General features: G+C 43.7%; 2 protein-coding genes and 1 pseudogene across 10 annotated transcripts; 1 reads left to right on the top strand and 2 right to left on the bottom strand.

Annotated features, from left to right (window-relative positions):
* Positions 1 to 3,133: 3,133 nt before the first annotated feature.
* Positions 3,134 to 27,579, bottom strand: LOC147604919 (uncharacterized). 8 transcript variants are annotated; one of them, XM_086793727.1, is made up of 12 exons: positions 27,189 to 27,241; positions 25,060 to 25,302; positions 24,810 to 24,939; positions 23,931 to 24,043; positions 23,689 to 23,761; positions 23,396 to 23,457; positions 23,069 to 23,191; positions 22,881 to 22,934; positions 22,001 to 22,040; positions 3,930 to 4,082; positions 3,709 to 3,809; positions 3,134 to 3,614 (listed from the first exon to the last, which is right to left on the bottom strand). In XM_086793727.1, exons 2-12 carry the CDS (start codon positions 25,108 to 25,110, stop codon positions 3,519 to 3,521), a joined length of 996 nt encoding a protein of 331 aa, XP_086649853.1. In that variant the 5' UTR covers positions 25,111 to 25,302; positions 27,189 to 27,241; the 3' UTR covers positions 3,134 to 3,518. The 8 variants fall into 8 exon arrangements, 7 of the variants coding, with proteins under 7 accessions (XP_086649853.1, XP_086649854.1, XP_086649855.1 ...); XM_086793728.1 differs by lacking the exon at positions 27,189 to 27,241 and having other exon boundaries at positions 25,060 to 25,133; positions 25,223 to 26,654; XM_086793729.1 differs by lacking the exon at positions 27,189 to 27,241 and having other exon boundaries at positions 25,060 to 25,130; positions 25,223 to 26,654.
* Positions 27,580 to 43,365: 15,786 nt separating this feature from the next.
* LOC147604918 (uncharacterized) lies at positions 43,366 to 51,702 on the bottom strand. Of its 2 annotated transcripts, none has more exons than XM_086794206.1 (10): positions 51,128 to 51,702; positions 50,697 to 50,908; positions 49,436 to 49,548; positions 49,111 to 49,274; positions 48,598 to 48,721; positions 48,361 to 48,443; positions 44,366 to 44,429; positions 44,149 to 44,266; positions 43,866 to 44,026; positions 43,366 to 43,773 (listed from the first exon to the last, which is right to left on the bottom strand). In XM_086794206.1, exons 1-10 carry the CDS (start codon positions 51,139 to 51,141, stop codon positions 43,672 to 43,674), a joined length of 1,155 nt encoding a protein of 384 aa, XP_086650332.1. In that variant the 5' UTR covers positions 51,142 to 51,702; the 3' UTR covers positions 43,366 to 43,671. The 2 variants fall into 2 exon arrangements, with proteins under 2 accessions (XP_086650332.1, XP_086650333.1); XM_086794207.1 differs by having other exon boundaries at positions 50,697 to 50,891; positions 51,128 to 51,692.
* On the top strand, positions 51,581 to 69,945 carry LOC147604917 (putative inactive receptor kinase At1g48480; annotated as a pseudogene).
* The last annotated feature ends 2,144 nt before the right edge of the window (positions 69,946 to 72,089 follow it).

Raw genomic sequence — 72,089 nt, 5'->3', positions numbered from 1 at the left:
TACCATGGCAAGGATTGCAGCAAACTTACGCATGTCTTTGCCCACAACTGCAATGCAATTGGGTGACCTCGATGGCCCGTGTAGAAGCTTCTTCTAGTGAAAACTCCAACACTCTGCTTTCTTCGACACTAACACATGGTTTGAAATAGGAAATTGGGGGTTGATGTGTAACAAAGCGTATGTGAATGAGGTTGGGTTGTCCATGAGAATGGAAGAAATTAGGACACCCAATATCGCAAGTACATTGTTAGACTGCAAACTAGGGGTGGCTTGCTAGACATGCCTAAATGGATTCTTCAGCATCTTTGTGAAACATTGGTGGCTATTCGGTCCACTTGTGCTTGAAGCATGGCAATGTCGATAGAAAGAAAGGAAGCAATACGCCTTTGAGACTTGGGGATGAAATTTGAGATTGCCCGACAATGCCGACCTTGGGCATGCGGCACTGCTTCGACCCTTTGAGCGTCGATACATCACTTGATCAGCACAGAAGTAGGCAAGTTGGGTGCCTTGGAGGGAGATGCAGAGCATGGTTGATTGAATTATCGTTGTGTGTGAAGATCTCCATTTGGGTGCAAGGATCTAACAGCTCCATAGACTGCGATTGTTGGGATGCGTTGATTGGGCAAGATGGAGGATTCTCCAATGGGCATCTTCACGAAGTCCAAGCGTGCCATGCGTGGATAGAAGGCTAGTAGCCTAGGTGAGTGTGCAAAGGCTGGAATCGTGATTTATGGAAGAAAAGAGGAATGGGCTCAACAAGAACGTGACTCAATGAAGCGAACAAGACAAGGCAAAACAAATGGATCAAAGGCAAGCATGCAAAATATTGGCATGGGGATCCAATGTTGGAGTGCCTTGGTAAGGTGGGTTGAGACCATTGGGTGCAATCGACGAAAGGCATGGGTGTGTGGATAGGTGTCGGATGAAGCACGAGGTAGGAAGGATGGTCCAGATCTATATGCATAAGTGCTGGTGATGAATGCATGTGAGTAAAGAGGATTGACTGCACATCGAAAACTTGCAAGGGTCTAACTGTAAGTGGAAGCTGATTTGGGTTTGCTAGTCGCAAGATTATCGTTTGGGTTTGCGGGTGGCTTGGCAATCAAGCTATCCCGACGAGACGTTCCTACAAACAATCCAAGTTGTACCTAGCTCTACCCTCCGTGAGGACCACTCTACCCACTCAGTGGGAGCCAGAATAAGCAGTAAAATTAGCGTGAAGTGTTTTACCTTCACTTACCGGTTGTCGAGAAGACCTCGATGTCAACATTGCATTGATCGTCGCATGCCGAATTGCCGATAGCAGCTAGATGTGGTCTTCTTCATGCCGATGTTGAGAGCGCATTGTTGCTAGCATCGGGTGTTGGTGTGTCATTTGGTTGCTTGCAGTTCACCGACTTCGGGGCTAGTGAACCAACGGCTCGATCTTCTTACCAAGAGGCTCATAGCTTTTCCGGGTTGCAGGTGGTGCTTTGAATGAGCATGCACGATGGATCATGGAAAGTATGAAGCATTTGAATACTCGCCTCCCAAACCTAGAGTGGTAGATCCTTTCTAGGCCTACTATAAACTAAAGGACTTGGTAAATAATTTCCATGCCCACCACAAACTGAAGCACTTGGACGTGAAAGGTAGAGATCCGGGACATAGGTCTATATAAATAGGCCCTAGGCTTAGTTGTGAGACACGATCATCAAGTCTGACTCGTAGCGCATGGCCCATTGAGACTGCTCGGAGCAAGGACACCCTCAAGGTGTGGCTAGGTGGTATGGGACACCTAGTCTTACTACGTCTGGAGCAAATCCCAAATGTGACCATGGCCTCAAGCTCAAGGGCGAGTCCGGACGGATTGTAAGGCTGGGAGGTCTTCAGTGGGTTCTATGTCAGAAGGTCTTTGAGTTTGGGTCTTTGAGACCTTAAGGAATGGACTTTGGTTGTACATTCCTCAACAAAGTGAGTCGTTGTTGCATACTCCCCACTTTCCTCGGAGGGATGTAATCCCAAAATCCATTCCCTCCTTCAAAGTGTCCCTTAAGGGGGGGAGTATGTTATGTCCACAAATTAACTAGGGTTAGGTTAACGTAAAGATTAGCAAATAAGCACACATGGTTTAGGGCTTATAAGGGGTTGCTATAGTTGGTCAACAATAGGGTACTCCCTCCTTCAAAGTGTCCCTTAAGGTGGGGGGGGGGGGGGGGGGGGTATGTTATGTCCACAAATTAACTAGGGTTAGGTTAACGTAAAGATTAGCAAATAAGCACACATGGTTTAGGGCTTATAAGGGGTTGCTATAGTTGGTCAACAATAGGGTACTCCCTCCTTCAAAGTGTCCCTTAAGGTGGGGGGGGGGGGGGGGGGGGGGGGGGGGGGGGGTATGTTATGTCCACAAATTAACTAGGGTTAGGTTAACATAAAGATTAGGAGATAAGCACACGTGGTTTAGGGCTTATAAGGGGTTGCTATAGTTAGTCAACAATAGGATGCTAGCTATTATTAGGCCCAAGCTAAAGTTATTGGCCATAGGTCTATATAAACAAGCCCTGCGCTCAATTGTGAGACATGATCATCAAGACCAACTTGTAGCGCATGGCCCATCGAGACTTCTCAGAGCAAGGATGCCCGCAGGGTGTGGCTAGGTGGTATGGACACCTAGTCTTACTGCGTCTGGAGTCCCAAGATGTGATTATGGCCTCCAACTCGAGGGTGGGTCCGGATGGATTCTATGGCTAGGAGGTGAGCCTTAAGCCTTAAGCCTCAATCCTCAATGGGTTCTATGTCAAAAGATCTTTGAGTTTGGGTCTTTGAGACCTTAAGGAATGGACTGTGGTTGTACATTCCTCAACAAAGTGGATCGTTGTTGCGCAGCTCTTCACTTTTCCAAGAGGAATGTAATCCCAAAGTCCATTCCGTTCTTCAAAGCATTAAGAAATCTTGTGAATGAGCTTACTATTGCACACTCCATGCTTACCATTCCACACTACAAAGAATTTTGCAACCATCAAATGTTCAAAATTACCCACCTTTTAGTGGATTTATAAAGATCTCTTTGTAGGTATGCTTCATAAGGAGAATCATCCTTGCATTTAGAGTATCGAAGAAAATTTGGGAAACTCTTAGTTAAATTGCCACCTTTATTTTGTTTGTTTGTTTGTTTTTGTTTTTTTTTTTTTTTGGGGGCGGGGGGGGGGGGGGGGGGGGGGGGTCGGGGGGGGTTGTGTCACAACAGAGTCCAATCTCTCACCTCTTTGTTTGTCATTCATATCTATCAAGCAAGTCATCTTTAGTTACATGACAACGATGTCAAATAGCTTCTCGAGTGAGTACTTCATAAAAAAGACCAAAATTAACACCATCAACCAAGCAAGAGCCCACAGATCTTGATGCATAGCCAAAAAAACCATCTATCACACACTACACATCCCAAGATGTTGTCAAAATGCTAGATGCCTCCCAGGTACAGACAGACTGAGCACTGCATCTACTCAAGGCAAAGAACGTCCCAAACTTCTCACCCGCTAAGCACTGCTTGCTTGATTTTGTAGATACTCTTGAATGGATTTAACAGCTCTTAGATGTAGCAGCTGTCGTTCCAAAACAGGCTTATGCCGTACCTGTGAATCGACACTAGTGTAGGTGATTATACCAAAACAAAGTCCACCCATGCAGGAGTTCATACTCAAAGGGATCAAGAGTGTGTAGCAATACCCGAGTTCGATGCTGTCCAAGTTCTGCAAGCTCTCGCTTGTAAAAACTCATCCGTGATGTCTCCTGGCTGGTTCTGCCTCCAATGGGGAGCTTAACTGTATCTGAATCATGAAAGATCAATCAAAACAATGCTGCAAAGTAGACTTACCAATGAGCAGGTATGCCATTAAAGGGTACATTATGAATCAGGTTAAGATGACCTTACTTCCATTTTGACCCACCTTTTGGGTAGATAATTGATGCCTCAGACTGAGGAATCGCTGGAGTGGAATTGTACTTTTGGAATCCATCTTTTTGGATGTCACAACTCTGTAAAATAATGTGCTTCAACTCAGCATCTAGATGCTCTACAACATAATCTGGAAGAGTCTCCTCTGAATGCACACAGAAAATTCACGTATAAGTAATGAAACAGGTAAATAATTAGCTCTGTTGCTGTAATTACTAGAAAAAGCAGCAATAATAAAACAACCTCTCTCTCTCTCTCATATGTACACACATCGCTGCGGTATTGCCCTGAAGAAAGGTTCACATAGAAGATGCACATAAAATGGTAAAGGCACCATTGCCTATGCCTCAGCACAACATAATATACAAGTGATAACCAAGAACAGGCCCAAGTTTAGTCTTGTCTTGCTAAATAAATCATAAATTACATGATGCAAGTGTGCCTCAAAGCAGCAGTTTCCCTCATTGTATAAACATGATGAAATGAATTGGGGCCAAATACTTTGAATCCTGCTCCAATTAACAAACAAGAGTAAAAGCCCAAAACCTCTGCCTGATAACAAACCATGACGTGGCCACTACGAGTTCGGCCACTACGAGTTTGTGGTGATGCCATTTGGACTCACCAATGCACCGGCGATGTTTAACATGATGCAAGTGTGCCTCAAAGCGGCAATTTCCCTCTTTGTATAAACATGATGAAACGAATTGGGGCCAAATACCTTCTTGAATCCTGCTCCAATTAACAAACAAGAGTAAAAGCCCAAAACCTCTGCCTGATAACAAACCATGGCAAGGCCACTACCAGTTCGTGGTGATGCCATTTGGACTCACCAATGCCCCGGCGATGTTTAACAAGATGATGTCTAGGGGTCATAGGAAAGTGTGTTCATCTTTTTAGATGATATACTCATCTTTTCTACCACTTCAAAGTGGCATGAGCGGGATGTTGAAAAGGTCTTGCAACTATTGCGAGACAATGTGCTCTATATCAATGCCAAAAAGAGCGAATTTGGAATAGAAGACATCAACTATCCAAGATATGTCATTAGTGCAGACAGGATTAACCTTGACTCTGAAAAGGTAAGGGCAATTCTCAAATGGGATGTTCCTAAGAATGCGCAGGAGATCCGCTCTTTTGTAGTTCTCTGTCAAGCATACAATTCCCACATGGGCAAATTTTCCAACCTTCCAACACCTCTTACAGATTTACTCAAGGGCATGAAGACGTGTCGGCAAAAAGTGTATGTTACCTCCAAGTCTTGGAGTCTCCAGTTCTCAAGTTGACTTCATGGGATAATCCTTTTGAGGTGATAATTGATGCCAGCAATTTAGCAAAAAGTGTCTGTTACCTCCAAGTCTTCGAGTCTCCGGTTCTCAAGTTGACTTCATGGGATGATCCTTTTGAGGTGAGTACTAATGCCAGCACTTTAGCCATAAGAGCTGTCCTCCAGCAAGAAGGACACCCAATGGCTTATTATAGGCAAAAATTAAACGATGTAAAGAAGAATTATTTAGTGTCTAACAAAGAGTTATTGGGGGTGATGACGGCTCTTAAGCATTGGAAACATTTCTTTTACGAGAGTGAATTCACCATTAAGACAGATCATCAAGCATTTGAATGGCTACAAACCATGCCTAGTGCCCCATGGAATGACAGAGAAGCCAAGTGGAGTCGGATCTTCCAACAGTTTGGAGGTATGATTGAATACATCCCCCGCAAGAATAACCCCATTGCAGATGCACTTAGTCACAAAGGTACCATTCAGACTCTACAGGAGTCCACTATGCTCAAAATACAAGAAAAAGATTTAGACATTATGAAGACACAGTATAAGGATTCTTTGGAATTCGACACTCAATATAGATTAGCCCTTTAGTCAAAACTGGGTCACTATACCATCCAAGATAGTTGGTTGTTTTACAAGAACCAGCTATGCATACCAAGGGAAAAGCAACAAGCACTTCTTCACGATGCCCATGACTCTCTTGTCGGAGCTCATCGAGGTATCAACAGTACATTGAAGAAGTTAGAGCGTTCATTTATTGCAGAAGTTAGAGCATTCATTTTATTGGCCAAAAATGAGAAGAGATGTCTATCAGCATGTCCAATCATGTCAGATTCGCCGAAAGGTGAAGGTTCCTCATATGAGCAGGCAGGGTTGCTGCAGCCTTTGCCAGTTCCAGAATGCCTTTCCAAGACATCAGCATGGACTTTGTAGGACACCTTCCAATAGCATTTGGATCCAGGAATACACAATGCATGACGATTGTTGACCGATTCAATAAGTTTTGCAACTGCTTCTGAATGGTTATGAAATCCCTAACACAATCCATGATGTTAGCAGTATCAGCAATCAAGTTGGAGAGCTGATTCTCCAAGGCTATCTTCTAAGCACAGTTCTCACGGAGATACCTCCTCTGGATGGTAGCCCACAATTCTTCTACAGTTTCCTCATCATTGTCATCAAATTGGCGAGCAATAGAGGGTTTTATGTTGAAGAAGATAAAGGCATGAGCCCTTGCATCTTTGTCAACCCAAGCATCAATCACAGCCTGAGGAGAAGTTGCATCCAGAGAGGCATCAATACTAGAAACAATACCCCATAGTCGATACCAAAGGAGAGTCTTCATCTGTAGTGCCCAATCAAGATAATTGGTTCCATCTAAGATGGATTCCTTGGGAAGTTGAGGAATGGATGAAGTGATGACAGTCAATGTACAAGCCATGGTATCCTCCTCTTGAATTTACAACGTAAAGGTTGCAAGTAGGTAACCGGGGGTTCCCCACTCCTCCCTAGATGCTAATACGTTTTGTTGCTCTAAATCAAATTTAATTGAAATATCCACAATTTATGGACACTAGAGATCCGCACAAGATCGCAATGAGTTAATGCTATCTTGAAATGAGGATAAAGTACAAATTGGCTGAAATCTGAAATATACCAATGCGCCATGCTCTTCGTTGGCCATAGCTTGTCGGGCCAGCAGCAGCTGCTGGAGGCCTAAAATAGGGGGAATTGACACCGTCTCTCCTTTTTAGGCTTTTCACATGGCCAAGCCAGGCTTGCTTCAGGGTTAAAGGCTACCCAACTGCCTACAAATCTAGCCCAAACCTACACCACTTTTCTCTATGCTGATTTTAACCTAAATCTGGTGTTAAAGTTCGGTCTTCTCTTTCTATCATGTTTGCGGTTTGTTCCTTCTCATAGTGCCTCTGGGTACTGATTACTCATCATACACATACATCGTAATGTGTGCTAATCTTACAATCATTCAGTGACCTTGGGCTTGTTCCTTCATCAAAATGGGCTCACAATATTATGTCTCCTACCTAATCTACCATGTACATGGCCTTAGTTGTCACGACACATGCATTTGAGGCCAGTTGCATGTGATACGCCCTCCAACTTCAAACAAGAGGCTGGGGTGTTGAATTTTAAGTCCTCTCCCGTTCCTTGGCATATGATAAGCCAATGTGAAACTGTGGAAAATTTGCTGCTGGTGGGTGGACAACGCCACGACCATAAGTATGTGCCACATAGACATGATATTTCTTGCAGCTGCTTGAAGGTTAAATTTAGAGGCTGATTTGGGACCGTGTGCAACAGATTTGGTAGCCCTATAGGCTCCCGGAGATTCCCAAGGCATGCACCAATGGTTGGGACATTTACTGGGCACAATATGAACATATTTTATAACATTTTTGATAACTTTTTGTGACGTTAAAAGGGTTGGCCTCCAGAAATAGAACCAAGTCCCTATGGTGAGCTCATACCGTTGTCGTCACCTCCTAGAAGGTGAAGATGTTATCCATGATGCTCCTATCCCAGATGAAACCTGTTCGGTTGCCTCAGGGAGGATACTTTTAGGAATGCAAAGAGATAGACGACCATCATCGTCAACCAATTGAAGAGATTGAAGCCAAGTTCAAATGGTAGCGACTCATGGCTTTGGAGAAGGTTTTGTACAGTACCAAGCAAACTGATGAGGTACCATTCCTTGATGTCTAACTGATGTCCCCTCTCTTTGGATGTTTAAGGCCCTCTATGAAGTGCTCTAGAAGGATTCCCATGGCCATGACCTCTTTGAAGGCTGTCGTGAGTTTGGCCTTCAAGAGCTTCCAATATTGCTAGACGAAAGAGAAACCCCTCCGTACCAGTCACATGAAAACGCGTTTCTGGAGTGAGAAACCCCAAAACGCAAGAAACGTTTCAGAAACTCCTAATTTTTTTGGTTCTTTAAAAAAAAAAAAATTTCTCACAGTTAAAAGCTCCTATTTTTTGAAACTTTATCAATGCAAAATTATATAGAAAAAAATCCGAAACCTTGGCATTTCTTAGCCAAAGGCCGAAACATTTTGCCCCGAAACCTCAAAAACGCCGAAATGTCAAAAACCCCGAAACGTTTCTGGTGACTATGCTCCATACATACAATATAAATGTTAATACCCACTTACAACCTTAGCAATGTAACATATTTCCCTCTATTGATGTCACATGCACCCATGCACTGTGGTACACAGTGACAAACTAGCTCATCAACAGTGCAAGAACATGTATAGAATAGTACCCTTTTTAGGATATTTTGTCGTATGATGTGACCCCTTTGTGAGCATGGTGTCATGGCCCTGTGAAAATGGAGCAGGACAAGTGTGGGCATGGTGGTTGCAGGGTCAGAATATTTTATGATTCACATGGGGGGTGCCCGGACAGTGTTTAAGATGTGTGGACATCCCTAGGTGTGAAGGGGGAACATTAAAACATTAAGTTTGAATGTTTATTGAAGTTTGCCCCTAGGCCTTAGTGGCCCTAGGAACTTATTAAAGTTGGGGCCCTAGGGATTAAATTGGGGAGGAGTTTTCTCTCTCTTCTCTCTCTCTCTTCCCTTTTTGGGGAATCGTGTAGTAAAAGGGGAGTTTCCCTCATGCGCTTGAAGCCAATCGTGGAAAAGCTCAAGAGAAGGGAGAAGGTGGCTGTTTTGCTGCAGATTGCTGCTGTTTTTCTGAAGGAACCAGCCGTACAGCACTGTACGGCCAGTACTGGACTCTCTCTCTCTCTCTCTCTCTCTTTCTCCTCTGTTGCTGGCGGCGCACAGAGCAGCTGCTGGTGGCTGCGCAGAAGCCCTATACAGGCTGGACAGTCTGTTTTCCAGCCCATACCCTACTGTACGACTGCCGTACAGTGTACGGGCAGTCAGATACAGCTTATACAGGTGCAGGCGGCGCTTTACTGGGTGCTGGACAGACCTGTGCAGGCTGATTCAGGCAGGTACAGAAGTGGACAGCAGGCTGTTTATGCAAGTACAACGCCTGGCACGTATTCCGAGGCGGTACAGACGGGTACTGTGCTGATTTTCAGATCTGTATTTTTCAAGGACAGCATAGGAGTGAGCATCAGGAGGAAGATACAGGCAAGTGCAAGCACACGTGTGAAGCAGGATTGTGGGTTCAAGTGCCTGCAGGCACAGATTAGTGCTGTTGCTACCTCCAGAGTTGTTTCACGAGCTGAACTTGGTAAGCCTTGACTCTGTTCATCTATCTCTCTTTCTGTTGCTTGATGTCTGCTACAGGTATGTGTTATCTGGCTCCTTGTGAGAGGAGGAGTATGGCAGATTGACAAGGGATTAAGACAGGGATTGAACAGCTTATGCATGTTTGAGCTGAGAAGATGTATCAGACTCTTGAGTTATGCCAGATGTATGCCCATGGCTGGCCTGCTTTGTGAACTTGGCTGATCAGAGGGAGGCACAGTGTGTTGCTTGAAGACACAGATCTATGTGCATAGATCCTCTGTGCTGAGAAGGATTTGTGGGCAGTCAGATTGGACTACAGGTGTAAACTCTTGGCTGGTTTTTGTGTTGTACTCAGCCATACATATTATTTTAATGGAATAAAGAAATACCGCAAGGGGCGCCAAGCTTTGGGGCCAACAGGTGTCGTTGTGTTTTCAGATTTGGGCACTCTAGCTCCAATCTGTGTTTTGTTTATCATCTAGACTACAAGTGGACGGGTGTTAGCTCTTACCGCACTCTGGTTTTTCTATCAGAGGCCGGTTTCAAGGTTCCGTTGCCGGGACCAATCATCAACTTTCTGAAGGGGGTGAGCTCGTGGTTGCTTTGAAGAAAGCCATCGCTGAAAATTCAGCAATCATGTCTGATACAGAGGAAGAGTACTTCTATCATGAAGAAGAAGAGCAAGAGTCTTCTCCTGAAAGAGATGTATCTGAGGATATTTTTGCAGGAGAACAGGCTGCAGATGTTGAGCCTTATGAGGATGTAACACAGCCAGAAGATGTGCATGGTAAAGAGGATGATGATGCTCGGTTCAAAGATCGCTTGGCTGGTGTTATGGATACTTTTATGCAGCTCACACAGAGCGAGAGATTTGCTGAATTTATGAGATCTCGCACAGAGCCCCGCACAGAGCCCCAGAAAAAGAAGAAGAAGGTTCGTTCAAAGAAAATCTCTCATGGTCATAGTGGTACCACTCCACAGGATCCATCTCCTGCACAGTTTCCGAATATGCAGCATGCTTTTGGTGCTAACCCACAGAGTTCCTTCTATGGACAGCCACCTATTCCTCAGCAGAACATGCATCCAGGGTACTTTGGTGGTGGCTCAGTGTTCCAATCCATGACTGGGGGATACCCTCAGGGAGGCATGGGTATGTATGGGCCTTTTGGAGCCAATTTTCAGCCTGGCATGCAAGGGAATATGTATGGTGGTATGCAGTCCGGTATGCAAGGAAATGTGTTTGGAAGCATGCAACCTGGGATGCAAGGCAATATGTTTGGTGGCATGCAGCCAGGTATGCAGCATGGAATGTATGGAAACATGGCTGGGATGTATGGTATGCCTGGTGTTGGAATGGGAAATGTTGACCCAATGATGGGTATGAATGTTGGGGGCAGCAATCTCACGAAACCACTTCCATATGATAATCTAACGCCTATGGGAAAGGCGAAGGATTACAAGGAAGGGGGAGCTGCAGTGAAGTTTGACACTTTCAGTGGGGCCAAGGATAAATTGAAGGCACTTACCTTTTTACAGCAGTTTGATGCTGCTTTTTCTGGTGGGAATTACACAGAGTCCTCAAAGGTGAGGAAAGCTGCCACTTTTCTCAAGGGCAATGCTTTGCAGTGGTGGTCTACTCTTCTTTTGCAGGGCATAGCACCCACCACATGGGTCCAATTCAAACAGGTCTTCTCTTCTGTATGGCTCACATCTACATTTGAGGTGGATGTTATGACAGCATGGCACAAGCTGGATGCTTCAAAGTGTGATAGTTTGGAGGACTATAACAAGAAGTTTTGGGAAGCTCTACTCCCAGTGACTTCTTATCGTGCCGTGCCATTATCTGAGCAGGTAGAGATGTATTGTTGTGGGCTGCCCAAGGAGGTACGAGATTATTGTATAAAGACAAGAGTAACGAACATGTCACAGATGATTGAAAATGCTATGACAGCTAATGCGTTACTCACAGGTGGTTCATCTGGATTTAAAGGCAGTAAGAAGTTGGGCAAGAAAGCTGAAAAATTTGGGCATGCTTCTCGTGATGCTAAAGGGTCTTCAGAGACAAAGTATAAGAAGTTGCCAATGCCCAAAAGAACTTCTGAGGAAAGACAGGCTTTGAGAGATGCTCAAAAGTGTTTTTACTGTACTGAAGAGGGGCATATGTCATTCAATTGTCCCAAAAGAACGTCCAAAAAGGATCCTGACAATAAAGGAGAGCCCAAGCCAAAGAAACCAAAGCCTTCTGCAGGCTTAGTTCCTGATCTTGTGGGGCAGCAGCTAGGTGGTGAAGCTACAGAGTTGTGCAGGGCATGGGGCAAAGTGAGAGATCAGAATGCTTTGATCTTCTTTGACACAGGTGCTAGAGCCAACTTCATTTCACTAGATTTGGCTGGCCGATTGGGGATTCGCGCAGAGGAGATGGGGCCGTTACATGAGGCAAATATGGCTTGTCCAGGGTATGCAGAACCCGTTACTCCTATCATTGGGAAGCTTCGGCTTCATTTGCAGGGTTATGTGGACAGCGAAGAGTTCTTCATCATGCCTTTGGATGGCTGTGATGTTTTGTTGGGGATGCCATGGTGCCACAGGGTACATGCGGTGGTGGATACTTACAATAGGAGAATTACTCTGACTCATAGCGGGAAAGAGCATGTATTGGATGTAAAACTCAAAGGGGAATCTGTTCCTATTGTATCCGCTTCGGCGATTTCATCAGTAATGAAAAAGCATCTTTCCGCGTACTTGATTTATGTAAAGGATCCACAGGATGATGAGTCTAAGTCTAATTTGTCAATGTTAGATAAGGACAGGGCTGATTTCTTAAGTGGGTTTCAAGATTGTTTTTCCGAGTCATTGCCAGGGGAATTACCTCCTGAGAGGCCAGAAGATCATGCCATAGATCTGATTCCTGGTAGTACTCCACCGAATAGACCGCCGTACCGTGTTAGTGCAGCCCAACAGGAAGAGATTATGAGTCAGGTGCAGGAGCTATTGAATAAGGGGTTGATTCAGCCTAGTTCATCACCCTTTTGCTCACCTGTGCTCTTAGTGCAGAAGAAGGATGGCTCTTGGCGCATGTGTATTGATTACAGGGCGCTGAATAAGAATACCATCAAGAATCGATTCCCCATACCGAGGATCGATGACATCTTGGACCGCTTACAGGGCTCCACAGTTTTTAGTCGTATTGACTTGAAAAGCGGGTATCATCAGATACGCATTAGACCTGAGGATGTGCATAAGACAGCATTCCGAACCACGTTTGGGTTGTATGAGTTCTTGGTTATGCCCTTTGGTTTGACAAATGCGCCTGCCACATTTAATAGAATGATGGACAGGATTTTCAGGCCTCATAGAGAGTTTGTGGGCACATTCTTTGATGATATGATTGTGCATTCACGAACTGAGGAAGAGCATAGAAGGCATTTGGCCATTGTGTTTGCAGAACTCAGAAACCATAGATTGGTGGTTAATGGCAAGAAGAGTGAGTTTTTCTTGCAGGATATACATTTCTTGGGGCATATTGTGTCTGGTCATGGAGTCCGTATGGATCCAGCAAAGGTGGAAGCAATACTTAATTGGCCAGCTTTGAGGACCGTGCATGATGTACGCAGCTTTCTAGGATTGTGTTCCTATTATAGGCGTTACATACGGCACTTTGCTGAAATTGCTTCGCCTCTTCATGCTTTGACGAAGAAAGCAACTCCGTTTAGATGGGCTGATCGGGAAATTACAGCATTCAAAAAGCTCATAGAAAAGCTTACTTCGGACCCAGTATTGGTGTTACCGGACCTCTGAAAGGCTTTTGTTGTCCAGTGTGATGCATGTGGAACTAGCATTGGTGCAGTTCTCATGCAAGAGGGACATGTGATAGCCTATGAGAGTAGAGTTTTGCAAGATGCCGAGAAGCATTTACAGGTGTATGAGAAAGAGATGTTGGCTGTAATTCACGCTCTTTCTACTTGGAAACACTACTTGCTTGGGGCTGATTTCACTGTGCAGACAGATCATCAGACTTTGCGATATTTCCTCACGCAGACTAAGCTTTCAGAGAAGCATATGCGTTGGGCAAACTTTTTGTCAATGTTTCACTTTCAGATTGTGCATGTGGAAGGCAAAAAGAATGTAGTGGCAGATGCTTTGTCACGCAAGCCACAGGTCTCTGCAGTTTCACTTACTTATCATCATGAGCTGATGAAATGAAAGAGCAGTATGCCCATGATGAGGACTTTGAAAGGTTGTATGATCAGATGTCTGAGGGTCAGCGGCATGAGCATTACACTCTCAGAGATGGGTTTTTATTGATGCATGGCAGACTGTGTGTTACCAGGCCATTGCGACTCAAGGTTATGATTGAAAGTCATGCTCCACCGTATGCAGGTCATAGAGGTATTGACGCCACGGTCAAAGCAGTGGAGACTTTCTTTTATTGGCCAACCTTGAGAAGAGATGTTGATACCTTTGTGAGGCAATGCATCGTATGTCAGAAGGTAAAGTTTGACCGTCAGAAGACACCAGGGTTATTACAGCCTTTACCTATTCCGGATAGACCTTGGGAGAGCATTGCCATGGATTTTGTATTTGATCTTCCACGGACACAAACGGGAAATGATGGCATCTGGACTATCATATGCAGGTTCAGTAAGCAGGCACATTTCATTCCCGTGAGGAAGACAATTAAAGTGGATCATACGGTGAAGTTGTTCATGGCGAACATCTTCAAGTATCATGGCTTGCCTACAACTATCATTAGTGACCGTGATCCACGGATGACGAGTTTGTTTTGGAGAGGGTTGTTCGACAACATGGGTACAACTCTCAAGTTTTCATCGTCATTTCATCCACAGACAGATGGTCAGTCAGAGGAGGCTAACTCTACAGTGTTGGATCTTCTCAAATGTTATGTGTCAGAGCACAAGCAACAATGGGAAAAGTTTCTTCCTTTGGTGGAGTTTGCATATAACAACACTGTACATAGCTCGACAGGCAAGGCGCCTTTTGAGATTGTAGAAGGAGGGAAAAAGATACCACCCATTTTGCATACAAAGGATAAGATCTTTGAGGCTGATCAGTATGTGGAGAGCTTGGATGAAGCTTATCGGAGAGTTAAGTTGGCCCTCCAGAAAACTCAGCAGAAGCAAAAGAAAGCCGCAGACCGTCACAGACGTGATTTACAGTTTGCATTGGGTGATTGGGTTCTTTTGCGTTTTGAAAAGGCTAGACTCAAAAAGATGAAGGGTAAAGACCGCTTATTCCCTAAATTGAGCATGCGATATTATGGGCCTTTTCAGGTTTTGGAAAAGATTGGTGAGGTAACCTATCGTTTGAAGTTACCAGATCACTGGAGGATTCACAATGCTTTTCACGTGAGTCTTCTTAGACCTTTCCGTGGGGATGTGCCTGAGGATGTATCAGATGAGGCTCAGCCGGAAGTTGAGGAACTTGATGAGGTTCTCATTCCAGAGCAGATACTGGCACATAAAGAAAGGAAAGTACGAGGTAAAGTTTCCCGTCGCTATCTTGTGAAGTTTAAGAACTATTCACCGATGGATGCGAAGTGGATGGAGGAAGGTGACTTAACAGATTCACCTCAGGTTTTGCAGCTTTATCTCGATGCCTTTGAGTTAGAGCCGACTCTTATTGTGGCTCATTCAGGTTCAGCAGAGCATGGGTCTGGAGCATTACCTGATGCTCAAGAGGGGGGTAGCACCTCCACTCCCTTGATACAGACAGGCTCAGATGACATCTAGAGGTTGCTTGGTGCAGATTTTATCTCATCCGAAGGTACTGAGGCTGACAGTACATCTGTTTATGGGACTTCTATGATATATGTGTACTAGTCACATGTAGATTTTTGTGGATATGTATGGTTCACAGTGGTATACAACTTGGACTATTACTATGCCATTGGTTTGCAGTGAATGTTGATACATGTGTATGGCTCAGAGAGATTGGGACGCTGATCTTGCCATATTGTATATTTCACTTTGGATATTTTGATCCATCACCAGAATGCAATCGAGGACGCTTGCCATCTTTCAAGAGAGGGGTATGTCATGGCCCTGTGAAAATGGAGCAGGACAAGTGTGGGCATGGTGGTTGCAGGGTCAGAATATTTTATGATTCACATGGGGGGTGCCCGGACAGTGTTTAAGATGTGTGGACATCCCTAGGTGTGAAGGGGGAACATTAAAACATTAAGTTTGAATGTTTATTGAAGTTTGCCCCTAGGCCTTAGTGGCCCTAGGAACTTATTAAAGTTGGGGCCCTAGGGATTAAATTGGGGAGGAGTTTTCTCTCTCTTCCCTTTTTGGGGAATCGTGTAGTAAAAGGGGAGTTTCCCTCATGCGCTTGAAGCCAATCGTGGAAAAGCTCAAGAGAAGGGAGAAGGTGGCTGTTTTGCTGCAGATTGCTGCTGTTTTTCTGAAGGAACCAGCCGTACAGCACTGTACGGCCAGTACTGGACTCTCTCTCTCTCTCTCTCTTTCTCCTCTGTTGCTGGCGGCGCACAGAGCAGCTGCTGGTGGCTGCGCAGAAGCCCTATACAGGCTGGACAGTCTGTTTTCCAGCCCATACCCTACTGTACGACTGCCGTACAGTGTACGGGCAGTCAGATACAGCTTATACAGGTGCAGGCGGCGCTTTACTGGGTGCTGGACAGACCTGTGCAGGCTGATTCAGGCAGGTACAGAAGTGGACAGCAGGCTGTTTATGCAAGTACAACGCCTGGCACGTATTCCGAGGCGGTACAGACGGGTACTGTGCTGATTTTCAGATCTGTATTTTTCAAGGACAGCATAGGAGTGAGCATCAGGAGGAAGATACAGGCAAGTGCAAGCACACGTGTGAAGCAGGATTGTGGGTTCAAGTGCCTGCAGGCACAGATTAGTGCTGTTGCTACCTCCAGAGTTGTTTCACGAGCTGAACTTGGTAAGCCCATAAGGGATGCCTCTTAGCCTTGGCCGACTGCATGCCCAAGCCCATAAGGGATGCCGATTGGTGGCTAGGGGCATTACCTACCCCTAGCAAGCCTGCCCACTCCTTGGGGCTAGCCCTAGAGCTGGCCCCTACTACATGAAGTGTACTAATATGCATATGATGCATACTACTAAGGTTGACATCTGCATGCACCTACATGATGATCACTTGCTGAATTCTCCAAAATGGGTTAAGAGGACTTACTTGACAGACCTCTATGGTTGGGAGACTGACCTACGTAGCTTGTGCCTGACATGTCCCGGGTGAAACCGGCCTCTGATAGAAAAACCAGAGTGCGGTAAGAGCTAACACCCGTCCACTTGTAGTCTAGATGATAAACAAAACACAGATTGGAGCTAGAGTGCCCAAATCTGAAAACACAACGACACCTGTTGGCCCCAAAGCTTGGCGCCCCTTGCGGTATTTCTTTATTCCATTAAAATAATATGTATGGCTGAGTACAACACAAAAACCAGCCAAGAGTTTACACCTGTAGTCCAATCTGACTGCCCACAAATCCTTCTCAGCACAGAGGATCTATGCACATAGATCTGTGTCTTCAAGCAACACACTGTGCCTCCCTCTGATCAGCCAAGTTCACAAAGCAGGCCAGCCATGGGCATACATCTGGCATAACTCAAGAGTCTGATACATCTTCTCAGCTCAAACATGCATAAGCTGTTCAATCCCTGTCTTAATCCCTTGTCAATCTGCCATACTCCTCCTCTCACAAGGAGCCAGATAACACATACCTGTAGCAGACATCAAGCAACAGAAAGAGAGATAGATGAACAGAGTCAAGGTGTGGACAGCAGTCGGCCAGCAGCCAGACCAGCCACACATTAAAAAACAAACATTAAATGCTAATAAACAGGTCGTGGCAATATATCAGCAGGCCGACCGCTTTTCTGGCAGCCGACCAGCCCCCTGAATCCATATAAAAAGGCAAGCTATCATCAGTCCCAAAAATGATCAGAATAAAATCAGAGTTTTCAAGCAATACAGTCAAGCATGTGTGCATAGGCCTCAGCCGTTGCATACTTACAGCCACTCTTGTGCTTTCAGCTCAAGGCAAACGAACTTCAGCCTCTTCAAGAGTTCTCAACACCCAACCCTCAGTCTCACGCCGGTGTACCCTCTTCGAAGTTAGCTTCACAGTTGCCTACAGCTTATGCACAGTTCTACGTAGCACTTGGTCACTTTGTCCATGTGTTTGGCAGTCAATCAGTCAGTTTGTCTGCTCAATCTTGTGGACACAATTCAACTTGTATTCAGTTCTCTAGAAGTAGAAATAAAGCAAACCTGCTTGCAAGGGGGAGGGGGGGGCTTCAGTGGGTAATTTGGGACGCCACAAATGTCGTCTCGACTACACCTTCCAAATTTATGTATGTTGTTTAAAGGATTGCTAAAGACTTGCTAAACTCGGGTTTAAAGAAGGCCTCATTGTTTCACACGGTCCTAGCTTGGCGTATGCTACATTGGTATCAGAGCTCGGGACATGATTCAACCACGCAACCTAGGGTGAGAGCATCCTATGGATCGTAAAGCTGCGATCAGGTAAAACCACTTGCCCATCCACCATGGCATCACGAAGACATCACTAAAGAAGAAGAACCATTCGAAGAAACGCTTCCGCAAAAAGAAGACGAAGACAACCAGAAGTTAAAGGCGCAAATAAGGCAACCCCAGATTCAACTCGAAAAAATCCAAATGGAAAAAAAACTGGCAAAATTACAAGCAACCATGGCCCAACAGAAGACACTCAAAGAACAAGTTCCTCAATGGAACAGTGGTGTCTATGGATGACTGAAAAGAAGAGAGAGACCGTGAAGCAAGACTGGCCGAACAACTGGCAAAGGAAGCCAAACGCAAGGCCAAAGAGGTGCGACTATGGGCAGAGCTCGAAGCGAAGGCGAACCACGAGCGACAAGCCTGAGAAGACTTGAGGGACCATTTCCAACAGACACTTCGGACTCTAGTAACTTCTTTCCATCCTTCTCAGTTCTCCACAACCCCAGCCATAGCCTCGACAACAGTTATCCGTGCCTCACCGAACTTCACCAAGTACGACGGCAAGTGCGACCATTCAGTTGTGACCCACTTTATTCACCAATTTATTGCCCACTTTCCACTCTCCAAGATCACAAATACCCAAGACAAAGTCCATCTGGCGGCTCCACACCTCACAAGTGATGAGTCACTTGGTAGCAACATTGGTCCCGTTTGCACATAGATTCTTACACTGGCTTACCGGACTATGATTGGGACACCTTCGTATCCGATCTAAAGACAAGATTTCTACCTCCGCAGTACATGACGAATCTTGAAGATGAGTTCTATATACTCACCCAAAACGGTTCCCCTATGCTCACCTACTCCAACAAAGTGATCACATACAGTTCGGGAAGTCTGAGAAGGAGAAGCTAAAGTGCTCTTTCTCCGACATTGGTATCCAATTTGTGGTTTGCCATAGACCATTACTTCAGATCGGAATCTAAAGTTTGCATCTCACTTCTGACGAGCTCTGTTCGACAACTTTGGTATCAAATTGCAATAGTCTAGTGCATTCCATTCCCAAACCGATGCACAAACCGAGATTTACAATCACTTGGCTTTTGATGTGCTTAAAGCGTACTACCATGATCAACAGTCAAAGTGAAAGCTTCATCTCCCGTTGGTATAGGCGATTCTCAATGACACACACTCATCCATTGTTGGCAGAACTCCGTATGAGACAGCCTTTGGTCGAAGATTTTCATCCCTTATCACTAGGATGATCTCTCCTTCCTTGGGAGCCAACAAGACGACAGAAACTTTTTCAGCCATCATTGAGTCAATCAAAGAGCATCTTACCAAAGCCTAGGAGGCTTATAGCAAACAAGCAAATCAGTCAAGGAGAGATGTCAACTTCAAAGAAGGTGAATGGCTACTGATCTCATTTCATTGAGATCAAAGTGGGGGATTGCCTCTTTAACTTTGTACTTTCCCAAGAGTCATCATCCTCAGTTTTGCTCTTTAATTGATCAAGTACTCATGCTGAATACAATTTCAGAGACATCTCTCATGTTTTTCCGAAATCAGTTGGGCTCCGATGGTATATACAGCTAGTCAAGTCTTCAATTTGAAACAACTCATTAACAGGTACATGAGTGTTTCCTTGATGTAAGCTAGAGTTTAACCAACTCACATGGAGTGTCATTAGAAGTTGAAGCTTGTAAGCCACTTCATTGATAATCTCAATGACCCATAAAGGTTCACAATAACTTTTCTACGGCTTATAATGCTTGTCAACCTTGAAAGATGTTCTTTCAGCATCTTTACGTACACGCAGTCTCCCAATTTGTAGGCTTTTTGTATATAGTTCGTGTTAGTGTAATGTCTTGCTCTAGCTTGAGCAAACAACATTTTTTCTTGCCCATTTGAGCATCTCCTGCTGATTGCTTATGAAATCAGCTACCCTCTGTAGATTGATATCACTTGCCTTAAACCCTACAAGAGCACACAGCTCAAAACTATACATAAGCATGAAAGGACTAAATCCGATAGATGCATGCTTACAACTCTGATAAGCGAATTCAATTAAGGATAAATATTTTTCCCAATCGATTTTCTTATATGATACGTATGCCCATAGTATAGCCTCCATGGGTTGGTTTGTTATCTCGGTTTGACCATCTGTATGTGGATGATCTCCCGAACAAAACTTTATGATCAACTTTGCAAACACATCTCACCAAAAGTGACCCGTGAACCTCCCATCACAATCATGAACAATATCTTTGGGCAAACCATATAGCCTACATAATCGTTCCACAAAAATCTCAGCTAAATCCAAGACCTTATCCGTAACAGGGTTGCCATCTTCGTCCATCCATCCCCGACCACCCAAACGAAATCGTGACCTTTTCCAGTACGTAGTAAGAGGTTATAAAATCCATAGAGATACTCTTCCACCTCCTTGCTCTAGATGGTGTAATAAACCATCTTGTCTCAACTGTTCAGCTTTGTTGATCTAACGTTGCTAGCAATGTTGAACATAATGCTCAACTATCCCTCTCAGTTTCTACCAGAATAATAACTTTCGCACCAAAACTAAGGTCCTTTGCATTCCAAGATGTCCCACACACATTGCATCAAGACATTCATACAAAATAAGTTCCCACACTTTTTCAATCGTAAGAATACAAAACTTTTTATTACAGAACAACAATCCGTTATAAATTGAATATTTTTTCAACTTTTTATTCTCCCCCAATTTAAAATCATCCCCAAACACGACTGGTTGACATAAAGTCGACCCTGCCCTAGACCTTGGGACCAAAATATCTATCGATCTCACATAGCCTACTAAGGGAAAGATAAAGGTTGGTAATGATATGCATGAATGAAAACTCATTCACCTCCCACACTCAACTAAGAACATCCACCTTAAATTGTCAGAATCATGATTTTGCAATCAAATTCTTGCAAAAGTTCGTCATCGAGCTCGTGAATGCTAGGCTCTTTCTAAGCATATTTGAGTGACTCATGATCCGTCATGATCACAAACTGATTACCGTGCAGATAGTGATGCCATGCCTTAAGCACATGGATAACAGTGTAAAGTTTTTTTCTTGCAATGGATAGCACCTTTGTGCATCATTGGACTTTTTGCTTTCAAACACCACTAGCCGATCATCTTGTAAAAGGACTGTGCTAAAGCCTTATCATTAGCAACAACTCTTAACTACAAATTGTCACTCCAAGTCTTAGATAAGATCTGAACAGTAATGATGACAGCTCGTTTCAACGCAAGAGGTGCAAGTTTGTTCTTCTTACTAACAACTCCTTTCAACCTCTTGTTAAATGGTAATGTCAACTCAGAGTACTTCCACATATGCATATGGAAGAATACACGTAATCATCTAAGAAACAGAATTGTTGTGGGTATTGGCCTTTCAGCTACCACACGCACCTTCCTTTCACCCACACATACCCCCTCCAAGGATATAACACATTCTAGATAAAGCATTTACAACCAACAAAATTCACACTAGCTATTTTTGGAGTAGAGAGATATTTCACGTCTTAGGACTTTCAAGACTATGCAAAGGGACATGTCGCCCATGCTTTGTCAAGATGTCATCAAGAAAGACTATCAAATACTTCCTTGCAGACAACCTGAGCTAAGCAAGCTTAGAGGTAATAATCTCCATCTATATGCCAAAAAAAAATGATCCCTTCTGAACCTTACTCCTCCTATTACAAGATTAGAGATAATAATCTCCATCTATATGCAAAAAAAAAAAAAAAAAGTTCATCCCTTCTGAACCTTACTCCTATTACAAGATTTACTCAAAAATTGCATGCCTATAATCACTCCCTGCCTAGGGATCTTTGATGAGTGTAGACGTGTGCATTCAGCCAAAATGTTCCAATATTACTTGAATGTATTCTAAGATATGGTTTTGTATGCACTGGCTATTTGTAAGTGCTTTTTGATATGGTTTTGTTCACTAGCTTTCACAGACACACAATGCATGACTGATACACAATTCACAATGAGACAGAGAGAGATGTTCTGTTTGCGAACCTTTCCCTAGATTTCTCCGAGCTTCAGCCCTCTTCATCCTCTGCATGCAAGCCAAACAAAATGATATGACCAAACATATTTTTTGAAAAAGACACATCCCTGCACGGGAAGACAGCCATGAGCTTGAAACAAAGGTAATATCTGTCACCCACACCCCCGGTGTCGCCCTCACACCCCGCAGTCCCCCGGAGCCATGCCTCCACACCCCTAGCATCGCCCTCACGCCCCACAACCATCCATCCCTCCCCCCCCCTTCCCCCCCCCCCTTCCTTTGGGAGGAAGGGCTATATCTTTTCATCAGCCCTAGGAAAAATGAGGAAGCATCCGAGGATTTCTTTTATAGTTTTAAATTTTCCATCACCAGTGAAGTCTGTCCTCACTCCCGCCCACTCGCTCTTACATGTCTCACCTCGATTACATGCTTTCTAAGCTATTTGTGTCCCACTTATTAACTATCTCATTAGTTCACCATCATCTAGAAACAATAAAATCATGTGATCATCCAGACTTGCAAGCGATGTGCAATTTCCTGAATTGAATTACAAGGCACTACCCAAGTCGTGTCGTCCACCACTCCTCCAATTGTCCAATCACTAATGTTTTCCCCATCACCCATCACCCATTCACGGCCTGCGTGTGTGCAGAGAAGAAAGTGACATTAGCGGGCAATAGTAGCAGATAACATCTGGAGACTGGTGAAGCATAGATTGTGTAGATATAGTGGAACAATGAAGGTATGGTACATAGGACAGCACCAGAGGCTTTGAGCACCTTGCCACTTCCAATGTGGTTGTCTAGGGCATGTAACAAGGGAAGTACATGAACATGCAATGATGTACCCATGCAAAATCAATGAAGTTAAGGGATCACTGAAACATACATGATATTTTACATCAGATATCGTCCGCATCTTTTTATCATCATATCGAAGTGCCTGTAACCAAGGCTTCATTATGTTAAAACAATCATCCAGGCATCTGACCCTTTGGTCTACATTATTATACTTCTAGGCGATGTAAGAAAAAGATAGAATCAAAGCTTAATACGGGCACAGAGCAATGACACAACTGGGTTTTGCTTTTCGGCTTCCATTGCAACAAGAACAGCTTGGCGTTCAACTTCGGCCTCTTCAGCCTTTGCTTTGAGTCGTTCTTGGGCAGCTTTATCACCGCCCATTACCGCCTCCATCAGCTGGAAAATACAGATAATCACAACGGTTATATTCCTGACAGAATCCTAAGAGACAATGAGCTTGTGGAAATGACATCAAAGAAGTGCTTGCAACAAAATACTAAATTCATTCCAAGAGCTTCAAAATCATGACACAAAGCATAAGGGAGGTCTTTTAAAACTACTCTTTATGAAGTTGCTATAACATGAATGGTGAGCACACACCTTTCTCCTTCGATATGCTTGGGCAAGGAGTTGAAAAGGAAGAGGCTGCTTTGATGATTTTTCTACAAAAAATAATCAGCCCAATAATCAGCATATGATGTATGTAACTGCGTTTCTTAGATTTGGTGCTTTGCACAAGGGAGGGGGGCGGCAGCCCAGGCGCCAGGAGGAGGGGGAGGGACGCCATAAGGGGGGAATTGAGCATCAATTCCAGATGCTCTGATCAGTTGTAAGTGGTTTGTTGATTAAACTTGAATTAAGACAGTTACTTTTCAGCCACAAAATTCTCTTACCTTCTGAATCACCTTCTTCCACTTGAGAGTCTAGCTTTGATGTCATGATCTGCACAAACTCTGGATACTCGACCTAGCATTACACAAACTGAAGATATATAGCTATGGGTACTGAACTTGAAATCATGCTTGAAAATCAAATCAATATACAGTGTAAGTGTTATTTAGCATAATTAAAGCCCTATCAATATCCAGTGTGTGTGTGAGAGTGTATGCCTGCTTACATAGTTTACAGATCTTACCTCTCCTGAACCATCTGCATCCACCTCTGCAAGCATCTTTTCTACCTCAGACTTCTTCACCCGCATGCCCAAAACATTGAAAGCTGTGACCAACTCTTCAGCGTCAATGGCCCCTGAGAAAGAGTAGAATAGTACACATTAAAAACTGGAGACCTGCTCTTAAGGCTTCATAGGATGTTAATAACTTTAAAATGAAGAAATAAAGTCAGGATAATCGAACTAGTTTTGAAGATACTAAGGATCATTTTCATCTCTACCGGTAAGACAGGAATGAAAAGTCTTGATTTAGTCTTCAAAAACCACAACTTGGGACCATGTCTAGCCTAGAGGATTAACGTCTTCATGCATGAATGAAGTTGTGAAGGCCTCAACAAGGAAAACGGGACTGATTGCCTATAAATAAACCATGCTATCGTCTGTGTGACCCAGGAGCATTCTCCCATGGACTTTTTGATCCTGCAGTCTCTGAAGCGATCCTTATGTCTCAGCAAATTTAACGTGATCTAGAAACCCCCATTTCTTACAAAAAGGCATGTGAAAGGTTGAGAAGAGAGATGATGATAGATGATGACAACTATTGTTGCAGCAAAGCTGCAAAATGAACATGATGTATGGGAACAAGACCTCATTTCAAACTCAATTGTAAAATGAACGCATGTGAAAGGTTGACAAGACAGATGTTGAAGGATAGTGTTTTAAGTCACAAAATGAGACAAAACCCCCACAACCAAACCCACCCCCCCTTCTCCCCTCTCTTTCAGTTAAACCATGGCACTCAGGAAAGGTGAGGATTTTTACATAGAATCTAAACCTTTACAATCATTGGAGAGAGAGGCTGTTAATGCAAAAGGAGTTTAAAAAAGAAGAGAGAATGCTTACCAGATCCATCTGCATCAATGAGATCAAAACACTCCTTCAGCTCTTGCTTCTGCTTTTTGGTTAATTCTGGCCGTACAGTTTTTCCATGGGCTCTTAACCATGCGTCAACTCCCACCTTTTGCAGCATGGGCTGTTGTTTACAAAAGGCCCATCAAAACAAAACAGAAAAGTGTGTGTGTGTGTGTGTGTGTGTCTGTCTCTCTCTCTTTCAAATGAAATTAATGCTCGTATCTCTAACACGCAATCGTACCAGGGTTATGCCTCCCCCATCGTCGATGGAAGAGGATTCCGTGGCGGCCATTTTGGCGTGAGGGAGAGGAGCTTCTACATAGAAAACAACAGCGTCGTGGGCTCCCGTGACTCTTCTGGAGAAGTCGCATTAATAAGGGCAACAGAAGAAGAAGAAATTTTACGTGCAAATGCGCACAAGCTCCTCGTTTTTCTTCTCTTCGTTGTCCAAGATTGCGGAGGATGTTTCCGTCTAACCACCAACCTAATCAGTGCCCCTCTTTAGTTTCAATTAAATCATTAATAAAGGAAATAACTCATGATTATTAAATGCACGGTACGATTAATAAAAAAACAACAAATGTTCTCTCTGGAGACTGAAACATCGATAGCGCCTCAGCGCCAACTCCCTCCCTCTCCCCCAGCTCGCTCTCTCTCTCTCTCTCTTTAAACTGGGCTACGCCTGCTCTCAGAACACGTTGCAAGCGCCTCTTTTCCTCCACCTTGCCATCATCTGCCAAAGACAGTCTTCGGCCAACATCATGAGACGCCAAAGTGAGAACAGAGGGGTTTTCTGTGTACACCTTTCTGTGCGTACGAGAGAGAGGGGAGGGAGGGTCGGATCATGAAGTCTCACGGTAGTGGATTCTCCAAACACATGGGGAAGGAAGCCTTTCCCTACACCATCACGTTTCCTTGGCCACTGCAGAGGTAGCCAAGACACAGGACGCAAACAGCACCGCCAACCGGCAACTACCTGAGAGACACAGCATTTCTCTCTCTATCTCCCCCTCCCTCTCCACCTGCACATGTTTCACGCAATGAGGATTCCCTAGGGCTAGTCCAAGGAATCCTCCCATTGCTGTCAGATTAAGACACGAAGAGTAGAGTGGAGGGCATGTGTGGATTAAGCATAGAGCACTAGTTGTTCATTTTGTGAGACATGGGAAGACTCCATTGCCTCTTGGTAGAGGGTTTTGGCCCCTCTACATATATATGTATATATATATATATATATTATAGGGTTTGCTTTTTTTTTTACCACTGGCAAAGTTTTTAGGCCTGTCAAACTTTTCTAGGTGTTTTAGGGGTGTCTTTTTTAGAATTCGAAAAACACAAGACGACATAGGAAATAAATGGCTGGAGGAGAATGAGCCAGTAGCCACGTTTGAATCCAAGTTTGGAGAGCTGCATTGCCATCAAGAAGCCAGGGGTTTTCACCGCCGTCATCATTGGTCTAATGGGCAGCACGATGTCCTTCACGGAGGTGTTCATCAACATCGGCATTGTGCTAGGCTACGTTGTGAGCTTCACCTTCCAGTTTCTCAACCTGACCTTTAATTGGAGGTTGATGCTGGGAGTGGGGGCGTTGCCTATCGTGGTACTGGCGCTTGGCAGAGTCGTCAAGGTGGCTGGTGCTGCAGGGCCGCAACGATAAGGCCAGGCAGGTTCTGACGGATGTGGTGTGCGGCAACGACAAGGAGGAGGCACAACAGACGGTTGAAAGAGATCATGGTGGCCAACGAGACGGAAGGAGCAGGAGGATGCTTGTGCACTATCGTCCCTCGAGCTATGTCAGCTACGTCGTTTGGTTTAACATCCAATGTCAGGAGCTGCCTATCGCCCACATGTACATGGTAGCCCTTGGCATTAACCTCATCCAGCAGAGGCTTCCGGCATCGACGCCCTGGTGTACTACAGCCCCATGGTGTTCAAGCAAGTCGGGGTGACCAGCAAGATGGGCATGCTGGGCGCCACAGTGGGCATGGGTGTGGTGAAGCTCAGCTTCATGTTCGTGGTCACATACCTACTGGACAGCGTGGGGAGGAAGAAGCTTCTTTGTGTGAGCGCCAGGGGAGTCGTCGCCTGCCTAAGCATCGTAGCCATCCATTTCGTCTTGCTGGGGCCTCAACTCGGTGGAGAGCGACACCATGTTCTCCATGAGCGACAAGCAGGGCGCTACCCACGCTTCCATTTTGGGCCCTGGGATAACTATCGTAGCCATCTTCACGTATGTGGCCTTCTTCTCCGTGAGCTTCCATCCCATCAGCTCCATACTAACCTCAGAAATCTTCCCTCTCAAGCAACACTCCATGGCGGTGGGCGTCTCCGTGTTTGTGAACAGGGCCGTAAGTGGCACAGTGCACTTACGTTCCTCAGCATCACCAAGGCCATTACACCTGCCGGGACATTTGGGCTGTTCAACGGCACCACACTGCTCTCGATCTTCTTCTTCTTCGTGCTGGTGCTAATGCCGGAGACCAAGGGCAAAACACTAGAGGAGATAGCCCTGCTCTTCGATTCCAACAGCGGAAAAGGCAACACCATCGTTGAAATGGAGATGGGCTAGAGACAGTATAACAGACGGCACGGTAATTGAGATTATCATCTCTTTCTTAGTCCGATAACCCCTCTCTTTCTTGCTCTACAGCATCACCACTATAATTATGCAAGAAACGAAGAGCAAAACCAGGTTGGTAAACGAGCTTTTCAAGCTTCCCTAAAATATGTGTTAAGCATAGTTAATCATGATTAGTTCTCAAATTAGGGTAGGCAATTGTAATTAAAAAGTAAAATGCTTTTGCATGGTCCACCCCAAATGGCGCCAACTTGCTTGCGTGTATGGACCAGGTCTGCAACAACACCAATAGAGCAATGGTTTCCCTCTGTTTGCTCTCATCTTGCTCGACCATCCTCTTGCCGTCTCGCATCGTTTAAGCCCTCAATTTGAACGTGGAGGATACCCTTTTCTGTCCGTGTGTTTATCTATACATGCACATGATGAAAAAGGTGGTTTGAATACAAGGATTCTCTAACCAAAATTGTATTAACAATTATTTACACAAGCTAAAATTTAAAATCATCCACTATAAACTATTGAACCATGAAAAGATTCTTAACAAAATGTTGGAGTTAGGAGATAGAAAAAAGTATAATGAGGAGCTGATTGGGATCTCAAGAAAGAATGTAATAAAAATGAATATGCGCTTGCACACACGAGATGGAGAGAGAGAGAGAGAAGGAGAGAGGGAGAGGAAGGCATTATAGGGGAAAGAGTAAGGAGAGATATAAGTTAATAGAAACTCATTGGGATCTTAAAGGGACTTCTTTACTTTAGAGTCCTAGACCAAGACCTGTTATTTTCATATATATATATATATATATATTCAAATTTTAAGCCAAAATAACCCTTTGAACAATGTCAACAAACTCATATCCTTAACCTTTTTTAGTTTTAATGTCAGCCAACTCATTTTCTTAACTTTTTTTAGTTTTAGAAATATCTTACCTTACATAATGCGTGGAGTATATATATATATATATATATTCATATTTCACATTGAGAGATTCTTTCATATTTTACATTAAAAGAAAGAGAGATGAGAGAGAGAAAGAGGGATGCATTAATTGGTACGTGGCTTACGTGTCAAAGACCAAAGGGCCCAAAATGGTATCCTTTCCTCTCCCGGCCGGAGGATAGTTAATGAGGGAGTGAAATAAACAAATTAAAGCTTAACACACCCAAGAATCTAGCACATAGTTAATGGAAGCTATTTTTAATTTTATGTTTCATTAGATGGTTACTTCTTGTCGGAGATGGTTCACACCACTTCTTACTATATATAGAAGAGGAAACATCTCTCTCCATGTGTCTATGTATGCCAAGTTTGGTGCTCTGTACAAAGAAAATGAAGTGCTTGAGGATCTCACTTGGTGGATATCTATGCAAAGCATGGTGCCTTGATATACAAGTATGCCAATTTTGATGCTTTCTTCAAAGTCGTCCAATGACTGCCAAAATGGTCTTCATATCTAAATGGTATCCAAACCTCCCCCATTCGGACTAGTTGTCACTAGTGATGCTTTACAAGACCAAAGATGGGTGGATCTTTTGTTTCTAACTAGTGGCATGACCCGACTCCGAAGGGCAAGAGATATTCTTACATGCATAAAAACACAAGATCTAAGGGTGGGACTCATCTTTTATAAGCCTTTGGGGAGCTCATCACCATTAGATTATTTTTGAAATTTTTTTTACATGTGGTAGTAGACAATTATACTCCAGGCAATTGTAAGGCTCTTATGATAATTATTATTTAAACGTCCAAGAAAAGTCTATAAAATAAAATCGTACAACCATATTACATAAGCCTTCAATTCCTCCTGCCCGAAAAAAAACAAGGGTTGCTCTTTAAATTTTTGTCTGGAGCCACGAATGAATGTTTCAAATTTTGAAAAAAAATTCATAATGGAAAATTTAGAATTTGTTTTTCTTGTTTTACTATACTATTTAATATTATTAATAAGTATGTGTTGTTTGGTGCCCCCAATTGTCCTCTCTCTCTCTCTCTCTCTCTCTCTCTCTCTCTCTCTCTCTCTCTCTCACACACACACACACACACAAATCCCTGCTTGCATAGTGCACTCATATATACTCAAAGCTTTCCATCATGCCTCCAAGAGTGCTATTAGTAGCCTTGACTTCTTCCTGCATGCAACATTGATTTCTAGGTCGGCCTGTACCCTAAAAACAGTCACCTTCTTTTGGAAAAGAAAAAAGACACCCAAAGTATTCAGCATGTAAACCTTAATAATAATCATAAAATTTGTGAATTCACATGCTTAAAGAGAGAGAGAGAGAGAGAGAGAGAGAGAGAGAGAGAGAGAGAGAGAGAGAGAACATGTCTTCAACTCATTAAAGAAGTCTGGTCTGGCAAAGCTGCCCTTCCCCCTCAACTATAGTCAAGTGCAAGCTTTTTAGCCATTAATAAAGGAGACTATTTTGGTAAATTCATTAGAATGTGCCGTGTGGCAAATTCATTAGAATGTGCCATGTGGCACATTTTAATGAATTTATCAAAACGTCAAAATAGTATCCTTTATATATAGTATAGATTCTCATGCCCCTTTTGGGCGTTTTGGCTATTGAAAGAGCTACTCCCATGTTTTGGTAGAAATCCCACTAGTAGTGGCCAAAAGGAAACCGTAAAAAATACAACACAAGTTTAGGTTCACGATGTAGTAGAACCAAGGAAAAATTGGCATGTATGCTTATTCATTGGTGGTACTCGAACCAACCCTTGCAATTTTCTTTTATTGAAATTAGTGTATTTTCTGACATCAGCCCATAAAAAATGTGGGGTTTACCTAGAGCTATTTTTTGCGTCTTTAAAAAACCCCACTGGAGTCTATAGCTTTGGCATGGTGGTATTTAAACCAGACCCCACTCGCTCTCGATCCCCCCCCCCAAGGAGCCGTTCCCTCACACTCCACCATCCCCCCCACCCCTAGCATCACAATCACACCCAAGCGGTCTCCCCTCCCCCCGCGGAGCTGTTCTGTCACACCCCGTTGTCCTCCCCACCGCGATGGCGGCACCCTCAAATCACCCCTCTCCGGAGCCGTGTCCTCCCCAACGTGTCCTCCCCAACCACCGTCGGCATCGCTTTGATATTTATGGCCCTGATTGAAAATCCCCTAGGAAGAAGACTGGTAGTGAAGATCTTGACAAAAGGGAGTACTTTGAAGAATAATCACCCAAAGGCTTCATCTCTAAAGTGCTGTCGATTGCTTGTATCCAGTTTCCATTTCTCTTGGGAAAGATCCTCCTTTGTATGGGAAGATGAGATGTGGGATACAGTATGTGATCTTCTTAATAGGAAGTGGGATTAGAGGGAGTATGCATGCAGAAAGATTTTTGTAAAAACCTTTGATAAAGTTGTAGATATCAATATATTAATAAATTATTGTTCCCAAAAAAAAGAGAACGCAATATGTGGTCCATTCGAAAGTAGAGTTATTGAATTACATACATATGGATAAGATAAGTGTGGGCGGTTCACACTTGGCCAGTGGTGGGCACTTAAAGCTTCTACATTAAGCCTTCGACACATTATCATGCATATGGATAAGATAAGTGTGGGCGGTTCACACTTGGCCAGTGGTGGGCACTTAAAGCTTCTACATTAAGCCTTCGACACATTATCATGCATATCCTAATCCTAGTGCCATCAGGAGCTCCAATGACTACAAATCCTTCTTATTTAATAGACCCTATGTCCATAAAAATCTACAAGGTTTGTTTTTTTAAAGGACAAAAGTCATTACTACATACTAAAATTTACCAAACTAGAATAGAAAGCAGGCGTTGATAGGTTTTTTCGTGTTCATAATTACAACTAGAACAAAATATGTAGGCGTTGATAGGTTTTTTCGTGTTCACGGAATATGCCTAACCTAAACCCCTAATAGATAATAAATTGTAGAGTATGGTTTGAAACCTTAGATAAGATAATGTGGCGTGGTCAAGTGGATAGAAAGTGCATGGGCAAACAATGAAGATGGGCGGTGCAACAATCCAAAAGGAATCAAGGCGACGACGAGGAGAAAAGGAGAATTGGGGGAAGTTTTCAGGAGGTGGCTTGTCGAGGGCGTGGTTTATGGAGTGCGGTGGATCTTTGACGGGAGGTGAGAGACCACTAGAGTGACTATAGTGGAGAGTGTCTCATGTAGGTTGTTTTGCTTTTTTGAAGGTTTCAGGTTGGAGTACCTGCAGTTGTTTAAGCTTTGCATACAAGAAGATAGTGCAGTGAGAAGGATTGTTTGGATCAGAGCAACGTGTGAGCTAGAGAACATAGAGTTGGCTAGGAGGAGTGTCCCCCAGGCTCTTTGAGAAGCTTCTCTGTTAGAGACTTGACCCATTTCGATTTCTTCTCGACTGAAGCTGTTTGAAGGTGAAGCTTTGAAGAAACATCATCAGGGTCTACTTGCGAGTGACCCATGGAATTTATAGTGTTTCCTTCTTATGTTTATGCCCAGGTCTCAGGGATGTTGAGACGTTGACGTTTTATCTATCTAATGAAGCAAGTGAATTTGGTTTATGTCAGCTACGTTTGGATACATAGCTCTTGGTTTTGATGTTTTAGTTGTGGTATGTGAGTTGATTTGATAGAGTTCTTAAGGATGTAGCCTCTGTGTGTGAGTCTGAAGGCTGGGGATCTAGTTCTGGGTCAGTGCTAACTCAGTGTGTGTAAGTTGAGATGAAAGGATTCTGAGTCAGTTGTGTGTCATCTGTGCATCAAAATAGCCAATTGATGGTGAAGATTTCTTGGTTTGGTTTGTTTAGGTTTGGGAGAGTTGACAGTGGGTCACAGTTGACAGTTATAAAAGTTAGCAATCAGAAGGCTTTTTGGTCTGATAACGTTTATGTGGCAGTTACAGCTAGGTTTAAGTCAGGTAAGTGTCCACAGGGTTGGGTCCTTGCAAGGATAGATTGGTTTGAGGGTTTACAAGTGCCAATGGACGCAGAAGAGCGAGAACCTACATCAACTGAGTTGGCTTAGTTAGTTTCGTCACGTACATTCAAATCTGAAGCAGCTGTGTGTCAGCTGTAGTTAGGAGGTTGCATGTAATGTGATGTCTCTTCAAGTTTAGAGCTGCCTGAGGGCCTGTGTGTTAGAGCACATTTGGAGAAGGTTTTTATGTCAGTGAAGGGTTCTGAATCAATCGGTTCTGTGTCAGACTACTGAGGTAGTTCCCAGTAGGTGAAGGTCAAAGAAAAGCCAGAAGAAGGTTAGCAAGTTGTCCAAAAGGCTTATGGGATTGTGGATATAAGGTTAGCTGACACTGGAGGACAATAGAGGATCCTAGAGGACTCATTTTGGACTTGGGTTAGCATCAGAATTTGGAAGCAAGTATTCTATCAACATCTATTTGGCAACATCTAAGAGTATTCCTGGTCAGTTAGTAGTCAATTGAGGTTAGGAGAGGCTCTTAAATGGATTGCAAGAGCTTTTGGAGATCAAAGCTGACCTGGGAGGAAGTCGAAAATAGACACCTATACAGTTTGAGGAGCTTGGAGTGTGCTTAAGTGTCCACCTGTGTCAACTGGGTGTACTTGTGCCTTGGGTTTGGTGTCCCCATTGAGGAGGGATTTGAAGCACCCTTTCAATTTTTTACAGATCTAAGAGTTCTCACAGTAGAGCAGATGGCAACCATGATGATGTACCCATTGTTCCATGGTTATGCTGGAGAGGATCCAAGGGAATTTTTGGATGGATTGGAGTTGGTAAATTTTACCTTTGGGAAGGATAAAGATGAGGATAATTTGACCTTGTTGTCAATGTTGTTGAAGGGAGATACCAAAAGGTGGCTACAGATGTGGAGAGCCCAACCAACTCAATGTCACGTATATTAAGACATTAAAGGGGCCTTGGTGCAGCATTATAAGCAGGGTGAATCCCCATATGTTATGTGGTAGGAAATTCAGAAGTTAAAGCATAATTTGTCAGATGTGTTTGATAGATTTGTGGACCACTTTGAGGACTTGTGGGAAAGATGGGATATTTCCTTAAGAACAGAGCATCCGTCGCTTCTGCTTAAGAAAGACATGTTTATATAGCCCCACATGTTGATCTGAAGGAGAAAGTGGAGCTGAAGAGACCCAAAAGCTTTGAAGAGGCCTTGAGGATAGCCATAGAGAAGGAGCGAACGCTACAGAGGTTGGCTTTAAAGTAGAGGGAAGCTCAGGTTGAAGTAAGGCCAGCTATGCTTCGGGGAGAGGAGAGTAGAAGGAGAGAGGAGAGGAGAGTAGAAGGAGAGAGGAGAGGAGAACCTACATCCCAAGGTGAGAGGTATGGAAAACCAATAAGAAAGAGAGCCCACACCGCCTCTTTATCCTACAGCGAAAATACAACAAAGTGAGAGCCATCAAACCCAGACTCATCCACCAGTCTTGAGGGCCATGCCCATCTCGGGGGTGTCCGATTCATACCAGGATCAGAGACCAATACTAAAGCCAGATCTAGCTCTCCAAGGGCCCAAAACGTCATATCAGAGAGAAAGGGCCTACCCGTCCCATCATATTAGGTTGGGTATACCAATAATACCTACTTCGGGGAGCATATCCAAGGTACCACCACATAGGGCCACATGAGGCACAACCCAATCCCCCCATGAGATAAGAACCCTCGATGGTCTACTATCTTCTTAACCCAGCTCCTTCACCCCCACTGTTCCTCCCCAACCAACACCTGAAATGTTGAGAAAAGAATAGCCGTGGGAAATAGGGATGGGGTGGCTGCTGGCATCACGCCCCCAGCACTAGGACCCAGACAAGAGCGGAATAAACCCATAAATATCTCTAAACTAATCACTAAGTTCAATGGGACTGGAGATCCCATACCACACTTAGAGATGCTGCGAAGCCTTTGGCCATGTGGATGACCAAGTTAAGGTGAGTGCCCTTGGCCTCACCTAAGATGGTAAAGCCGGCCAATGGTTTACGTCTTTGAAAACAGAAGACAAGGCCACCTTTGAAGCCTTGAAAAAGGTCTTCAAGGTTGGATATTCTCATCAAGGAACCAAATGGAGTCTTGTTGAGCAGCTACATAATGTTAAAACAAAAGGATGGTGAAACCATCCAAGATTACATCAACAGGGTCAGATATCTCCACTCTCGTTGTAGTGCTAAAGACAAGTTCTCTAATGAAAGGCTGTTTGGGAGATTTTTGGAAGGCCTAGAGGACGTACCCCTACACAATTCCTTGTATGCCTTGGACATACCTCCTTTGAGCAATGTTGTAGGAGTGCTATGGACTTCGAGGAGACAATTTTAAGGGAACATGTTCTCGAGAACTCCACGAGGGTACATTAGAAGCCTCATTCAAGACCACCAGCACGAGATTTGAAGGAAAAAGCAAGGAGTCCAGCTTTGGACAACAGGTCGAGCAGTTGGTCGCTACATTAATACAGCAAATGACCAAACATTGGAGAACAAGCCAAGGCCAGGATCGGGTTAGCCAACCCCATCTCTATCCTAAGAGGGAGCTAGTATGGTGCCCGATTTGTCGAGCTAACCATACTATCAAACGGAGTGTACACATTTGCAACCCTGCCCGTGCTCTACCTCAAGCCCTACTCGTAAACCTAAGGCAACCGCTGGCTTTGTTGGCACCTGTGCTTGACAACATACCTCAACCAAGCAAAGAAGTGGCCCAAAGAGGAATTCTTAGGGTACCAAAAATGGCCTTACCACCCCCAGTTCTCCCACCTCAACCCCCATTGCTATGAGTCACACCTCTTTGTCAGCTAACCCTAACGGAAATTTTTGAAAAAGGGGATGAGGGGGAAGCTGTTGAAGGTCCCACCTATGAACCTCTTGAGCCACCTCCCAAATTCTAAGCCACTAGGTGATGGAGGGCGACCAAATGTTCCCAGTATACTTAGCCACCCCAATTCCATGTGGCTAGGACATGAATACAATGGCTAAATGACCACCCATGCAATGCTACCATTGGGCAGGACCTCACAAAGTGGCTGAGTGTCCAATCAAAAAAGGGACGGCAAGTACCTTTGAGGCGCTTCTGCATCAACCCCTTTGTGGGATAGACCACATGTATAAGGATTATCTGTTGAGACCAAGGACATACAAGAAAAGCTTGTGAAGCTCATCCTAACACCAGCATTAACTTGCTAAGTGTAAGAGATGGCTTCATCCATACGGTCCCTCTTATTAACACCGTGACCAAATTGTATAACAGATAAAGGGCCACATCTCTCATGCCGCCAGCAGCAGAGGCATCAACCTCGTGAGACCAGGGACACGCAAAGGTCTTATCTTCAAAGAATTTCCCTGAACTAGCAGCACGAGCAACTAGATGCTCAAGAAAGAAAACCATAAAAATCGGCAAAGGGGATAGCCGGGTAGTTATTAAGAGTCGTTCGAAAGATGGCACGACCACCCATGCATCAACCTCTTTATCAAAAGAGGAACATTTGCTACCTTTAGTCACCCGAGCTAGGGAACCGACTGACACTAACTAGCTCCCTAAAAAGCTTGCCGAAATACCCTAATCCCATTGAGGAAAAGGAAAGGCTCTTAGCAACCCAAGAATTGGTCAGGGACTGCAAGCTTAGATAGAAGATGAGTCTCCAACTGCTTACTTAGAGCCATGCTCATGAGTCTCCAATATGTGACCTACTGAAGAGACTTAAGTATATAATAGAGAGCTCCTAGACTAGTCACCACCTCATAGGCCAACATAATCAGCAGCACCCACTATGACAGCTATAACTAGGTAAGCACCAAGAGACTTGAAAAATCCGCACTGGGCACTAATTACTAACCCAAACATGCTATGATCATGACCAAACTTTGCAAGCATGTGGGGGTGCCCCCCCCCGCGCGGCCATCCCCGCGACATGCTTGCAAAGTTTGGTCCTCATTAAAGCATGTTTGGGTACGATGGTATGGGGAAGGCATGTATTCAGCCTTCTCTTGCTACTGCAGCAAAAATTGGCCCTAATATTTTGTTCATGACATACATCATTCATTTGATGTTACAGACATGGGGATTTTGCATTACTATTTGGGTATTCAATTTATGCCGATTGAGGATGGGCATCCTGCTATCTCATACAGCTTTTGATGCTCCTTCTTATCAACAAACTCTTGGATGCCTTATTCAATCACTATGCACTACCCGTCTTGTGTTCAATATGCAATGTCACAATTGAGCACATTTCAACATTGCCCCAACACTCGGCCTTGGCAACAATGAAATGTATGCGTGTTCTTTATGCTTGTCCATCTGACTAGGCATGATGATCTGACACTAAGGTGTCAAATAGTGGTAATTGTTTCTAACGGAGCCACTTCAAGTTGTGAAGCTGAGTACAGCGCAGCATTCACAGCTTTTGTGACGTGTGTATGGCTCTGCCGTCTATTGGCAACTCTTAGTATTAGAAAGTCGTCTTCTACCATCATTTTCACTAATAGTCAAAGCGCCTATGGAGTCGCACAAAATCCCTTTTTTATGCATGAACACAACACATTCAGGTGCATTTCATTATGTAAGGAAGATGGCCTTGGCGGATGTGCCTACATAAGCCAATGTGGCAGATGGGTTTACCCATTTCTGCTACAACCTGTACACGTTCACACCATTCACTTTAGGGGGGTTTGTTAGCCTTGGCAACTCTAGTGTGAACAGCCCTACACGTGGACCGTTTACCCTATGCTAAGCGGTTCTTTCCTCTTGTGTTATAGCCACATCAGCCCTACGGCTAGGGCTACTAGTACACTTGTACTCCACACATTTTATATCATTATCATCAAGTACTTCCAACTATCGCTTCTAGTCTCCCTCTTGCTCTCTGAGCTTAATTCGATTGTGTGTGCGTGTGCGTGTGTGTCTGTGTGCAGAGCATCTTGAACAAGTGCTTCTAAACTTTGGAGAGGCTTATCTAAGTGGATGAATAAGAACTTAAGAGCCCACACAATTGAACATAAACCTAAAGAAGAGGAGGATGAGCTGTCGTGTCACGCCACATTAAGCATCCTCCCTCTAGAACCAAAACCAAAGGACAACCACAATTTCCTATGAACAAGTTGGGGTGAACAAGTTGGGGTAATATTTTGAAAGTAACAAAATGTACACCATGTTACTTTCGTGTTCATCTGGTTAATCATCTCACATAAAATATGGTCACTATGATGACCCACGTAAGGCCAACATTCACCTTCCACCACCAAATCTTCCTCTATTATATCTATCAATGTGAGGTTTGGTTGGATTAGTTCCAAAGGCAAAGGCTTTCAAATTGGCCCTTATTTTTATGGCCTCTTAAGAATGGTTATAGGTTTAGTAAAGGCCTTTGGCATGTTCTGAGGTTCCCTAAACAATGGTTCTATGATTAGCTCTAGAATAGGGTCTAGGATATGGTCAATGGGGTTTGTACTTAACCACTTGCTCAAGTAATGGCTTTAATTTTGCCTACACCTTCTTCACAAGCTCTTGGGCTTGTTTTGTTCTCTCTCCCAACATGGGGTTGGGATACTCCTTGAGTTTCTTTGGAAGATTTTTGTCATCTATGGGCTTCTTTTCTTTGGAAAGAGCGGGAGACCACTCGCTATCTCCACAAGGGAGGTAGCTTTGGAGCTCCATCTGAAACACTTTCAATGGTCACGATATCATTGTTCTTGACAACAACTGATTGAGCATAACATTTTCACATGCTCTTCTTCGAGGCCTTCTTCTTTTGGAAATTTAGCTTTGATTCGTTAATCTTTTTAGGTGCTACTATGCAACCTAAAAGATCGTTTGCCATCATCGTCATCTAGGAAGACTCCTACCATTAGAAACTACCAAGGCTCATTGACATTGAGGCTCTTAGATGCTTTGAATGTATGAAATAGAAGGGTGTCCTTCAGTACTATCACACTTGTTTACACCTTGAAAACTTGTGATAGCATAGGAGACAAAAAGGGTTTTTCTAAGAATGAAGAGATTTTCCAAAAAAAGAAATTTTTTTACATTACATCACTTCGATAATTATAGCCGATAGAGTGAATTTACAAACATTTGCAAAATAGCCAAGGAAGCATTTACAAGTATTTGCATATTTACAAAATGGCATCACAAGCCAGATCTAGACAGGGTGCAACAGGAATGTATTCATGTTGCTCAATTACAACACAAAGAAATTGTTGGATCTTCTCCTCCTCGTCCTCCATATCATTCAGATCAACAGTAGTAGGAGATTGCATTTCTTTAACGTCAGGATTGCCACGATCTGATTGAGGCAAAAAGTAGCGTGCATACTCTCCCTCAATGTAGTTATCATGGAAGAAAACCTTGCGGATATCAGATAGATTAGCACTTTAAGGATCTTTCATACACTTCCACACACACCTTTAGCCTTAGGCGCGATCTCATCCCGTTTCCTGTGTGAGGAACAACCCAGGAGGCAGAGGGGAAGAACTTGCCCGTGCGTATCATCTTGAGGAGAGTGACTCCAAGGGTTGCTGACTTTCCGTTTGGAATAAAGTTCTCCATGAAAACAAATGCCCTCTCAAAGATTTTCAAAGAAGTCAAGCAAACTTGATTTTTCAAATCCTCTTAACCATACTGTGCATAGACAGTTCTGCCTCGGTTTATTTCATCGACAAAAACATTGTGGACAAACACCCTAAAATGAAATATGTGCATATCCTTCGTGCAATAGCCCAACATGCCCTCAAAGGTATGCATCTTCACTTGTCAAAGTGCACGACACATGACAAGCCCACCATCGAGCTTGTGTGTGTCCCAATGCATGTAGGACTTCAGTGCATTCTCGATAGCAATCAGAGAAGAGGCTCACATCTTCACGACCATTTGACAGTGGAGATGATCCATAGTCCCGCCCTTCTCCAATGCAACCAAACCCTTTGTACACTCATTCTTTATAAAATTACATATGGGTGCCCAAAACAAAAGGTCGAGATCATTGCTTCCTACATCGATTGTAACAAAGACTTTGAAATCCTTAAGCTTCACAGGTTTTGGAACTCTACAAATTTCTCTCCTCTTGGAAGGTGCATCCATGGACTCGGATACACCTACAAACAAGCATGCAATCAAGATCAATAGAATGAAATGAAAACAAAGAAACCCATAATATACATAAAAAGGAAAAGCATCCAAGCAAACCTATATCTCTAGCTCTCCTTTTCGATGCTTAGAGAAGGAGCACTCGTTTGAGGATCTATATTTTCTTTGCCTACCGACAATTGTTCTGGAACAAGCATGCACATAGACTCATTCACGGTTGTCTTTAGTGCACCATGCAAACGTAAAAAGAAAATATGCATTTATGTATACAACGAACCGACCTACACCAACCAATCAACTCTTAACAAATCGAACCAACACATAACCAATCAACGCACAGAGATACCTATGTTTACCTGCCCCTTGTCGACAAGGCTCAGAGAAGCCAAGCGAACACGAGGGTTGTTGACTTTTGGTTTGGAATAAAGTTCTCCATGAAAATAAATATGTTCTCAAAGATATTCAAAGAGGTCAAGCAAACTCGGTTTTTAAAATCCCCTTGACCATACTGTGCATAGTCAGTTCTACCTCGGTTTATTTCATCAACAAAAACATTGTGGACAAACACCCTAAATTGAAATTTATGCATATCCTTCATGCAATAGCCCAACATACCCTCGAAGAAGGTATGCATCTTCACTTGTCCAAGTGCACGACACATGACAAGCCCACCATCGAGCTTGTGTGTGTCCCAATGCATGTAGGACTTCAGTGCATTCTCGATAGCAATCAGAGAAGAGGCTCACATCTTCACGACCATTTGACAGTGGGGAGATGATCCATAGTCCTGCACTTCTCCAATGCAACCAAACCCTTCGTACACTCATTCTTTATAAAATTACATATGGGTGCCCAAAACAAAAGGTCGAGATCATTGCTTCCTACACATCGACTGTAACAAAGACTTCGAAATCCTTAAGCTTCACAGGTTTTGGAACTCTACAAATTTCTCTCCTCTTGGAAGGTGCATCCATAGACCCGGATACACCTACAAAAACAAGCATGCAAGCAAGATCAACAGAATGAAATCAAAACAAAGAAACCCATAATATACATAAAAAGAAAAAGCATCCAAGCAAACCTATATCTCTGGCTCTCCTTTTCAATGCTCTTAGAGAAGGAGCGCTCATTTGAGGATCTATATTTTCTTTGCCTATCGTGCAGCTGTTTTGAACACGCATGCACACAGACTCATTCACGATTGTCTTTGGCATGCCATGCTTGGCATGCCATGCAGATGTAAAAAGAAAACATGAATATATGTATATAACGAACCAACCTACACCAACCAATCAACTCTCAATAGATCGAAACAACGCATAACCAATCAACGCATAGAGATATCTGTGTTTGCTTGCCCTTGTTGTGACAAGGCTAAGAGAAGCCAAGCGAACAAGAGGGTTGCCCTCTCAAAGATATTTAGAGAGGTCAAGCAAACTTGATTTTTCAAATCCCCTTGACCATACTATGCATAGACAGTTCTGCCTTGATTTATTTCATCGACAAAAACATTGATGTGACAAACACCCTAAAATGAGATTTATGCATATCCTTCATGCAATAGCCCAACATGCCCTCAAAGGTAAGCATCTTCAATTGTCGAAGTGCACGACACATGACAAGCCCACCATCGGGCTTGTGTGTGTCCCAATGCATGTAGGACTTCAATGCATTCCCGATAGCAATCAGAGAAGACGCAGATGGTCCATAGTCCCGCCCTTCTCCAATGCAACCAAACCCTTCGTACACTCATTCTTTATAAAATTACATATGGGTGCCCACCCAGAACGAAAGGTCGAGATCATTGCTTCCTACACCGACTGTAACACAAACTTCGAAATCCTTAAGCTTCACAAGTTTTGGAACTCTACAAGTTTCTCTCCTCTTGGGAAGGTGCATCCATGGACTCGAATACACCTACAAACAAGCATGCAAGCAAGATCAACAGAATGAAATCAAAACAAAGAAACCCATAATATACATAAAAAGAAAAAACATCCAAGCAAACCTATATCTTTGACTCTCGTTAAGGAGCACTCGTTTGAGGATCTATATTTTCTTTGCCTACCGAGCAACTGTTCTGAACAAGCATGCACACAGACTCATGCATAGGTTGTGAGACGAACGAGGCAACAGAGTGACAGTAGTGCCAATCGACAACCTTGTCCGAGGTCTCCCTATAGAACCCCTATCGAACGATTGTCTTTTGCACGCCATGCAGACGTAAAAAGAAAACATGCATATATGTATACAACGAACCGACCTACACCAACCAATCGACTCTTTACAGATCGAACCAACGTATAACTAATCAATGCACATAGATATCTATGTTTGCCTGCCCTTGTTGCCGACAATGCTAAGAGAAGCTAAGCGAACACGAGGGGCAAGCGAATGGGAAGCCAAACGAAGGTCCCGGATAAACCACCGCCCTTCAGGGCATAAACCGCAGGCACATAGAAGGTCCTAGGTAAACCACAACCGCCACCCTAGACCACGAGCGAATCCACTGGCTCTTGGTTATTAGACACCTTCGACCTTAGACATTATAACCTTTCCACCTTAGAACTTAACTCTCTCAATAATTAACTAATATTGGGGAAGAATTTGGGATCCATATTTTGGTTAGAGTAAATCCACTCAAAGTGATGGCATGTGATTTCATACCAGTCATTTATAATAATAGTGATGATGATGTGGTAGTCTCCACCTTATACTAGTCAAATCTCCACTAGGAATGAATTGAAAGATAAAATCTTTAATGGAAATCCTAGTGAGAGAAAATTCTTTATTAGCAATGAAATGAAAACCAAGGATTCTTGCAAAACATTTTCATGCATAATCTATTAGGCACACGCACATGTTCACAAAGCGTATAAATATGCACATAGTACTATGTATTTATTTGCATACATGAAAACCCCTAGCAAATTTTGAAAGAAATACCCATACAAAACATCATCAGATCTTATCTTTGCTTCCACCATTCCTTAACTAGTTTTTAGATATCCCTCTAGTCATAAGGTACCTACTAATGGTTATGACTAGTTGATGGAAAAGTGCCCGTGGCAAATAGTACCAATAGTTAGTTGGACAAAGATTGTGCCCAAAAAAGCAGGGTATAATAAAAAAGGCATGGATCAAACAATTGACAACCCAAGCACAACACATTTCAGCCCTATACATCATTGGAGCAATAAGTACAACTAGTAGTATGCAGCATCGATAACTTAACACAGCCAATTTTTTTTTTTCGAGCCGGGGTCAAAGACGAGCATGCTCGTCTCTAAGACTCGAGCAGAGAAACGCTTTTGTCATTAGTTTCGCCGTCTCGGTCGTGAGAACGGTTTCGCTACTTCCTTAAGGCATGACCTCGGAAGACCCAATAACTAGGCACGACAACGACCAAGAACTCCGAAGGAGCCCAAGTACTGTAGGACTTGCCGTTGGGCTCACCCACTAAAAACTCTGCAAACCCGGTGGGTTTCTGGAATGGAATTGCCCTACCCATAATTGGGGGTCAGCTCGAAAGTAAAATACATTAGACTAGGAGAATCTCTTCCTTCTCCAAGCTATGCAATAGGCTTTTCTGTTACAGCCATATATACCCACATGTTTCATCTGTTCCAGCGTGTTATTGGGCCTTTTAGCAGACGTGTAACAAAACAGTGTAAAGAACATGTTTGTTCCAGCGCATAATTGTGCCTTTTACCAGACGTATGACAGAGTAAATAACACTATAAGCCATGATCACTTGGTAAAGCTTTCCACAGTTGCTTTAGGAACAGTGTCTGACAGAAACCAACCTAAAGTGTAATTTTCACGCCTCAAATTGAGAAAAACACAACATTCTTGCATTAACAATTGACAGATGGATCAGCTCAGGCTCTCAAAGAGCTTGAGTTGTAACTCGCTGCACGCATCATGACACCAATCGCTTGCGACCTGAAAACTTAACGAATTCCCTTGCATTTAGGGGATCATGTATAATAAGACATTTAAAAGTGGAGAAATATAACATGCCCTTATTTGGACCGACAAGTTAATCTAACCTGATTCTTTGACTAAACAATACAAGGATATTTTAGAAGGGGATTGTAAGGTGGTGGCTATTTGTTGGGTGGTAGGTACAAAGCTGTGTTTCAGCTTTACATTTGAGACTTCAGCCTTGACAATTTTACAAGCGTTCAGTGGCAGAAGAGAAGCCAACTAGAGGCATCCAGAAAATGGCCCGACAATTTGGTTAAGGAAATAATAAGTTAGAACACCACACCGTTTCCGTTCCAACATTCGTGATTTTGTTGTTGTAAGGAGTCCCTTGCTTTGAAGTCAACACCAAGGGTAGTTAACCATGAGTCCATCTGGGACAAGAACGAGTTAAACAAGACACCTAGTTATCCAAGGTGCTGTTGGTGACGCTGCAAATGGATGCCAGAACAGTCACATAAATTACCTGAAGCTTCAATTGAGTAGAACACTCAAGTCTCATCCCATGGCATGTAGTTATGTGAAAAGAGAACCACTGCTCACTATCACCTTGATAGTGCACGTGTGCTGGAAATGGCTCCACTTCAACAATATCATCCAAAAGGATAGTTCCTTGCGGTCTTAAATCTGTATAAAAATGCCCAAAACCTTAAAATTCATTCAAGATCTCTCTGGCTTTAGAGTATATACCACAGGAGGACAGACGATTGTAAGCATTGGGCATGTCCCAGTTAAGTACAACCACAAACCTGTTGCACGCAAGTAGAAGAAAACTGAGGACCCTTGCAAGACCAAAAATCTCTGAAGCCAATCATCTACATCGACATCTTCGTCTATCAACGGTTCCCCCAGCAAGGGCACCCATCGCTGTTAAAAGTTTCCAGAATGTTGGTAATTGTCCCCCTCCAAAACCTGCCTAACCATCTATCAAACTTTTCAAGCATCATGAACATGGAGACAAAATACCGTTCGAGTGTATAGGTAGCCAGCCAGAACAGCAGTTCTGAGCACGTCATCAAGATGGTGCATCCTGCAGCAAATAGACATGAGTAGTAAAATGAACTCAAGACCTATACAGATGGTACAAGTAATAAATCCAACTCAAGGCCTCACTTAGGACTTATACTCGCTCACCCATGAAAATGTGATTCCTATATGGTGAATGCACACGCACACACACGCACAAACCACTGCAGTAAAGCATCTTGCGAACAGGCATGTGTTGGAAGATACCTGATTCCGACAAATAAGCATGAGGAGAGCACCCTAGAGGCTCCTCCAAGAACAGCAATGCAAAGGCCACTTCCTTCTACCAAGCAATACAACTGAGCACACACTTATATCAACTAGATATATAGTGGGAGAAGCATGCAAATTACTTACCTTGGAGGGCAAGTCCTTGTAGGCTTTTATGCTACACAAACAACCAAAGTCTGGCATTACACCATATTATTTGTAATGCTTCCATCTAGCCTTGATGATTCCACCACCCTTATGCCCCTTCAGTAAGAGCTCCCAAACATCTTTTACAAAATGACCTAGTCCAGCTGAACATGCCTGTGTCTTTATGATAGCAGACCTATATGATAATATCTTGAAAATTCCACACTCAAACTCGATGATGTAGAACCAAAAAAGGAAACCTCCTCCTAATTAGCCAAGCCCATTTCAATCATTCTTCTCAAATGCATCAGCCTCGGACATCACATGCACGTGTCTAAACAGGGGAGCTCTATTAGCAGGTATTTCAGGTCACTCTGTAAGCTGTATTTAAAAGGGAGATGGAGGGAGGTAGTGTAGGAAGGATAGGAATTCACAAAGATTTGAATAACTGCTGCATGCCTATGAATGTGCCTATGAAGAGGTATGGAACTCAGCCAATAAGAGTGAGGAACAGAGACCATTTACGTTCCCAAACCTGCAAGCTCATCAGTGGTTAATATTTGCTCAATGCCCCACCCTCATGTTGTTTCTATCGGTGATGAACGTGCTCTATTTTGTAAGGCCCCCTTTTTGAGGAGTAGCCGTTGTGAGCACCCAAGCACCAAGCAATTCCCAGTTTAGACATTGGATGGTGGCCAAGTGCGGCGAGATGGTTAAGAGACGGCTCATGTAGACATAGCACTTTGCCAAGTAGGATGCATGCTTGTGCAGGCCTGTCGGAGTCCAAACAGTCAAAAATGACCACTAGATCTTGCCCTCGCTTTGGCGTGGAGACGAAGGAGTGCAGATATGCTATGCACCAACATCATTGATTAAGTAATGACCCTGATTCAACATACTACCATAGCTTCTGAAGCATGGCAAGTTTTAAAGAACCCGTATGAGATGAGAAATCAGACAAAGATACCTTGAGAATTAGCTTGTAGTAGAAAGGCATTCTGATGGAGAAGCAACAGAGGAGTTCATATCGCACATAAAGAATCTCCAAGACCGCATCGTAGCAGCAAGGATTACTAAGACCAATGAAGAATTGGCTACTGTTATTGTATATTCTTACAAGATATCAGAGCATTGCCCCCAAAGTATGATAGTTTGGTGACCTTATTGAACACACATGTGCGCAACCCACCTCTTACTTTTGAGAAGTTCGACACAATGTTAGTGGACGAGGAGATGTATTTCAAAGCCAAAGATACAGTGATATTGGATTCTCCGCAAATGCAAAGAAAGGCAAGGATAAGGGCTCCGATAACCCCAATGCTTCTCAAAAGAAGATTCAATCTTAGGCAAAGCTTCATACTGTCCAAGGCATCCATGGGCATCCTGCACTTTCCTTACTAGCCCCAAACATTGGGCTCTTTGCATGCACGTGAGGCTGAGATTCATCATGCCCCTCATCATCCGTTTACACAGATTCACTATGGGTTGCATAGATAGGATTTAATGCAATGGCTGGACAGGGAGAGGGAGAACGCACTGACACAGCATTGGTGCAGGTTCTTGCACTTGCACGGGTACTTTGGGCAACAGCCCCTATGGGATTGAAATTAGGAGGCTTCACAAGGGTAAGTCCCCCTGCCTCATTTACCTCAGCATCCCTCCTCTTGATGAGATAGGCCACAGCAAGATCACGTGGCTTGCTCCTTGTGCACTATGGCTTGCTGTGGATCCACCTCCTATTGGATAGCCAAGGGTGCCTCTTGTGATGCACTAATATGTGAAGGAGAGCGGTCACTGATCCTTAATTAACCTCATTACTGATCACTAAACATAAGAGGACTTCTTCCATCATAGTGGGAAGAGAACCTTGGCTCTGATACCAATGAATTGTGGAGGATTTGAGAGCCCAAAATCACGTGATTAATTAAGCATTAAAAGACTAACTTTAGGACAACACTTAACCAGCTCCTCTTAACACAAATTAGATAGTACACCACACTAGGGCTGGAACGTCCGGCCCCCCCAAGGAATAGCTTTATTCTAGTAGAGAAAATGGAGATACAAGAGCGAGGGTGCCACACGGGTTGATATTTTGCAAGGCTCCAAAGTGAGGGCAAAATTCAGCTTTGAAGCCTTGCTTTGGACTTAGACAAATTTTGAAACTTGAGGTGCTCCCACACACAACAATAAGTGTGTGCACTTTAAAACACTGTTGGCAAAAGTCTACATGGGAGTCTATGGCCTCGATATATCGACGAAGCCAACAGTCTTCCAAGCACCCTTTTATTTGGCCTATGTGGGGTGACTGGGCCCTTGCTTCACACACTTGGCATTGTTGCTATTATGCACTTGGACACTAATCTATGGATTAGGAATCTAATCCAGTAGGGTTCGGGGGCCCCAAAATTAGGGATTAGCAAGCAAATAATTGGTTAGTGTTCTTGGATTGATAAAGCAAGCTAAATGGCATTTTATAGCAAGTTAGCTATTTATGGTGTAGTTACCACTATATAAGTGAGCTTTCCTCTTGTGGCAACGTTTGCCGCTTCATTGGCTCTAAGCTACTCCTCCTTGACAAACAAAGCCTCGTCAACTTCACCATTGCCTCTGTTGTCGTTCAATCTCAAACTCTAACCGAAGATGCTCAAGTTCCATGGCATGTTGATGTTCTTTATTCCACTGAACTTTTGTTGAATCTTGGGGCTTAAGTTGTGTGAACAACTGGAGAAGCATTTAAAGGTCTGCTTGTAGTGGTGTAGGTGGTAGTGTAGAAATACAGTTACTAATGGGATGTTCTCCAAGATTGGAAGTTCTCAAAGTCCCCTCTAATACTGATGCTTCCTCCTAGTGAATCATGATGCTTCCTCCTGATGACTCATGTGATGGGTTGCTCAAAAACTCTACCTTAATGGGTGCTTCCCAGCATCGACGAATTCTGTTAGTGGGGGGCTCTTAACTGGTTATCCCTGGAGCTCTAATAAACCATCCATTGAACCTGCTTGTGGGCACCTCTTATGGGTTTTCTCCAGAGCTCAAACAAACCATCTACTAGAAAAAATAGCGTGCACCTCTCTTGCACAGCCTTAACTTAAAGTCTGATACCAATGTTTCATGCAGCATTCCCTACTCCAGAGCTAGGATGCACTGAACCTGCCCCAGAAATAGTGCAAGAATAGCAGCCAGATTTGGAGGATAACAAGGTGGTCAGACCTAAACACATGCCAGATAGGGCATCGGCAAATACTCTTTTCCCCACTGTTTCAGAGGTGAGCAAGAGGGAATATCACATGCATCACCTTCACAAAACAGGTAATGTAACACATCTACTACTGCAGCAAGATTCAGCTGAAGAAGCTTTGTCTCACTCAAGGTTCAAAATCAACAGGAAATGCAAGGTGATTAGCTTAACTCTGGGGCATTGCCATGAATGAAATCTTGAGTAATCGACAACAGAATGTTAAAAACATTGGAGATCATTACAGGCCCATTCTTAAGGTGGTCCTAACCAAGAGTTCATTTTGATTGAATTCAGTATTTTAATTAGCAAAAATGGAGCCACAAAGAGAAGGAAATCATACTGAGCCTGAAGAGTGGTTTCTCGCTCCTCTGCACTTACTACTTCTCCCCTTAGGGATTGCACCTCTGTTACCAGCATTTCAATCTACAGAAGGGGAACCATCATTTCGTACCACAATGCAATAAAACATACCAAATGCACCAGAAACGTCCCTGTAATTCTACTGAAGACCATGTTAAACAAGTATTACACTGGCATGCAAATTGATAACTGCATATGCATACCATTGTAATCCAACCTGCTCATCTTTTGCAGTATCAGAGCTCCAAGTGAGCATTGGAAAAGCAAACAACTTTCTGGGAGCTGTAAGCGTTACTGCTGCTTGAGCACGCCTGAAACCAGTACTGCTATTTGATCTTGGCCTATAATCAGCCAAAAAAAATGTAAATATTAACCTCTACAACGCTCGTTGAAATCTGTCACTGAGAAATCTGAAACTGAAACATTTAGAACAAGCACTAAAATTTGCACCAGCAACAGCACACTGACTAGCATGGGCAATAACAATAGCAGTGCCACTAGCACTGTTTACTAGTACTTGGTTTTCCATTAGCCACTAGCCACCTCACTAGCACTAGCACAAGGACTGTAACTGGCACTCATTAGCACTGTTTTGCTACTACCACTAGAGCAACACTTCACTAGTGCTAGCCACCTCACTAGCACTAGCACAAGGACTGTAACTGGCACTCATTAGCACTGTTTTGCTACTACCACTAGAGCAACACTTCACTAGCAAAAGAGAACAAACCTAAACGATTGAGGAGAATCCGGAGGAGTGATTTCGGAGTCTCCCTTTCTTGGTGTACATGGTGGCGTCCAGAAGGAGGTACCCAAGGTGTATTTCACGTCCTGTTCTTGTCCTATGAGAGGATCCAACTTACTGCAGCCAGAAAGCAACCTTTTTCTTGCTGCCTGGACGAGATGCAGTATTATCAGTAAAAGCAAAGCAATAAGAAAATGACTCGATTAAAAGAAAAACCCTTCAACTGCTACATCTAGCTTGTTCAAAAAGCAAGTCAAGGCATGTAGATGCAAAGCTTTTAATAAAGTGGTCAAACAAATAATGTAATTACCTTAAGAAGTAACCAGTCAAAATCACTCATCCCTATGCAGGCTGGATGGGTCCTTTGAAGGGTAAGAAGGCCTAAGCCATCTATTCCTTTGGTCTGGAAAGCCCGCAAGCACTCTGCAACAGTGAAAGCAACATTCTTCTTAAGAGAAAAATAAACACTAAACCAATGTTTGATTAAGTACTCTCTTACAGCAAAACCTTGTGAAGGAAACAAGTAATGATAAACCTCAATCTAGGTCTATTCATCTGACATTATTGTCACAATCAAAATTATTAGAATATAATAGCTTTAGAAAATTCAATCCAGATTCCACAATCAGCCAGAATTGTAAACAAGAAATCGTTTACATGACCTTTGAGAAGGAAGTTTTGTGCCTATACTTCAGGCAAACGGTAGGGGTTCTCAAATTCTTGTATTTGGGGAGCCTTTGTGATTGTAAGAAACCTTAGTAGGGTCGTTCAGAAACTTGAAGGCTCAAAAATGTTGAAGAGAAGACAATGTACAATATGTGGACAGTTCTGAATGCATGGAGCGTTCAAAATCACACACTGCAGTCCCAATAGGTTAAAGGCACGTTCCAAGACAACCACGGTTCACAATTTTCTTGGTTTGAAATATAAACAGGGCATCAGTATCTTCCTTGCCTCTATACCACATCACCTATATAAAAGATTGGGAGTTGCTGTGTGAGACAAGTGTAGACCAACTGCTTTGCAGCCAAATATGCTCCAAAAGATCTCACATACTCAAGGAGCACTTCCACTGTGCATCATTGAAAGAGCTACAGACTTTAAAAGCTAGAGTATGCTCAACATATCTCAAGTTACGGAAACTTTTGACTGAATCATCAACGATTATGACAACAAGAGTACGGCCGTGGACCCATCGTGTGTCCACAAAGGTGCACTCCAGCTGGTTACAAGGGCCCATTATGACTGCCCGTCCATGCTCTTGCCTGTCCAACCTCTGCAACAGGGACCTATCACGACCACTCATCCTGGATGGGCAGGCAACCCCCCTATGACTAGGGGGCAATGTTCTGCATCCAGCATTGTTTCCTCATACAAAAGCGGCTTTTTAGAGCATCCATCAAAAACAACACATGTTAATGTCATAGCCCACACATCAAGGTCTACTCCCTGCACATGGGATCAACTCTCAAAATGTGTCTGCAGATGATTGTTTACAATCTAAAAGAAATGACTGTAAACGAACTCAAGATAGTTGCTTCTTGGGAAAAGCCAAACTAAGGACTGAATACCTTGCATCCGATTATGACCAAACGGCACGTTTTCTTGCAGCCATGTTTTTACTTTGTCGGTAGACCAGTGCAGGACAGCAGTTCTGTTCTCCACTTGCGATGTCGAAGGTTCTTGCTGCTGCTCATCGTCATATTCAGAATACCGGGAGCAGTAATCTTCTGCTGGAAATTGAGAGTCCCCAAGCTGCAAGGGATCTGTTAATGCAGAAACCCTGGTCAGACAAAGTGGACACAAAAGTGAGTGTTTTTTGCCAGGCAAAAAATACGTATCTTTCACATCAAAAATTAACTTCTTTTGCTTGGGAATAAATTACTGCAGAATACCCTTAGAAATGCATTAAATAAGGGAAAATAACCTTGAGCTTGGAAATGCCGATGCCTTAGCCCTAGATGATCTGAACATGCAAAAGATGAAGAAAGGGAGAGCTCACCCGGAGAGAGTCATATCCAAGGGCAAAAAGCACGAAAAAAAAGTCCTTCCGTGAAGAGTGACGAAGAGGGATGCCAAGATGCAAATTTCTGTGTCCGAATCGAAAAAGGTAGAGGAAAAGCAGCCCTCTGTCTCCGTCTTCTTTACCTTGCCTGATGCAGACCGCTGAGTTGTCTTTGCAAAGAGAAATGCAGAAAAAATCTACTTGCCAAATGCAGATGCAAGCGACTATGGTGTAGGAAAGCAAAGCTCTGTCTTCGTCTTCTTCACCTTCTTCGCCTCGTTAGATGCGGGCCGATGTGGAGTATCAGGCCGATTAGATGCAGGAGGAAGCAACAGAGCGCATCTTGACCTTTGAGACGTTTTTTTCTTCTATCTAATGGATGCAGGAAATTCTGTGTCTTCTCTTCTTGTTGATGCTTGGCCAGACGATCTGTGAAAGGGGGAGGTGTTAATGGTTGTCGGGGATGCAGTTGCGTGGCTTTGGATTCAGCGAGAAGACGACGAAGATGGGAATGTGACGGAAGCAAAGCGGACACATGCTTCGGTTTCTTGGCCTCTGCCACCGTCCAGGCCCGCCCCCCCGCCGCAGAGATGGGCATATTTCCACGTTATTTTAAACTTTTGAATTTCCCCCCCCCCCCCCCCAAAAAACGGTAGCTGTACTCATCTCAAAAATTTAGCTTAAATTATTACTCTTCCTCCCGACAAAGAGATGCCCCCACCCCCAAGAATATTCAATTAGTGAGAATGCTTACTTCACCGCCCCTTCCAAGTGAGAGCTCCTGGACTAGCTAAGTGGTTACTCCTCAATTGTTAGCATGTTCATCACAGGCGACACATATCACTTTACTTTTTTGTAACTAACCGTTTCTAATAATAAAATCACTTTTTTCCTTTTTTTTAAATGAATGAATTAGTGTAACATTCAAAAAATATTTGTAATTTTGAAACTATTTATGTCATAATGATAGGCAAGGTTACCCGTCAAAAGGCAATCAAGTAGGGCAAGGAGAGAGAAAAAGAAGAAGAAAAAAGAGAGGTAGATAGGATCAAAGAGAAGAGAAAAGAGAGATAGGTAGGGCCAAAGAGGGACGGGAAAGAGAGGAGAAGAACAAGCGCGGTGACACGCACAAGCCCGGCACTCTATGAAGGATCATGACAAGGAGAGATATAGGAATCAAATTCAAGAGAGATAAATAGGATCTCTCTCTCTCTCTCTCTCTCTCTCTCTCTCTCTCTCTCTCTCTCTCTCTCTCTCTCTCTCTCTTAAAGAGAAAGGCTTCTTTTCTATGATACCAATTCTCATTTGAGAATCATCATCATTTGATACCTACACAAAATCCTCGTTTCAAGGTTCCCCTTGATGTACATGTTCTTCAAAAGCCTCAAAAAAAATTCATGTTTACACAATTGGATGCAATGGGTGGTCAAAATATATTTTATTTGCCTTATATTTTAGTCTTCTCCAAAGTACAATTTGGTAATGGCATATTCATGTTTTTAGAGCAACATAGTTGTGGGAGAAGTTCCAATGATAATCAATGCCCTTTTAAAAGGCTTCTTGCATAATCCATTAACTTTCCCATGAGTGGCTTTATGTCTTCTAGTCATCAATGATCATGATTCATTACTAAGCCAACATGGCCTCCATAAACTCTTCCATAGTAAGGCCCCTTTCCGCAATTATGGCAAAAGAAAGTAATTGAATGCATGGTTAATACAATAAATTATTATCATTTATGAGGTTAGATTTTAACTTAGAGGGGGTGTTAATATAAAGGCTTTAATTGTGGTGGCAGGATTGGGTTTTTATGGTGAGGCTTTGGTGGGTAGAGAGTTTGGGGAAGTAAATGCTACTTGGGTTGAGGGCATCGCAAAGATGGTTAGAGAGGGAATGGAATGTCGAAGGTAAGGCTTTTCATTGAAGTTCATGGGGCATGTAGACTTCTTAGAATGTCGAAGGTAAGGCTTTTAGTTGAGGTTCATGTTGAGATATTGAGCTCATCTAGTGAGGCGATGGACACTGATGACCCGCCTGGGGACCACTGACATGGTTGGTGAGATCATGGGTGATATGCGGCCAGTGGGATGACAGGCTGTGTGACAGCCATTCTAGAGATTGGCATAGTTATAGCACCAGCTCATTTAGTTGGGTTCACACTATAGAGAACCCTAGTATGTATTTGGTTGAGTACCTTTTCATATGTGTGTACTCTTATCTTTGTATATGGTGTGTTGAGTGTTGAGTGAAGAAGAAGAAGATTTTCAGCCTCTCACCTTGTGTGTTCTCTTTTAGGGTTTTGTGAGTGTGTGTGTGCTTGCAAGAGCTCAAGCTCTCTTCTCCCCTACATCTTTTCATGGTATCAGAGCCTGGTTCATGCTAAGGGATGAGCTGCAAAGCAAGAGAAGCACAGGAAGCGGTACGAGGGTAAGAGCTTCAACTACTCTTCCCTATTTGTGTTGGCGACTACACCCTTGTCGAGAGCTCTATGGGAGGCACAGGCAAACGATCTCTGATTGAGAAGCTTTCTTCGCGGGAGTAAAGCTATAGAACAACTACAGGGTCCTATTGGATAAAAATTTCGGGCCGAAAACGCGTTTCGGGCGCGTTACGACCTCCGTTTTTCCAAAAGCAGGCGATTTCGAGCACTACGGGTAAGTCATCGATTCTCTGCAGAACTCTGTTTTAAGAACTGCAAGAGGACAGATTGGTTGTGCAGACATTGTGTGTGCTGCAAGGAGGTCAACAGTTGCCATTTGGTGTATGTATGCACATTGAGGTCACTGGTTGTGACATTTGAGTGTACTACAGTACCGCTTCACAAAATATAGCAGTTTGTGCAGGACAAACCAGAGTGCTGTTTCTAGTAAATTTGTGTGTCTGGCAAGATGTCAAATGATGGCATAAACCAGATTGTTGATAAGAAGCTTGATAAGAACAACTTCCATGCTTGGAGGTTCAGGTTGACGAATTTCCTGATGGGAAAGGGTTATTGGGACTACTTAGAAGGTGAGCATGAAGAGGCACCGGAGATACCGGAGATCAATCCGACTACTACAGATGTGAAAGAGTTCAAGGATTGGAACCAAGGAGCCAGAAAAGTTATGTATCGGCTTTATCAGTATACAGGATACCATGATTGGACACATTCAGGATGCCAAGTCCCCCAAGGAGGCGTGGGACGCCTTGGTAGAACTCTATGAAACGAATACCAAGGCACGAAAGATACAGTTGAAGAATGAACTTCATACTGTGGAGAAAAAGAGTATGTCGAGAAAAAGAGTATGTCTGTGAAATGACTATGCATTGAAGATCAAGGGTATTGTGGAATCCCTTGCATCTATTGTTGTTTCAGTAGATGATGATGATAAGGTGGAAGTCTGTCTACGTGGTCTCGGGCCACAATACAAGGCGTTCAATACGTCTATTCAGACTCAGGAAAACATTCCCAATTTCACAGATTTGGTGTCTATGTTGATTATAGAAGAGAAGAGCTTGGGTGAAGACCAACAGCCTTCACAAAACAAAAACAGTTTAGAACAACATGCCTTCTACACAAGTTCAGGAAGAGGACAAGGTAGAGGAGGCCGTGGATGCGGCCAAGGAGGTGGCCGAACAGGTAATCAGAATATGGCCAGCAGCAGCAGCAACAACAGTCCCAGAATTCACAACAACAACAACACGCAGTCCCAGAATTATGTCCAGCAGGCAGCAACAACAACAACAGTCCCAGAATTCACAACGACACGCAAGTGGAAGAGGCCAATTCAGAGGCAGGGGAAGTCAAAGGCAGGGGGAGTCAAAGAGGTCGTGGAAATTGGCAAAGGCAGTATAATGATACACGTGGATGCTTTTATTGTGGTAAGCCTGGACATGTGCAGGCAGATTGTTATAAGAAGCAGGCTGACATGCAAAATGGGAAATTGCAGCAAAACAACTATGCATCCTCGAGCATAAACAATGAGGATAATGAAAGGTTGTTTGTTATGCAGCATGTCGTTAATGCCATGTCTGAAAATGTTGAAGCAGCACATAAAGATGATGTATGGTACGTTGATTCAGGTGCTTCGAACCACATGACAAGTCATGGGGAGTGGTTCAAGGAGATGAAAAACCTTGAAAGACCAGGTTTTGTGGAAACAGGGGATGACACTGCTCATCCAATTGCCCATGCTGGAGATGTGCCATTGTCTATGCAGGATGGCAAAGTGAAGTACCTTGCAGATGTACTTCATGTTCCGAACATAACAAAGAATCTGGTTTCAGTTGGCCAGATGATTGAGCAGGGTTTGCAGGTTCGGTTTAACCCTGATGGTTGTTATGTTGAAGACTTTAAAGACAGGTGCAGGTTGCAAAAGGCAACAGAGTGGGCAGAATGTTTACATTGAATGTAAACATGCCTGAAGTGAGTGCTGCGATGTTTGCAAATGGTTCAGGAATTGTTGCAAACACAGACATTTGGCATAAAAGAATTGGACATGTGAATGTGCTGAGAATGAAGTCTATGCAGATTAAAGGAATTGTGACAGGGCTGCGATGTTTGCAAATGGTTCAGGAATTGTTGCAAACACAGACATTTGGCATAAAAGAATTAGACATGTGAATGTGCTGAGAATGAATTCTATGCAGACTAAAGGAATTGTGACAGGGCTGCCAAAGTTTAAAGTTTAAGGTATGCAGAAAATATGTGAAGCATGCCAATTTGGAAAGCAAACAAAGCATGTATTTCCACGTAACAGAAATGTGAGCATAAATGCACTAGATGTTGTGCATTCAGATGTATGGAGTCCTACGAAGACCATGTCTATGGGAGGCTAGAGGTACTATGTGACATTTATTGATTACACAAGGAAAGTGTGGGTATACTTCATGAAGGAGAAGAGTGAGGTGTTCACTCATTTTCAGAATTTCAGAGTTATGGTTGAAGAGAAAACAGGGAAATATATAAAGTGCGAGGGGGAGAGTACTTCTCCAATGAGTTCTCTGAATTTTTGAAGAAGAATGGCATTCGGAGACAGTTTACATGCAGATACACTCCGCAGGCAAAATGGAGTTGTTGGGCGGAAAAACATGCACATTGCTGAGATTGCACGAGCATTGATGGGAGAGAAGAATATGCCGCATAGCTATTGGGCTGAGGCTGTTTATACAGCAGATTACATCATGAACAGGACTCCAACTGCAACCATACATGATGTAACTCCAGAGGAGAAGTTTACTGGCAGAAAACCTGATTTGTCTCATCTGAAAGTCTTTGGATGCATTGCATATGTGCATGTGCCAGATGAGCTGAGAACTAAGCTAGATCCAAAAGTTGAAAAATGTGTGCTTATTGGGTATTCCCTTGAGCAAAAGGGATACAGGTGTTATAACCTTGCTACACGTGAGTTGAGGGTAAGCAGGGATGTTGTTTTTGATGAGATGAGCAGCTGGTATGTTGCTGAAAAAGAAGCTGTTGGGGCTGATGTGAGTGGAAATGTGGTTGCACAGAATGTAAGTCAGCAATCACAGTCTTTGAGTGGACCAGGAGAGTCCTCATCTAGTGGTTCAGTTGATAGACCATGGAGTGGCAGGCTGCGTCAAAATACCAGTCCTGCAAATGTGATTAGTACATCACATAAAGGCAAAGAGAAAGTGGTTGAGCCCCTTAGTATGCCTGACATTTCTGCAGGGCATTCTCATGTTGATGGAGAGTCTAGTGGCTCATAGATGAGCCTTGATGAGGATCTTAGGATACCAGCTATGAGAACACCTGGTGTAAAGAAGGCTATGGAAGCCATGAATGCAAAGCTGCGAAGATCTGGGAGAGTAAAGAATCCTGTGCAGAGGTTTACCTATGATGGTTATGTGGCACATCACTATGCATACATGGCAAAAGTTGTGCAGGTTGTCGAGTCCACATGCATCAATGAGGCTGTTGGAAATGTGTGTTGGGAGAAAGCTATGGATGAGGAGATGGATGCACTTTATGGAAATGAGACTTGGGATTTAGTGCAATTGCCTGAAGGCAAGAAAGCCATTGGATGCAAGTGGGTGTACAAAGTAAAACATAACAGTGATAGAAGCATAAGCAGGTACAAGGCTAGATTGGTAGCCAAAGGATATGCACAGACATATGGCATTGATTATGAGGAAACTTTCAGCCTAGTTGCCAAGATGGCAACAGTGAGAGTTGTGATAGCAGTGGCTGCGTCAAAGCAATGGTCTTTACATCAGATGGATGTAAAGAATGCATTCTTGCATGGGGATTTGCAGGAAGAGGTATATATGTTACAGCCACCTGGTTATGAGGATGTGAGTCACCCCGAGCATGTTTGCAGGTTGAAGAAAGCCTTGTATGGCTTAAAACAAGCACCAAGAGCATGGTCTGACAAGATTTCTGAATATCTTGTCACTATTGGCTTTCATGTAGCCAATGCAGATTTCTCGTTGTATGTGAGACACAGTGATAGAGGGGTTGTGCTTGTTGTCATCTATGTAGATGACCTGATCATTACGGGGGACCATGATGCAGAGATCTTTGATGTAAAGATCTTGCTTAGACAGAAGTTTGAGATGAAGGATCTGGGGGAGCTCAGATATTTCTTGGGCATTGAGGTGATTAGGTTACCACATGGTATTGGATTACTATAGAGACAGTATATGGGTTGGACATGTTGTCCAAGTATGGTATGACAGGCTGTAAGCCTATCTCAGTGCCATTGGATCAAAATGGCAAGTTGAGTGCACATTCAGGAGAGATTTTGGAGAATCCTACTATGTATAGGTGCATAGTAGGAAGCTTGATCTACATGACGATCACCAGGCCAGATTTGAGCTATGCTGTTGGGTTGGTGAGTCAGTTTTATGCAGGTTCCTCGGAAGCTGCATTTGGATGCATTGAGATGCATACTGAGGTATGTGAGGTCTACTTTGCATTGTGGACTATTTTATGAAATTGGTACTGCAAGGAAATTCTTACGAAAACTCTTGCACCCAAAGTGAAAGAAATGCCTATGAGAGGAAGCATTTGCCAAATACAAGCAAATGTGAATCAAACAAGGCTTAGACATAGAAAGAAGCTAGAGTTGTGTGCTACATCGGAAGAGAAAATTGAGATTGGGTCTTTCCAACCTACCAAGAGAGCTTGTGTAACTGGTGCATTGCGAAGGAAGTATCAACATGGCAGATATCACGTTTGATTTCAGGAGAAACCACGAATTTGGTATCAACTCATCACAAAAAGCTTATGGGTTTTTCATAACACCTTCATACATTAAACCAAAATGATACATAGCCACAACTTAGCTCATGCATCCAACATGTTTCCTACATAGGAAAGGGTGCATCCATACATCCAAAATGTTCACTACATAGGAAAGGGTGGATTTGCATCCATACATCCAAAATGTTTAGTACATCGAAAGGGGGGGTGCTAGTGTGGCACCTATATATCCTAAATGTTAAGTAGATCCAAAATGTGAGCTTCACTTGTTCTCCACTTTGTTAACCACATTAGTTAATTTCATTTTTCCATACGCTTCTTGTAATCCATCATTATGTAACCGCGCTAAACATTTATTGAGGAAATATATATAGGATGACTGAGTTTACAACTTGTGTAATGCCGAATGTAGAAATGAGCTAGATGTACATAGAGCTAGGAAGCCAATTTTAGGCCCCCAATTATAAATGGGTGGCCTACCATTGTAAAAAGTGAGCTCATGTATATGAATGATTTATGGAATATGAAAAGACACAATCCCATTTGTCACAATTGAGTCTTGCCTTCTTTCTCTCTCTCACTCTCTTGTGTTTATGGTTGTGAGCTTGTGTTTGTGAATGCTTGCTTGCTTGATTGTGGTGTGTGCATGGAGTGGATGGTGCTAGTCTAAGCTTCTCTTCTCTTCTCCCTTCTCTTGTCTCCCTCTCAAGATCCCTCCTGGATGCACATTGGCATTGAGTGGAGGTAGAGCTTTCCATAGCTCCCTTATTCCTTGCTCACTACCTAGTTTGTGGATTTCCATTTGAGTGACACAAGTGGAGGTGGAGTAAGCCCCTAGCGGCCTCACATAAGGGAGTTAACCCTCATTGGGGTTGGCTAAATGCACGTCTCCAAATCGACCCTTGCATGGCATCATTCTCTTCTTTTCTCTCTCTCTCTCTCTCTCTCTCTCTCTCTCTCTCTCTCTCTCTCTCTCTCTCTCTCTCTTGTGCAAGGTAGTTGGCACCGCTACCAGGGATGAGCATTTAGCTTAGGGTCCTCCATACATTTTCACTTGCTAGAGCCATTATATTGCCTGGTTAGAGTGCAAATCCACCGATGGTTGCATGTTGGATGTGTTTGTTTGCTTGTTGTTTGATTTTGTTTACTTTTGCCATGGAGTCATGGAGATCAATGGAGCGCGAGGAGCGTCAAAGTCTTCATCGGATACGGGAGACATAAGTAGGTGCTTAAACGTTACTCTTGAGATTCATACAATTTTTTGTTAGTTCAACATTTGTTAAGATCTGTACAAGCAAATTAATCTTCTAAATAATCTTAGGTTATTAGGTTTTCTTAGGCATTCTAGGCATCATTGGGTAGCAAGAGACTAGCTCTAGCTTGTTACAAAAAGAAAAACTCAAAAAATTATAAGGGAAGAGCTCAAATCATTAGAAATCCGAGGAGGAGAAGAGGTGAATTTTTCACTCGACTGTTTTTTGAGAAGCGCATGGCTGTACCCTTCTGAGTGCTAAAGGGCATTTAAAAAGAAATAAACTGCATTAATTAGGCATAAAGGGCATTAAACAAGGGGTACAAACTCGGGACAGTTGTACTGTCATGGAATATCACTGGGCAGCTATCAGCACCTGCACAATTAAATCTCTCTCTGAACTGACGAGCGTACAGTCGTACCATCGGAAGTGTACGCCCGTAGTGGTGCGATGAATGCCAGCGAGTGGCAATTCCACGCTTTAAGGACAGTATGCCCGTGAACCCTGTTGTGTCCTTACAACCATTTGAAAATTGGGGCATTGATTTCATAGGACCCAGTAGTCCCGTGGCTCGATACGTCATCGGCAGCCATAAACTATTGCATGAAAAGGCTGATGCGCGATCCACTGCCAAATTCCTATATAGTCAGTGATCACTTACTTCGGATACCCTCTTGAGATCGTGAGTGACGATGGCACACACTTCATTAATGAGGTAATATAATTTCTCTTATAAGAATTCCTAGTCACTCACAAAAAATCCTCCCCTTACTACCCCCAAGCCAATGGCCAAGCAGAAAGCACAAATAAAGTCCTTTGTGCCATTTTAACCAAAACAGTTGAGGCCAGCCAAAATGATTGGGAAAAAGATTGCATGCGGCACTCTGGGCCTATCAAACATGCTACAGGGCTACCAACAATGCAACACCCTTCAGTTTAACCTATGGTACTGAAGCGATCATGCTAATGCAGTTATTGGTCCCTAGCTTGCGAATTGCAATAAAGGAAGAACTCACAGGCAATGTCCTCGGATGTCGCCTATTTGAGCTCGAAAAGCTTGATGAAACACTCCTCCTTGTTGTCTATAGTATGATTGTCAAAAAACTGAGGCGTAAACAGTGGTTGGATGACCAACTTAAGGGGAAAAAAATGAACGAGGGCAACATAGTCCTCCTCTTTAGCCACAAAAAGAAACTCAAACTCAGAGGCTTGGGAAAGGTGGAGCACAAGCTCCTATATTATACATGGCCTTTTTACTGAGTTGTCATTGATCCGGCCATTGTCACCCGCATATGGAGCATATTGGGCTCGGCAATTTGCCCACACTGGAACCACAGGGCCCATATTTGTTCAAGTGCCTCTATTTTACCAAGACATATGGCGCTAGTGCTACCATTGGACAAGTGCTGGATACTACAGGCCCACCCATCTCAGTCGATGTGGTCCATGAAGCCTTGCACCTCCCGAGGATGGACCAACCATATGTTTGACTGACTAACTCCACCCGTCTTGCTTGCGGCACTTACCAAGGCACCATCACCAAGGATGGGGTGGAATGGTCCAACATCACCAAGGAAGCGCTCATCATGTTGGCCAGGGCCGGGGCCCTATCCTTTCTTCTCACCACTAGATGGACAGGCCGTTTTAGCAGGTGCAGCCTGTCTACACTCGCCAAGATTAACCAAGTCACACCTATCAAAACTGGGCGGAATACCTGCACAAGGAGCCGCATTCCATATGTGCAAACCCACAGGGAAAGCTCGTAGCCGCATCCCTGCTCACAAAGGTGCTATACCATGCCGCAAGGTGGGAAGAAATCCCCAGAGTCATCCATCTGGAGGGACCAAGTGCAGTTCCAACCTCTCTCCCTCCCTTTCGCTCCTCTCCCACCTCTCCACCCCCCAAGCGCCATCACCCAGACCCTCAGCCCACAAGAGTAGGTTCCCCACCACTTCAATCTGAGCCCAGACATCGAGGCACAAGCTGGTGAAGCCCATCACAAGGTTGTTGAGGAGGAGGTGCATCACAAAGCCTTTTTTTAACCAAAACTTGTACAAGACACCACCACCCCCGGGCTCCTCTCCATTCCCTCCTCACTTCTCGAACGCCGACCCCTCTTCCCCTGCCTCCTCCCAGCACAACACATTGGAAACCCTCCGCTGGGCATGAACATGCAATTTGTACAAGACACCACCACCCCCGGGCATTCCCTCCTCACTTCTCGAAAGCCGACCCCTCTTCCCCTGCCTCCTCCCAGCACAACACATTGGAAACCCTCCGCTTGGAAGGCATCCGTTCATCACATGGGGAAGTGCCGGAGTTTGCCCAAGGCTTCTCACACTTGGCCATAGAACTTATTAGCCAGATGACGGATTTCATGTATAGGCAGCAGGAACTAGTGACTGTGGGCGCAGCAAGAGGAATTGGCAACCGTGGCATAGCAGCACATGTTGCAAAGGCCCAAGAGCAACAGAGTCAAGAATCTCTTTATGATACCACCTCACCAACATCAACCGCCAACGGGCACTGGATGAATGAGAGAAAACCTTGGCCAACACCCTCTCCTCGCTCTTAGAGCTTCAGCCACAACAACTCCAGGTGGCACAAGAAGCAGAACAACGGGCACTACATGCCCTATCCCTTGCCCAAGCTAAAGCATAGGACCTCTGTCAAATGAACAGCCAAAGCTGAAGAAACCCTCACCACCACCAACCTCACCTTTCGACGGCAGTACTGCGAGGTCACAGAGGAAGCCCTCCACTACAAAACCTCTCTACTCAAAGCCGAAGAACCTCAAGCTACCTAACTCCCAGCCACCCCATCTGGCCTTTTCCCTAATGCACTAAAAAAAGGTCGACGCGGCGGCTGATAGAAACCGCCACTAAACTCCCCATCCTCGCCATCCCTCCCCAGAACCCAGCCCAACTCCTCGAGTTTCACTTTTGAACCATTTGCCTGAATTTACTACAACCCTATATTTTCATCGATGATGAACCCCTCTCACAAGCCACCTTCTCCTTTATCCTCACCAAACTACCCTTCACACAATATCTCTCTCTTGGCAGCCTTTTTCTTTCGGGGCCAACTTTCTTTCACACACCCCACCATCTTTTTTGAACTCCTTGCCCATCCCCTCCAAGCCAATCTCATGAACTGGGCACATCTCCTCCGCTTCGGGCAACCAATCGAGCAAACTGACTCAATCCACCTCCTAGTCCTAGATGGGCTATGCCCTTACCCATACTCCTCCCCTCGAACGGTTGACGCCCTCTGATACCTCCACCGCATTGGATGGGACATTGTATATATGGCATACAAATCCCTCTACTGCTACAATCTCTTGCCATACAGGTGAGGGTCTCCTCATTCTTTACTAGTAGTGACATCTTCAAATGGAGGTAATATAGGCCACGGGGATCATGCAGTTTGACGACTCCCACATGGCCTTCCCCATGGAGTTCACCCCCCAAGAAGCCGCCAAAGCCAAAACCTTCTTCCACTCTAAAAGCCTCGACAAACAGCTCCTCCGATGAAGACAACAACGACAATGATGATAGCGGGCGTAGGAGCCCCGGGCCACCACCCCCATCAGTAATCCCCACCCTCATCTCCCCCGCATCAACCCCCTCCTCCCAGCCCATCTCACCCCGGCACGAGCACCCAACCCCCCCACCCCCACCACCACCCACCACCACCACACTTCCTCTCTTCCCCTCCCAATCCTCTACACCCCCTCACCTCCCCACTCCACCTCCCAACTCCACCTCCATGACCAACTCCTCCCTCACCCCCTCACCTCCCCACTCCACCTCCATGACCAACTCCTCCCTCACCTACCACTTTGCACCTCCACTCAGGCCTACCATACCCCTAAAAGACTTACCCTCGACATCAATAAAGCCTCCCCCTTTATTTACCGCAACCCTCGCCAGCCTTTCCTCATCATTAGCCACCCCTCCACCTTCGTCAAAACCGCCCCTTCACGTCCCTTTCCCCACACCCTTGGAGGAAGGGGAAATCCCCCCACCCCACTGCAAGAGCGGGAAGAAGCAGATCCACCACTGAACCCCCTCAACTGGCGTGATCCATTAGATCGCATGGAGTTTGAGCAGGCAATAAACATCTTGCTCGGCGACAACTCCAGGAGGCCCCCATCGCCAGGGTGACTGACCGCATGATGGACATCCATGTCTTGTGGCCATAACTTGACGCCAAACATCGCGCTTGAAGCGCGAGCACCCCCCTTTTGTCAACGTGGCGGCTACCATAAGCCCCCCATCGCTGCTTGCCCCATCATGTTCGAACTCGGGCGAGCAGCCAACTTCAATGCAACATCCTTTTCTCCTTAAGCCATGCATCCGTGTCCACTTCGCATTGATCCAAAATATATGCCCATTTGCTTGGGTCTGGAACCTTTTTCATCATGAGCAAGCAAAGAACCCAAATCTTCTCTACAACTTCCCTTGGTTTGCTCCTTCGATGCCCTAGAACCCTTGCACCGAGGCACCATGCTCAAACGCATTTACGCCTTTATCGATAGATACAAGCAGGTGCTGGATTACGCAGTGGTGGCCACCATCCGATTTTTTAACCTCATCATCACTCTCTTGGAAACCTTCCCGGATTGGTGCCACTACCACAAGGGAAGTCAAGGCTTGGCCTTCGACCTCAACAAAGGCCCCACTGTGAAGCAACTTTTCAGCTATTACGAGCGCATCCAATGGATGCTTTCCTGGCACCTATAGACATTTGAAGATATGATGGAGACTGCCTTCTGGACAAGTTGCAAAGTCTTCCATCGAGCCCCCCACATCCCACGTTGTGGGGCGAGACTTCATATGCACTTACTCGATTTACTACTGCTAGATGCCTTGCCATAGCTCTGAGGACGGACCTGAGAATTAGGGCAGGGGGTATGTTAGCCACACTGATTAACATCATTTTTCAAGTGTGGTTACGCTTCTTGTAATCCATCGTTATGTAATTGCACTAAGCGCTTATTGAGAAAAGATATATAGGATGACCGAGCTTACGACTTGTGTAATGCCGGTCATAGGAATAAGCTAGATGTACATAGAGCTAGGAAGCCAATTTCGGGCCCCCAATTGTAAATCGGCGGAGGCCGGCCATTGTAAAAAGTGATTTCATGTATATAAATGATTTATGGAATATGAAAAGACACAATCCCATTTGTCACAATTGAGTCTTGACTTCTCTCTCTCTCTCTCTCTCTCTCACTCACTCTCGTGTTTATGGTTGTAAGCTTGTGTTTGTGAATGCTTGCTTGCTTGATTGTGGTGTATGCATGGAGTGGATGATGTTAGTCTAAGCTTCTCTTCTCTTCTCTCTTCTCTTGTCTCCCTCTCAATTCCCTCTTGCACGCACATTGGCATTGAGTGGAGGTAGAGCTTTCCATAGCTCCCTTCTTCGTCTTGTGGATCTCTATTTGAGTGACACAAGTGGAGGTGGAGTGAGCCCTTAGCGGCCTCACATAGGGGAGTTAACCCTCATTAGGGTTGGGTAAATGCGATTCTCCGAATCGACCCTTGCATGGAATCATTCTCTTCTTCTCTCCCTCCCTTGTGCAAGGTAGTATGTTTTGGTTAACACACTTCCAAGGCACTCCTAGTCCAGTTGACAAGTCCTTCCTTCAACCCCAGTAAATCCTCATGCTTGAACCATGTCTTTATTAGCTGCACATAATAAAGGAGAACTTAATGTGATATTTCACGACAGGAAGACCTTTAATTACAATATACAAATAACAAAAAAGGAGTATTATTTATGCGAAACTCATCCAACTCTTAGATCTCTTCCCATAAGCACCATCAATGAGACGCTTTATGTATGCCATGATGTAGTAGCCACAATCGATGGCATTCAATTGGCGTGGTACCTAGAGAATCAACATTATCTCCAAAACAAAAATGTGATCTTGCAAGACACCTAACAATACTGAACCTTCCTTTGACATCTCGAATGGATCTAATGTCTTTCTTGGCCTCTCCATAAAGTTTTTTAGATGGGTGTTTGAGCAATTTTGTGATATGACTTGAAGTGCTCTCTGAAATAAAAGTGACATAAAACATTAGAAGAACGTATGATGTATTTTTCATATGCAAACTCTTAAGCATAAGTACTTGTCTTACTAGTGCACAATAGGAAGACAGTGCTGAGGGTTGGATCTAGGCATCGAATTGAAGTACATAATTCCATGATCTTCCCATGGTAAACGTACAAGTTTTTTCATGTGCTTATTGTACATCACAAAAAGAACCCGATGGTCCCTTCAAAAGAGAACCAAAACACCATGCATAAGAAGGATACCAAAGCCTAAAATACTCATAGTAGAAACAAGAATCATATAATCATACCTATTTAACTATCGATAAAAAGAGAAACAAATTTGTACACATATCTATGCCACCAAAATAGTTTTTGATTTGAGTGCTATCCTCGTGGAGACGTGGCATCAAATAAACATATCATAAACTATCAAGGAACTAGACCTTATCAAGCACCTCTTTTGGCAATGTGTTTTCAAGCCACCTATGAGGGCAAAAATCAACCAATGGTTATGTAGAGTCTAAAGAACATCCCTATTCTATTGAAAACATAGAAGGATGTAAAAAAAACTCACATCATGAATAAATTCATGGTCCTTGTTGAGGCCTTTTCATTCATGATTGCATCGAGTACCCTCACATCAACCTCAAAAACCAAACTAGATCTTTGAGATCTAAAGCGTATGGATAATCCATTTTCAAATCTACAAGAGAGAAGTTGAAGACATCATTACAATGTAAACAATCACAAATAAGAATAGTAGCAATAATGAAAATTAGATGAGATAGAAACTAAGTTATTAACACTTACCTTTCTCGTATGACTCCAACATCATTTTCAATATTTTTAGAAGATTCAAAGTGAATCCCACCGTTAGAGATTATCAACGTGAGTGGTATGGTAACACTCAAGGAAGGAGAGTGACTAATAGTCACATGAGGCATAGAGCCAATAGCCCATTGTATCTAAAGGTGAAAAGAACAAAGATGCTAGAAAGATACACCCAATAACAAAAAAGGTATAAGTCTCATCAAAGGTGAAAAGAACAAAGATGCTATTGGCTCTATGCCTCATGTGACTAATAGTCACATGAGGCATAGAGCCAATAGCCCATTGTATCTAAAGGTGAAAAGAACAAAGATGCTAGAAAGATACACCCAATAACAAAAAAGGTATAAGTCTCATCAAAGGTTTAAAAAACAAACACCAAATCTCATAACACAACCTTAGTTGTTTTGCACATTTGAGTCTAGAGAGTTACCTCTTCCTTTTGTGAACCTAGAGTGGTTTTGATGGGAGTCTCCTCACCATACCTTCTTTGCTTTTTTTTTTTTTTTTGCTTTGTGAGTAATAGTAAAGGACCATGCTCATCTCTTGTACAACGATTTTTCTACAAAAGTAGAGAGACCAACTATTTAAAGAATATCGTGACCAAGAGAGATCATGTTTGAGAAAAATGCTATAGCATTTACAAACCGAAGTGGAAGATTGATTATCACCATTCTCTTTACTATCTTCCATTACTTGCACTTCTTGTGATTCCTCCCTCTCTACGGTACGACACTTCTAAATAAAGAGCACATTATGGGGAAAAAAAGCAACTTACGCATGATATAAACAAGATAATAAGAAGTTTGTGGAGTTTCACTTACATGTGCATCGTAACCTTCATCAATCCTTCGTTGAATATCTCAAAAACACTCGTCTTTTGTGTTCATATATGCATCCATTGCCTCCATCAGCTCCCTTTCGAGAAAGACATCACGAGGCCCCTTTGCCAACTTTTCCAAGTTCGTCATAGCATCCCACTCTTAGCGCTTTGCTTTCTTTTGCTCTTCTTCAAAATTTTTCTTGTTTTGTTCAAACTTATATTCCACATTAGCGAAGTGAGCTTGAGATTGCCTCTCGTACCTCGATGATCTTGAAGCACTATGATTGAGCAAACTTGGGGGTCGTCCCACCTTTTGGAATGGAATGTTGTAGCAAATGTTTTTTGCTTGACAATCATCATTGGCTAAACATCTCTAAGTTACTCTACGGTCGGCAAGCTTGACATCTTCATACAGAATCGCATCCGCCCATAGGTGAACTTCGGGTGAACTCCTCGTGAACTCAAGGTGAACGTGGGGATTTGAACTAAGAGTAGAGAGAGAAAGGTGAATTTAAAAAAAATGAAAACTTGCACACAAAACTTAGTGAACTCAAGGTGAACTTGGGGTGAACTTATAGGGTGATCTAAGAGAGAGAGAGAGAGAGAGAGAGAGAGAAGCTTCTTCTCTTATGGCTCTATTTTTAGCCATACAATAAAAGGATAAACGTCTAGACGTTTATTTAATCAATTGGGATTCACCTTCCAAGCTGATATTAATCAATCAATGGGATTGTGTAAGGCCAAGGCGATGATGCTACTTGTACTTACATGCTCTCTTGTGGTGGGCGCGGCAGGCGTGGGGGTGCAAACGTGGTCGCATCGATGCATTGCTGGAACTGAAGAAGGGTTTCGGTGATCCCCCACAGCTTGTAAGCTGGGTTCGGGAGGGTGGTGGTGGCCCGCATGGAGAGGAGTCACCTGCAGCAACAACACCATCAACCAAGCATTCCCTGTCGTAAGGATCTCCTTGCCTGTCGTAAGCATTCCCTGTCGTAAAAGGATCTTGCCTAACTACTTCCAAGGTGGCACCCTCACCCCCTCCATAGGAAACCTCCCCTTCCTGCTGCTGCAGAACCTAGATCTTTCTAGAAACTCCCTGTCAGGCCCCATCTCCTCAGAAATCACCAACTTGAAGAGCCTTGCCTACCTGGACCTCTCCAACAACCTGCTCTCTGGTGGGCTTCCTGCCAATTGGGCAACTTGACAAGCTTGGAAATGGTTAATCTCAGGCTTAACCATCTCAATGGAAGCATACCCAATGGAGTTTTCAAAGCGCCTAACCTTCAAAAATAAAGGCTAGAGAACAACAGCTTATCATGGCTAATCATGGCAAGCTGAGGTACTTTGATGTACAATATAACCAGCTTATAGGGCAAATACCTCTACAGATGGGTAATGTTAGATCCCTCAGGTCCATGTATGCTGGTTTCAATGAGCTCAGTGGAACTCTTCCAGTCACCATTGGGAGCTTGCCCAAGCTCTTTCATTTGGAGCTGCAGCACAACAGGTTAGATGGGATGATTCCTGCGTCATGGGCCAACTTGACTTCTACACTTCTCACTTTGAATCTGTCCAACAACCATCTCATAGGACAAGTGCCAGTGGTTTTTCTGAGAACTTTTCATCTGATTCCTTTGCAAACAATCTAGATTTATGTGGGCCTCCCCTTACTAGAAGTTGTGCATCCCCCACTGCCATGGCCCCATCATCCCCACCTCATGAGAAACCCCCTCCTGCCAACTCTGCGAGCAGTGGGCTCAATGCCAGAGTCATAGGCGGTGTTGTGGGCGGGCTGTTGGGTGCTTTTGTTGTGTTTTCCCTCCTCCCACTGGTATTTCGTCTCAAGATATCGCATGCGCGAAGACGAGATGGCTCCCAAGTACAGAACTGGTTCAACCCAGACATCCAAGCAGACAGAAGAACTGGCAAATTTGAGATGTTTGGTGAAGAAGGCTCCAGGTATGTTTATACGGATATTGTCTACCATGCAGGCTTCTTTGACAATGCCCATGTGGTGGGCGAGGGCAGGTTTGCCACAGTCTACAGATCCCACTTCCGAGATGGTACCCAATTAGCAGTAAGAGTGTTCAAATATGCCATTGCTGCTGCCACATTCGAGAGAGAGATTACGATGCTGGCATCGATCAAACACAGGTACTTACTTCCCATCAAGGGATATTACTGTGATCCTATAGAGAAAGCTCTTATCCATGAGTATCTTCCAAGGGGAACCCTTTATGGTCTGCTGCATGGCAATGATGCGAGTTCTCCTCCCATGCATGGTAACTACAGAAATCCAAATGCCAGGCACAGAGTAGCCTTTGGGGTTGCCCAAGCTTTGGACTATCTGCATAGAGGTTGCAATTACCATGTAGTGCACAAGGATGTCAAATCTACCAACATTTTGTTAGAAACAGATGACCTACTCCCTAGGCTCGGAGAATTTGGGATAATTCAGCTGGTCTCTAACAAGCCACCTGAGAGCAATGATGTGGTGGAAACAGTGGGTTACACAGCTCCGGAGGTCTTGGTGACGAGGAAGTACAGCTTAAAATCGGATGTGATTTGCACTTCGTGGGTCTTTGTGGGAAGACCCAGCAGCTCATGGATTGATTCAGTCTTGCGCTTTTGCTTAATTTGAATTCATGATCTTTGGTATATTGCACTTCGTAGTAGCAGAGGAATAAATTGGCTTTGTTTTCACACGCTGCAATTGTGGAAAGAAAAGAGCTCGTGGGGTTTACCCTTGATGGTGGGTGTTTAAGCGGTTCTGCTCATTTTAATTTGAACACATTTGTTGGCACAGCAAGGTTTTACTTCTGATTGTTTGAAGCTCTACAAATAAGAGAAAATGTAATTGATGAATATGAATATGTCTTTCTAATCTACTAAAAGAAACTGTGTGCCCAATGTATTTATGGCTCTTATGTTGCCTTCCTTGCCTCTCTGCAATGGAAATGATAATCAGGAGGCCAATCTTCTACTCACAAGGAGGATCCCTAAGAGGCAAATCAAATGAACTTGGTTTCCATGTTTGATTCTTGGACTTACAAGAAAAATAAATAAATATCTAAGTAACAAGTAGAAAAATGGTATTTATCTATATCTTTATTCCTTACAGTTTCATGCACCTTCTCAACTGAAGGAAAATCCTTTCACATACATTACTGCTTGGAATCCTTACCACCCACGACATTATAAGAGCCAAATATGCGCCCACAATAATTTTTTTGCTTTTTTATTTATTAATTAATCCCAAAATCATTTTAGGGTTTTTAATATATTAAATTCTTGTGAGGTGAACATGGTGCGATTAATATGGTAAGTTCACCATGCATTTGTCATGGGGATAGGTGTCTTCCAGCATGATGGACACGCATCTTTCAACATGAGGTTTTTTTTATAAAAAAATTGTGTCATTTTATTTTGCATTCTCTAACACGTGTTTTTTGCGTTAATTTTGCATGGCTATCGATGCACTCATCCATTGTGCCCACTCCTCCTTTGCTTTGCTTTGTGGTTGCTTTGTGCTGTTGGTCATCAGCGGATAGCACCTCGTGCTTTGAACGCTTCGCTCTGCCTTCTGATCTCTACGTCCATAGCTGCATGGTGGCTGATGCTCCGTGATGTGCACGATTGTGGATGACATCTCGTGATTGTCGGTCCGTTGTGTCTTCCGATCTGTTGCTTCGTGTTGCTGGTCATGGCGTATGGCATCTCGTGCTTCGATCGTTGTGCCTTCCGATCTCTACGTTCGTTGCTACATGGTGGCGGATGCTCCATGCTATTCGCCAACTGGGCTATCGAGGACACGTGTGCATCAATATTGTTGCTTGTTTATTAATTTATTAATGATATCTGCCTAAAACGGCTATAGCATGCAAAGACACTTGTCCATGCATGCTTGTTTATGTCCTTGCTCGTGTTCTGTATGCATGGACAATTCCATCGCTGTGAATGGACTTGCCTGAGGTTGACGTGATCCTTCTGCAACGCAACCATCTTCGTTTTGGAATGGGATGCTGCCCACGTGGTCATGCTCGACATTTTCGATTTGTTCTCTGTTCATTGGTTGGAGTTCGTTGCTTCGAAAAGGCATGTTAGTCATTATTGCTCGTGGTTCCTTCTGGAAGCGCATGGGTGCATTTTTGGCTTTTGCACGTCTTCTGTCGTGATCCTCTATTGTGGACATTTATGGCAAGTTATGGTTTGCTACCCTATTTAATCATCGTATGTTTTCTGTTCTTCGTGTATCCGCCCGTCTGCCTTTTGTCTTTCCTATTCTCTGCATCCTCTTTGTGTGCTATTGATGTCAATCGCTCTGCTTTGATATCGTAGGAACCCAAGTAAATTCAGGGCAGCCTACAACATCCACTATTCCGAGAGCTGAAGTAGATTCTCTATCCAAGTGCGTTCTGACTCCTCGAGAAGGTCCATCTGCCCTTTAAAATTTGCACTGTGTGAAACAGAGAGCACGATCATCTGGTATGCTGTTTCTTTTTTGGTAATTCAGTTGCTTAGACTGTAGAAGTATTCTCGATTTCGCGCACTATGTTTTTACTAGTTGTTGTTTCTGTCATGCATGATCGGCATGCAACCATTCCTTCTTCTGTATTTTATATTTGTCTTATGCAAACTACTTCTTCGCGATGTATTTTGTGTGTTGTTAAAAAAAAAGTCCGCATTCAAGTACTCCACAAATAGTCGAATATTAATATTGTTGGCTTGTATATTTTGCTTGTGCATTGCGGGGTCTGCAAGTGAAACATCAAAGGGAAGAAGCCC

This window comes from Cibotium barometz, chromosome 60 (assembly GCF_041138505.1).
Source record: "Cibotium barometz isolate CiBa-2024 chromosome 60, ASM4113850v1, whole genome shotgun sequence".
In the NCBI taxonomy this organism is placed as follows: Eukaryota; Viridiplantae; Streptophyta; class Polypodiopsida; order Cyatheales; family Cibotiaceae; genus Cibotium; species Cibotium barometz.
Note: the sequence above shows the minus strand (reverse complement) of the source record. Positions and strands in the feature narration are given on the sequence as shown.

Bases quoted from the DNA above. Each gene is read 5' to 3' on its own strand.
- LOC147604919 (XM_086793724.1), bottom strand. From the start codon at position 27,365: ATGGTGTTGCCTTTTCCGCTGTTGGAATCGAAGAGCAGGGCTATCTCC. The intron at 23,192-23,395 runs GTGTGTGCTCAC...TGTATTTTCCAG, and splicing joins AAGCATATCGAAGGAGAAAG to CTGATGGAGGCGGTAATGGG. The intron at 22,041-22,880 runs GTATGTTTCAGT...GCTTGCATGCAG, and splicing joins TATCTGATGTAAAATATCAT to AGGATGAAGAGGGCTGAAGC.
- LOC147604918 (XM_086794206.1), bottom strand. The intron at 49,549-50,696 runs GTATTCAGTCCT...TCACTGTTGCAG, and splicing joins TGGTCATAATCGGATGCAAG to AGTGCTTGCGGGCTTTCCAG. The intron at 49,275-49,435 runs GTAATTACATTA...CATCTCGTCCAG, and splicing joins TTGACTGGTTACTTCTTAAG to GCAGCAAGAAAAAGGTTGCT.